Source organism: Tinamus guttatus, unplaced genomic scaffold, assembly GCF_059628265.1.
Source record: "Tinamus guttatus ecotype Peru unplaced genomic scaffold, ASM5962826v1 Tinamus_guttatus_pri_ptg000240l, whole genome shotgun sequence".
In the NCBI taxonomy this organism is placed as follows: Eukaryota; Metazoa; Chordata; class Aves; order Tinamiformes; family Tinamidae; genus Tinamus; species Tinamus guttatus.
The window spans coordinates 1,659,452-1,731,540 of NW_028288774.1; positions in this window are offsets into that span (position 1 = coordinate 1,659,452).

The following is a 72,089-nucleotide window of genomic DNA, read 5'->3' on the forward strand; positions in this document are numbered from 1 at the left end:
GCAAGGCTAAGTTTCCTTCTGCATAGCAAAAGCAGCTTCCTCTCCTCTCAGCTCAGCCCAGCCCAGCCTCACTAGCTCCAGTCTCCATAAATTCCATCATCCTTCACTATCTGCCTGGATACTCTGGGAGAAGCTTATTCAATGGACTGTAATTAAGGCTTTTTAAAAACAAAAACAAAATAAGACTTCCTTAGTTCAAGCACGAAAGGAGAATAGCTGCTGGGCAGCAAAAAAGAAAAACACAAAAAGCCACTTTGTACTTCATTTTCATTGAAAACCACTGTATATTGTTGCCACTGGCTTCCTCCTGAGGCTCTGCTTCCCTGCTCAGGAAGGTAAACACATGCTTAACTTGTGCCTAGATCCCTGCAGCTAAGTTCAGGCACATGTTTAAATGCTCTCCTGCATCAAAATCGTACAACATATTGGAGTGTGCACTGATGTTTCTATGAACAATCATATTTGGTATGAAAGCTTTCTTTAATATTTTATTAATGTTTAACTCTGATAAATGGGAAATACAGAAGAGATGCACTTTACACTTGCAATAAGCTGACTCTAGGACTCTCTGTAGGTATCTGGGACTCCCTGGGTTGATCCAATTTCAAGAATATGGCAGAACTGCTTTCTAGTGAGTTAGAAGACTTAAGAAAATATTAAGAAAAATGGAAGCTTGTAAATGACATACAATATGTATAGCTAAAGTAATATTTGAGTATATTCCAAAGCCTTGCTGTCAAATCACTCTAAGTCATGCCTAATGAAAATGCTATGCACCTCCATTTAGAAGCCCTAACTCCTATTAAGTTCAATTTTCTTGTCCTACAGATAAGGGACTGCAGGTTTTGTACCTGATTCACCAATGTATTGATCCAGTTTCATGCCAACATAAATGAACTGAAATTCATGATCGCGAGACAGCAAAGAAGCAACAGTTCTGTCTGATATCCTGCCAGTTTAGCAGCAATCATTGCTAATGCTCCTATTTCTGGTGAGCTGGCACTAGAAGTGTGAATTTGAGCCTCTCAAATTTAACCTGAATCTCCTTAAATAGTCACAAAATGCTACCAAACTTTGAATTCATAGAGAAGACAGTAATTATACATTGATAAAATGCATTTTACACAAAAGTATCTAAGTGTACTAAAGCATGCAATATAAAAGGAACTTTTCATGCTATATAAAAGGAACAATTTTACTTGTCACTGAGGTGGGAGGTAACAGCTATCTGCAAGCGTACAAAAACATTATGTGACAGCTTTGGACAGGAAAGGTGAAATTCAGCCTTGTGTTTACAGCTGGCATAAACCTCCACACAACTTACATTCCCAGATCAGGGTCCCAGGCCTTATTCGGGCCTGTGCAAAGGCCCTCACTTCTCTGGAAGTGACTCCGAGTACTGATGAAATTGAGGTAAACTGAATAAATTATGGGAGTGACGTTTGTTTCAATTAAGTCATGTTCAACCAAAAAATACCAGAGGATCTTCAGCAGTATCTGAAATGTGGCTTCATGCCTTTGTGAAAGACAATCCTTGTGGCAAAGCCCCACTTGAAAGACTTCACATACCAATGGAAGACCAATGGAGAGAGGAAAAAGGAGAAAGGAAAAAAATGAGATTTTTCAAAAAAGAGATTTTCAGCTGCGATTTGGAGACATGCATATTAGATATAGCAAAAAGATGGAAGTAAAGCTTCTTTACATAACTTCAGCTGCAGAAAAACTGTTTCGTATGCTTTTAAGAGACAACAAGATATTGATCCTGGGACAGTTTCAGTTATAATGCATTGGTATAAAGAGACTTTCCTCCCTTCCCTCTTTTCCACTACTCAACAGTTCTAAGTGTTGTTTAAAGTGTAGATTACAGACCCATGTTGCAGTTCAAATCAACTGATTTTTTCTGAAAGTTAATTCATGGCCAAAAAGTATTTTGCTGTATGAGTGAAGAAACTTTCTTGCAAGAGCAATATGGCAGTATAGATGCCAAAGTGGAAAAAAAAAAAAAACTTTGCTTTCAGGTTTCTAGTGAAATTTGTAGAGCAGCTTATGTCTCATTTTGATAGCAGAGCAGGTTGGACTTTTATGACCTGTGGTTTCATGACCATGTGCGGAGACCTACAGCAGCAAGCCCGGGCCCAGGGAAGGAATAGCCACTCTGCAGAAGGCAATTACGTCCAAGCCCAGAGCAGGCATTTCTCATAGATGAGGTCACAGAAGCACAGAATGGTTAAGGTTGGAAAGGACCTCTAGGGATCATCTAGTCCAACCTCCCTGCTCCAGCAGGGACACCTAGAGCACTTAGAGCACCTCCCTGCTCCAGCAGGGACACCTAGAGCACGTGGCACAGAGTGGCTTCCAGGTGGGTTTGGAAGATCTCCAGAGAAGGAGACTCCACAACCTCTCTGGGCAGCCTGTTCCAGGGCTCTGTCACCCTCACAAGAAAGAAATTCTTCCTCATAAGGAAGTGGAACTTCCTGTGTTTCAACTTACACCTGTGAAGTGTGAGTTCAGTGAGGCCAGTGAAGTCAGTGAGAAGTTTTATGTATATACAAAGATATATTGTTGAAAAATCAGAAAAATATTTTTCTGCTAATAAATTCTGTTCTAATTTAGACCTCAGGCACTTTATTCTTCACAACTCCTTCCACTTCCTTACACTGCTATCCTCATATCCTAATAAGGCATAAATTCAAGTTTCTCCAGACAGACTTCTGGTGGCTTATCTCTCCATGTCCCTGGGCACTATCAAGTGACCTTGAATGAACCTCAGGATTAGATAAGCCAAAATTCTCTCCCCCATTCCTATCATTACTAACCTTGCCTTTATAAGATCCACTTTGGTGTAAAAGCAAAACAGAAAAAACTACAAACACAGAAAAACGTGATCCGAAAGGGGAGTGGGCCCGTTATTAAATGCCTTGGAGAGCCATCTACCAGTCACTAGAGGCACGCTCTAAGAAATAAGCAGCAGAGGCCAATGTCTACTGGTTTAGTTGTCCAATGTATTTATTTGGCTCAATTTTGCTAGCATTTGGTATATAGAACTAAGTTATTCTTGTAGGCTTGATTTATGATTAAGCCATTGCAAGAAACTTTCGATTCTAAAGCACATCCTGTATGTATAGCATACAGTTTAGTTTGCTATACCTAAGTGCATTTGTTTGTTTATCAGTTACAGGTAGAAGTCTCCTGGGCCACATCGTCAGATGTTTTAACTTGCCTGTAGTTCACTCAGGTCATTTTTATCAGCTTTATGCGCACAGGTTAAAATTCTAGTACTTTCCCCTCCAAACAAACAAGAAACCCAACAAGTCTGTTGCTCAGCATCAGTTACTACTGCAGACAAACCAGCTCTGGAACTGCCTGTCCAGAGAACCAGCCTAAACAAGACATTCGGCAAACAAACACACTGTGTCAGTTTGGCTTGGTAACCTCAGGATAACAGTTTACAGCTGCTTTAAATCTAGATTATGATTCCATTTAGAAGTCATCATAAAATAAGGGGTTGTGTTTGTGTGTCTGCATAGATTTAGGAAGCTGTAAAAACGTAGATGGCCTTAAATGTTGCTTTCACATGCTGAAGCAGTATTCTCTAGCAACAAACAGATCTAGTTTAAAAAAAAAATCCCATCCTTAACTGGCCCTGGAATATTAATTTGGTGTTTAAAACTGCTTGCTGATGAAGTCTGAAGGCACCTAAATTCTCTGGGACTCTTTCCTCATCTATTAAGGGTGAGAATGAAGAGCCTTGCTGCCCAGCAGCAAATACTTAAATCTTTGTGGATAAATCAGTTATCCCACAGTCAGGACTTATTACCTGGAATCAATGGGCTGCTGAATAAGAGCCAAGGATTAGGTCATGAGGCCAACTGAAATGAAGGTCAAGATTTCTTTCTAAAAATGCACTACTAAGCCCAACAATCTAGCAAGGGACATATGCAACAAACACCTCTTTTTAGGATACCATGCAATTCCCAAGGCACTATTATAAGCAGCTTTATTTTTTTCTGCAGACTAATGGATTTGTTATCAACTTGCAGCATCTCCTGAAATATATTATACTACATAAAAATAATACATGCTGCCTTTTTTACTATGACTTTCAATTGATTGTGGCTTATTTATAACATTTGAAAGTAAAATGCTGTGGACTGTGTCGTATATGTAATTACTTGCAAAGACTTTTATTGGTGTAAAGAACCTAGCTGTGGTTACATTTCCTTCAGCGAAAATAGAATCCCATTTTATTCTATTTTAAGCCTAATTTGCACTATATCCTTACTGTAAATTGAGATGAGCAATGGCCATGAGCTGAGATAGTCATAGCAGTCGCCAGTTTGCTTATGCCAAGCAATAAGTGTTCACCCATGGCCCAGAGACTTAAACTGAAAGATTCACAAGAACAAAAAGGGAGGAAGTCTGCAAGGAATCTGGAGAGGAAATCAAATCCTATAAGACAAATTCAGGAAAAAAATAAAGACTTGCTCGCTAGACAAGATCCTTACCCTTTTATGCAACAGGTCCTGAATTTTTGCTGCATTTAATAACCTACTCATATATTCTCTAAGCGTCTTCTAATTCACTTACATCTCACGCAGCCTGCAAGTGAGCAGTTAAGTATTTGCAAAGACAATTTTGACACGTTACAGGATTATGACTACTCTAGATTTCTTCTTGCTATCGCATTGGATTCTCAGTAAGGTCCAGACTCCTAAACCCTACAGAGATTATGTCCATGAGATGGATCCCTCTTCTTTCAGAAGCTTTCAATCTCGTAATGAGGTACTTCGAAGGACTTAAGGGAAGATGGGTTGCATATGGCTGGAGGATCCATCCCTTATCTGCAGAAATACAGGTCATCTTTTGTGCTTCTGCTAAGCAGATGCATTGCCACTGTCTTACTGTTTTGTTTTTAATCTTAATCTTGAAAAATATACTGGGAAAGCCTGATATAAAGAAAAAAGTCCTGATCAAGTAGCCAGGATTTGATAAAAGGCAGGGTTTTGATATCAGCCTTTGCTTGCTCACAGCATGACCTAATTCTTTTGCTATTGAACTCCTCCACAGTAAAGGAGCTTTTTATTTTTTTTATCTGATATGAGGGCTGCTTCCTTATATCCTTAAAAACATATTAGGGGGTGCTAGTTCCCTTCTTTTTCAAAAGGGCAGTAAAATCAGAGCTATTAGGCAGAATTCCTGAGGCGGCCTGAACATTGATATGAAGAATTACATTAAAATAGACAAACTCTTTTCATATGCTGCATATATGTTTGCATGCTTAGGGAAAAACAGACCCTTTAGTTTTACTTGCATAAGTAAAATGGCTTCATCTTCTGTTTTCCAAAAAGATCCACACTGATAAAGAAGCTTCTTTCAAAAGATTAGGGCTATATGATCAGCATCATCAATTTTCCATTCCAGATTTGATATCTGTTTACTGCATAATTATGAAGCAAATTTATTGAAATCAATACATTTTATGCAGGTCAGGCTGTGGGTGCAAATCAAGTCTATCAATTTCATCTGTTACTTTTAGTTAACTGGATGAGGACGGAATTTGACTCTGCTTTTCCTTAGTCCCGTTAGTACTCAATGTGGAAGAATTGTTTGTGGAAGAATTGTTTGGAAGCAGGAACTGAGGGGAAAACTCGGGCCTAACCAAAGTTTTGGCATTACAGAGGCCTGCTTGGGGTGATTCACAGTTGCCACTTCCGGGATGGCTGGTGCGCACGGACTCGGCTCCTCCACGGTTCCCTGGGCAGCACAACCTGCCCTCCTCACAGCTGCCAAGGGGAGTAACGGAGGATGGAGCGGGGTGAAGGCACCGCGGCCAAACTCTGTTGCACTGCCTGTGCTGGGCTGCTGATAAGCCGCACAGCGACTGCCTAATGGGAGATATACGATAATGTGTCCGGTGCTGAGCCAGCAAAGGTGGGAAATCACTCCTTTCGGATGAACTTTGTTTGAACTTTGCTCATTATAATGTGAAAACCACACCTCCTTCCCAAAAGTTACCTGCCTCCGAGGTACGACCACCCCTCACTGATCATGCGCTCTAGATTTTCGATTGACTGTACCTTTAAATGAAAGTGAGAAACTTTTTCACCAATCAATAACAATATTAAGTATGACTCTAGTCACTCAAGCTCCACTTGAATGTAAAGAAAAGTATAAAAGGTGAACTAAGGATGAAAAGGTGGGGGGAAGAAACCATTGTCAGTCGACAGGCTGAGGCCCCTTCCCTCCCCTTGGGTTGGGACGCTGCCTGAGGAGACCAAGGAGTGAGGAGGGAAGAATCCATCGTAACTCCTGGGTCAGTTGACAGGCTGAGCCCCCTTCCCTCCCCTCGGGCTGGCCCACTGCCTGAGGAGACTCGAGACTGAGAGCCCTCTCCCATCTTCTGGGGTGAGTGATGATTGCACATTTGTACATCAGAGCCAGCTAAAACCCCACGCTCTAGTATAGAATTTCCTGTACTGACACCGAAACCTGCTTTGTAAATGTTGCATTTGAATAAATCATACTGTTTGTGAACTCCACTACTTGTTTGGGGGCAGGCAATTGGACCTAGAGTTGACAGACTGTTCGTGAATCCGATACTGCCAGAGTCGAGCTTATAGTTGATCACACTATTTGGGAACTCGATTCGCTCCTAGGAAGGCGATCAGACCTATGGTCTACAGACTCTTTGTGAATCCTATACTGATTTGATATCTCCTTCCCGCCCCCCTACCACTATTACCACTACGGCTTTCAAACTGCAACATTTTACACTCAACTACCATATCCGAGTACAATCAGATCCTGTGAAACCTGGAATAAGTCATCTTGTGTTTCCCAGAATGTAAATGGTGCTAAAAAGATATCTTACCACAGGCATGCTTTAAACCCGAATTCCATTATGCAGAGAAAAATTTTGAAATTTTCATACTGAAATTAAAGCAATCCTTTATTTGCTCTATATGACTATTTTCATCACAGAAAAGAAGAGATTATCTCAGGACACAGGCTTGTTGAAGAACTCTAAACTAATGGGAACAGATTTGGGACAGAAGTCTGCAACTGATCTTGATAGAAGTCTAAAAGCTGAGTTTGGGGGGATTGACCAAATTCTATTCCTCTTCCTGTAGTCTTATGACCGTGTTTATCAGCAATTCCAAGATGACTTCAAAAGATATGAGAGACAAACATGAAGAGTTTGTATTCTTAATACGAACAATAGTACAACTTTCTTCGAAAAGACACTTACTAGAAAAAAAAAGGTGGAATAGTAATATAAAAATAATTACTAATCAGGAGGGGGTGGATGTAGTAAAGGAGAGAGGTTTGCATGTGAAAACTGCTTTCCTGGGACAGGATAAAAGTTTTTGAGATAAGATCAGAAAGCAGGGCTTGCCCCACAGGGAGTGTATACAAACCAAGATGGCCAGATATATGAGGCAGACCTCTAAAAAGGTGAAGATAAGACCCTTAGCCTATTTTAGGTTTATTGTCAAGTTTTCCAAAACATACTTGCAAGAATAAGCAAAAATAGTACTTGTAATCACTTATATCCCATTAAGGAAACAAGCAACATCTATCAAGTATTTAGTGAGAAAAAGTCAAAGTAAATCTGCTTACCTACATTCTCCAACAAGGCAATAGGCTTTGTGGAGCAGTAGGAGTCACAAGGTAAGACTTTGTAATGCTCCGACTGCAGATACTCTGAAGAAACAAAGTCCAGATCAAACAGCTCTGCAAGTACATACCTGGTTAGACAGTTAAACTTAGGAGGACAGCCAGGTTCAGCCAAGAGCCCAGATCTCCCAATGTGGTTGGAAATATTTATGGGGATGAGGCAGGTCCAAGTCAAGTCTGGAAGTCAATCCATGGTCACAGGTCCAAGAGAGGCAGGCAGTCCAGGAGCAAACCTAGTGAGGATAACCAGGGTCAGACGCAGCCCTGCAATGCTGCAGGCTTGGCCTGTCTGGGCAGCCAGCCTACTGCTCAGGAGCCCTGCTAGCCGGACCCTAGAGCCTGGCCAAAGCTACAGCTGAGCTGCAGACTAGCAGTCCTACTAACTGGAGTCAGAAGATGTCCACGGCCTCAAGCTGAGCTTAAATGCACTCTGGGACCCATGGCAGGTGTGTGGGTAGAGGCCCAGAGGAGGCTGGTCTTTCTAGTTAAGGCCTATTAATGCCTTCAGGGCCTGTTCTTGTCAAAATGTTTCCTGTCAAAATAGAAGTAATATCTGAATATAATTGCGAGGAGTATTTTATACCTGAATGACTGAATAGAGAATTTTGTTAATTAAATTTGTACATAGCAACATATTATGATAATAGGATGAGAATTCAAAACATTCCTGACACACAGATTTGAAGAAAAACACTGGAATTTAACAAGATTAAGTACAGATTTACAGATTACACATTTCCGAGTGTAATCTAAAATAGCACTGGCAGTCTCTTGCTGAAATCAATGGAGAAAGGAAATCATCCCCAAAGCAGAATTCACAGGACAACAATCTAGACAGCAGTTTTGCCAAGAACTATACAGTAGGTCACATAGAGAAAACACTGCAAAAATGCTAGGCAGTTGCTAAGAGCTAAAATTTACACTGACATGTATTTAAAAGATTGACACAAGTTAGAAGAGAAAAACAAGAATGTGAGAAACTTCATAGACTGGCTTCTTGTCCCATAGGTCTCCTCCTTCTCTGTACTGCCTAATAAACTGGTCTTAATGTATAGCAGAGAAGAGCAGAGGAAACAAAGCAGTCAGTGTAATGAAGAGGGCTCTCACTGAGGAGGAATTTTAAGGAATGCTAACTCCTTGGAATTAGCTGATGTAAATGCTAACATGACTATTTAATAGAGCCAGGTTTCCACCAAAGTGTAAAACTCAGATACCACATTTATGATGTACAGAAGGGTGTGTTAAAAATAACTTCTTACCCTGTCACAAAAATGTAAATGGCAAAATATGAAGTTGAAAAATCTACCAGTTGTTAAGTAACAAAAACACAGAAATGGTGCTTAATTCTAGGCTGTCATAATTTCAGCTTCATTTCTGTTAGCTTTGGGCTGCAATATTCTCCTGAACAAAACCAGTGTGTGACCAACAGAGGGAAACCTCCCCTTTTCCCTCTGCCTCCCCATCAGTACTCTGCTTGCAAGGAGTACAGACATTTCAGTTCCATTCACTGGTTTTATGCCTACCACTGCTCTCTATTTTAATAGATAGTGCCAGAATTTTCCAGAGGGTTGCCATGTCCTAGATACAGCAGTGTTTTTCCATGCCGGTGTCCTGGTACTGCGCAGTGGTAGGAGTCTGCAATACACTTCCTTCACACTTTACACTTGGGACAGCCTTGCATATGTTGCATGCAGAAGAGTAGCAGCTACAGACCTAAGTCGTTAGCATTACTTGTAAAGAAAATGTATATTTTCAGTTTTAGCTCTGCTGCTGTCTTTAGAATATGCCAAGACTTTCTGAGGTACAACAAGGAGTTTTGCAGAGCTATTGCTAGAGGCGTTCATGTACCACTATGTATCTATGTATGCTATCTGATCAATTTGTGTATCTATGTTACCCGAAACTGTATCTTTTAGTATCCATGAAATTTCCTCTCCAACTTCCTTCAAAAATAAACAAACCCTGAAGAAATCCTGTAAACAAACCCTGTTTGATTTAAAATCACCTCTGCAGTCGGTACATTTTGGATTCTCTTGCAGAACAAAATCTGGTAACTCTAACAAGTCCTTGTTATACACAGTATATTAACTACAACCATGTCACTCCCTTTGCAATGTTCTCCTCTAATGACCATATAAAACTACATTCAAACAAAGCTCTGCAGAAAAGCTGTATGGACTACTATGATAAAAACAAGACTTCAAGAAGTCTTTAGCCAAATTATAAGAGTGAGAGATCTTGCATTGCAACAGTTTTGTACACTCCCAGACTACTTCTGAGAAAAAGCCTGAAACAAAGAACGAGATAGAAAATGAGCCCAGGAAAGTTTTACTAAAAACCTACCACGCAGTTTGAAAATAAATGACATTTGTTTTTATTTTTGCTACTGCGCTATACAATAAACCATCGCGTGCCTAAGTCCTCCCCTCCGGTTCAGCAAGCACAGTGGTGGAGCACAGGAAGGGTAAATGCTACACCATCTGCAATCCGCAAGGGGCTTTGGCTCCAAAGTCAAAACAAGCAAACAAAAATGCAGAAAAAGTGTTCAGCAAGGAATGCATGGGAATCTTTTTGCCATTCTATTAATTTTGATTTTGTCCACTCATCAAATTTAATCTAACTCTGGCACTAAAATATGCAAGAGACGTAAAAGCTAAGATTTTTGCTATTTATGCTAAGCTAAGATGCTTTGTATTGCACAAATATCATAAACACCATTTGATGTCCTAATACTTTAAAGAAAACAAAGCAATTTTTAAACATAAGAGGAGAAATACTTTTTTTTACTCCTGCAGGTGTAAATGCATCAACTATCACAAATTTAATGCTGATTTATGTCAAGTAATTGACCTGGACATTTTATGTTGACACTGACTGGCTTCAAAGGCAAATCAAAAAGCAGCCAGATGTCATGCATTTCATTAGAAAATCGTTCATCACTTCACACTGCTCTGAGGCCTTGTAATGGATTAAAATCTTGGGGAAAAACACTAATGAAAGATTCTTCCTCAAAATGGAAGACTGCTGTTTTACGCTCAAGGCCTTAGGGTCTTAAGTCTGTAATTTACCCAACAAGAACAGACTTTTCATACTAAAAGCTAAATCTAACTCAGAGGCTCTTTCTTTGTTTATGTCCTTCAGGACAAAATAGCTCCCCCAAAATGCTGTGTTATGAAAGCTGCACAATGTACTGCCCTATGCTGCCTGTAAAAATAATATGAAAAAATGAGATCATTAGCTGCTTTCATTCCTTTGCAAGATGATTCTGCCCCACCTAAAAAGCACTTTATGTTAAGCAAGGGACTGCATTAGTGAGCTTCAAACACATGATTGCAGAGCCAGCACAAGCGATACTTCTACTTCTCCAGTACCCCTCACAAACTTACACATTTGCTAATATTGTAGAAAGAATTCCTACGACATCCTACAGGTCAGTCAAGTAAAGCCCTCTCCGCTTTAAGCAGCTGAGGAAATTGTGGTACCAGGAACTCCGGGTTTCTCATTTTAAAGCTTACTCTTCCTTCTTGATTGCTCGGTTTCCAAACCAACTCAGGACACTCAGAGTGCTGACATGCACAAAGCTTCTGAGCACTTGGAGCTCCCGCTGGAGTCTATAGGACCTTCTTAGGGAACCAGCTGTGTCCCAATTCTGTACCCGAAGTTGAAAGCTGAGACAATGGAATGACTCAGTAACACTTTCCAGTAAAAACATTCTTTCCACTTTCTAAATTTTTCTTTCATATGGAATAGCCTATACTGTCTATCACACGTGGGTGTAAACTTCCTTAGTGTACAGCAGCTGCTGGAAAAAAAAGTGAGACAAACTGTAATATCAGTTAGGCCAAAATTCCATAGAAAATTGTCTTTTTTACCAGAAATGTATTTTTTTTACACCAAGATATGATATTTGTTAAATAAAACTGTTAGATACTATGGGAAGTTAATATCTTCCTCAAAGAAAAATTGGTGTTTTGAATGCCTATCCTGTTATTTCCTCCAGTGTCTTGTCAACAACTATTCCTATGAGGACAGAAATACTAAAAGGCCAGAAACATACAGTCATTCCCTCTGCCTTTGCCATCTGTTTTTTCTCTAGACTTCTTTTCCATTAATGTTTCTTATTTAGAAGAGGTGGCAGGTAAAGGACAATGAGGTGCCCTACCATAGGATGCAGAAAGATTGGGGGAAGGGCTTTCTGCATTGCTGCACGCTGAATGAAAAGCAAAAATAACATTTTCCAAGTCCTAGATTGAACTGAATTTAAACCAAGCTGCACCAGTCAATCAATTTGAGAGCAAATGAGGTGTTCCGCATTATGGCTGGTGTTGACGATGGTGCCTTGTTTAAGATTCTGTCTCCCTCAGTACTTTTGATTGCTATTAATGCAATCATGGGAACTTTTTCAAGAATTACTTTATCTGGCCAGAGAAAAACCAGAAAAGAAAAAAGGAGGAAAAAAAAGAAGAAAAAAGAAAGAAAACAAAAAGTAAGAGAAAGGGAAAAGTGAAGTTTTCTTTTAAAAAAAAAAAAAACGGCAAGGGAATAGATCCTGTTGGAATGAGGTTAACTCTGAAAAAATGCAGCTACTAAACTGTGCAAAGTACTTATTTTTTACTTGATGTGGATTTTCCTTACCATTTATGTTAGCTAATAAAATAGCTCAGAGAAAAAGCTGAGCCTGCAGCACAGGCTGTAATGGTGCTGGTAAGCTCCGTGAAGGAGATGGGCACTTTCTTCCTTTTTTTGTGTGTGAATAAGAGCTAATATAGGTGCTAATGCCCTCGCTGCCTGCAGCTGAATCACTGGGGCATGAGGGCCATGCACAGGCAAATGCAGCAGAGAGGCTGCAAGCTGCTACATTCACTTGGCATTGCTGAGCACGAGCCAGTGCTCACGAGATGCAAAAGCAGTCTGGCAGCATTTGACATTGCTTTGCCAAACTGTGTAAACTCAGCCTTTCATCACAGCTTATTTGTTCAGGCTGTGGTGTGCTGGGACAACTGTTCTGTTTGTACCTCCGAAGCAGCAGTGATCACTGCGAGCTCAGGGAGGAGCGTTTCCCGTTCCACCGCACGGTGTGGACATGCCATGATCCGCCTGAGCTTTCAAGTCCTACCTGTAAAAGGGACAGTGATTTGCCCTGTAAAACATAAACATACGGCAAATAATACATTTTTACAATATTGCTTAGTATGGTGTTGGGGGCAAATGAATAATGCAAGTATTTCAGCACTTATGAAAACAGCACAGAGGCCTTAATTTTGGATTCTCCGTCAGTGGACACTTTTGAAAACATCCCTGCAAATGTCCCAAGACCTAAAGAGAGGAAATGGCACGAGGAGCCTGAGGGCACCCACAGGCCTTAATTCTGCTGAAAAGCATCACCTGGGACCTCAGCCACAGACCCTGCCCATAGGCCCAGGAGCCCTGTTTAAGCTCAGCCTTCAGCCCTTAGTTCTTCTTAGACTGGTCTGTAGGGGTGTCTCTCCTAAGCTCTGTCTCCTGGCTGTGTCTCTCACGCCTGCACTACAGCCTGGTCTGCTATGACTACTGTTAGTACCTGTATGTGTGCATATGCATGCAAGAGTGCTCAAGTAAAGTCCTGTCCCTTTGCTGTGCACAGGGTAACTCCAGGCCCCTGGTTGGGTCCCTGTGACATGCTGCCTGTTAGCAAAAGCAGGGCCCAGGCAAGGCCTGCATTGGCTCCCTTCTTGCAGGGCACCTGGCCCTGCTGCTCCCTGACAACTGATGCCAGAGTCCAGAAAATCTGGCCTTGTGCTCTCCTCTGACCAGGACAAGTCACTCTCCTACCTGAGGCCCAGCACAGCTGCTGCAGGGCAGCTCAAAGTCCCAGCTGGCAACTCTGTACCACACCCCCGACCACTGCAAGGCTAAGAAAAGAGTTAACATAAGTGACATTGAGAGATGTAAGATACTGCTGGCTTCTAACTTGGTATCCCTGAACTAGAAATTAATGCGATTACTCATATTCTTGATTTTATGAAAAAACATGAGTATTTTACTTTGTATAGTTAGAGAAGGGGTGGGTATAGGGGTAACTGAGACTGCCCGTGTGGTGAGAAGGACAAAAAAAATCCTCCTAACTTTACAGATGAGTGGGGATTTCACTGAAAATAGATGTTGAATTATAAGGACTCTGGAAAATAGGAACTTGGCACCATCCTGACTGGAGCACATGGTGACAAGGCACTTCAGACCTGCAGTTCAGTAGCACGCTTGCAACGGTTCTGAGGAATGCCGCATTAGACTGACTCGGCTATGCTTGACTAATATTTAGCTAATTAATTAATAATAAATAAATAAATAAAATAATTAATAAATTAATACTAATATATTGGGTTTTACATCTTCAAAATGCTTTTTAGACATAAACTAATCAGTTGCATTTTGATAGCAAGAAAAAAAAAGAAAAGAGAAAGATTAAAAGGATCAGAATTATTTCAGCAGGAGTGAATAAGTGTGCCATCTGTTTTACCAATTCTGCCTCAAAGATAGCAAGGAACCAGGTAAAACAACACTGATTAAAGAAAGTCTGTCAATCCTGCAGGTTATTTCTGGGTGACAGGATCTGAAGGAAAGAGAGTAAGAAGAAAATTTAACATAATTTCTGGAGTTCCTTTTGAAAAAGAAACAAAGGATCCTTTAGTGTTGCTAATTACCAAGTCCTAGGAATTTCAGTTGTGCAGACTGAAGACCTCTATCCTAGGGAAGATATGGCACAGATTTGCACTGTAAATTTGTAACAATTAACTCCCTCTTGTGTGTTCTCTTAGAAGTAGAGGATGTAAGTTGCTTGTTTGGTTTTGTTTTTCTGATGAAATGATCAACAGCTGTGGCTTGAGATTGCTTTGAGACTGCTTACACATCCTAAGAGTTCACCAGAATTAAGATCATGTCTGCTCTCTTCCCTCTAATCTGGTCTCAATTCTGAATCACTAAGCAGAATGCAAAATTCTATGGCCGAAGAGTTTTTGATATTTTATGCTGGTTCACAAGAAAATGCTAATAGTGAGGAGGTTTCATCTGATAATTGTTTATGCACACCATGGATATGATTTTTCATAGCTATTATTTCTCCTGTCTTAGATTTTTTTTTTATGTTTGAGTGTAAGCTACAATTCTAAATGCAGAGATTTGCACCTGTGTGTTGCTGTACAAAGGAATTGCTGATAGCTTCCGCTATCAATCTTGTGGATCAAGGTAGCCACATTGATCACTGATCTTAGGTGGGGCATGAACACTGATGGCGTTTTTAGTTTAAGTCTCATAGATGCCTGATGCTCATGAACTCCCATTATTTCATTCTTGCATCTTTGCCTGGCCTCATCTACTTTTTCACTGAATTGAATATCTAAATATTGACTAGAGCTCTTGCAAGCTAGCTCTTCCCATCAGGCTGCTCAGTTTCTCCATCTGGTATTTCATGTCAATTAACAAATGGGAACCTTAGTGATAGACAAAGTCACAACAAATAGGTCCTGTTTTCCCTGCATACAGTCAGCAGCACTTCAATCATGTTAGCTAGGTGATCCTTCCAGAATCTCCACGAGGCAGAGATTTCTTTGCTTTCTTGCTTTGTACATCAAGATATTGATAAAGAAATTAAGTGGCTTTCTCATGGCCTTACACAAGGTCAGATATCCAATCTATGGTGGCATGCTGCCCATGCTCAATTTGAGCCAAACTTTTAGGCTTGGGCCATTGGCATTATAATACAAGGCTGACTCAGATTTAATTTGGGCCCTTTCAAGGAGGCCTGGCTGTGTTTCTCCACATAGTTGTTCACACTGGTGTGCAGTCTCTCCTTTGCTAGTCTTCGAGCTCTGCATTTCTTCCCTTATAGCTCCTGGGTTACTTTAGAAGGGAAAGCTCCTAAGGATGGTGACTTAGGAATCGTCTGTATCTTGTCTTCTCTGCCGTTGCAGCCCAAATTAACTCTGCTTGAAAAGCAGGTCTCTTACCTGCTAATGAAGAAGGAAATGTATTTAAAGATGGGCAGAGTATATGTGCCTTCTGAATGAAGTTAAAAGTCAGGACTGTGTTGAGAATATACTTGAGGAGGACGAGGTATGAACTAACTTGCTTTTTTGTTGAGAACTTCACACTTAGTTTCTAGCCTTCTCTCAAATATTCTGCTCCAGGATCTGAACCCTAGCTAAAAAAACTTTTCTCTAGCTCCTTTAAAAAAAACAAGTAGATGCATCTGAAGTATGCCCAGGAAAGTGACTGACCATCAGAAAGGGTGATTGGTGCTCTGTAATGGCCCCAGTCCTTGCCACTATCTTGGTTTCTGTAAGACATTAGTGCAATGAACTTAGGAGTTTCAGTGGGGAGACTGGGCATAAACCTTCCAGTTTGTTGCACGATGGAATTACTTTGTTGTAAATGAGCAATGAATAAAGGTAGTAAAAAAAAATCACTTTTTGTGGTTTCATATAGTATACAATAAAAATATACAGTTCCCCAGCTATAAAATCTATCAAAGTTTTTCAACAGTCCCATATTTTTTACATGCCTTCACAACTGCGAGCAGCTGCCTCTGCATATGTTCCTTGATTTTATGCCCACATTACAATGGCATCAAAGCACTCCTAGCTGTGCAGGCACATTTTTTATCCACCCCCAGCCTTCTGTTGCTGGGACAGTAAATGCATTTGATGGAAGAGGAATGGGGGCATGGGGGTAATATAGACAGTATGTGGCACTAAGCCTCTAACAGAGGTTGGAAGGACTAAATCAGAGAAGCTTCCCACTCCAAGCAGCGCACAATATCCTCTAGGAAGCATTCCATCAAATATTCAGTCTGGCAGGCCTGCTTTATAAGGAGGCTCACTTATCTTTCATGGTAGGGGAGAATTTTATACCGTGACTTTCAACTGAAGATCTCAGAATGCCATTTTCTATACTACTCACTACTTCCCTCAGAGCAGAAGTATAGCCACCCCTGAAAACAAACTCTCAGGAAACGCTTTGCAGTGCAGGATGGGTGGAGGGGGAAACCATGTTCTGGAGGAGCTACCTCATACTGGTCAAAACTGAACAAGGTGGCTGAATAGAGCACTCTGAGTCGAAATACGACTGTATGGAGGGAAGCTCCAAGAGTTAATTGAAAGTAGATCAAAAAGACCACTAGACGTCCCAAAAGGCCACCAAGCACTACAGAAGGGACAGAGGATGTAGATGTGGGAGGATGGGACATATAGTAATTAGCTTCAGATTATGTATGATCAGTTTGGGAAATTTAACGCATATGTATGTAAAACGGTATGTAAAGCATATGTATATAAAGCTTTGACTAACACAACATACAATAGGCACAATAGGTGGAGCGATCCCTTGTGCATCCGATGCTGTACTAATGAGAATTCCTGCTTCTTAATGCTACATTGGTGCTAGGAGCTTTATTCACGATACTGGTCACAATATTGGCACAAGTTTTTAACGTGATTGATACTCACTATAATGTTTTTTCAGACTGTAAAGAATAAAAGATGCAGCAAAGCACATAACAGCTTAGGACTAAACGCATATGCACTTTCACCTGCAGGAATCAGCAGAATACAATTATCTAATGCAAATTAATCAGTACAATCTAGTAAACCCCTTTTTAAAGATAAGAAAGCACCAAGCAGTCTGTGTAGATTCATAGCCAGTAATAACAGAATAGAATATTATAATAGAAACATTCTATTATAAATTATTCTGCTTCAATCTTCCTCATGTTTTTCAAGTCTTCTATTAACTGATTTGTAAACTGATCTTTAAGGGAACAGAGTTAACATGCCCCACTAAGACTTTCTTTAAATGTGATCTTCCTTCAGGAAAAAAACAAGATAATTATTTAATATCCTCTACAAAAGCTGGCTGCAATTCCAGTCCAGTTTCAATTAACTCTTCACATGTTCCTAAGCCAGGCTCATTTCTGGGCTCTAGAGGAAATTGCTTGATTAACACTTCTGAACCACTGATAACATTAAACTCTGTTAGCCCCTCTTGACTCTACAAGGCAAACTACATTAAGAGGTGAAGGACATTTCCTTCTTGTGTTCACCAGGATGGCAAATCAGAAGGGCTTTGTCCAGCTCAGATTTAAGCATCTGAAGTAACGAGGCTCCACACCCCTCCTGGGAGATAATCGCAACCTAATAGATGCCTCTGAGAGGAAGCATTTCCTGAAGTGCAGCCAAAACTTTATAGCTCCCATCTGTTGACAAGGCCAGAAAAAGAGAGAGTTTTTCTCTTCGAGCATCAGATAAGTAGGTATGATCTCTTGCCCTTCTTTTAAGCCCTTGCTCAGAGGGAGAGGAGCAAACAGTGCACCAGCAGAATAGGCTCAGCCCTGGCAGCTGCCACAGTGGAGTATGACCATTTTCTGCTAGTCAGACAGTTGATAAGATTAATCAGCCACGACAGATGTTTTGGGACAGATCATGTCTGTCACCAGATCCCATGTGATACAGGAAGTTCAGAAGGTTGGTAAGTTTATATTCCCCAGTGTCCCAAGAGCAGATGTCCTGACATCTTGCATTACTTGACCAAAATGAGCTCCCGTGAAAATTCTGCACCAGCAAAGACAGAGTTAGGCATGGGGAACATCTGCACGTTCATCCCTTCAGCTCTGTCTTCTCATGCTTACCCTTGCTATGGATGAAACACAGTAAATGTTCATCAATTTCCTGTTTGTGGTATCTACTAGGCTGAAATTGCATCTTTTCATTGAGTTTGGATGGCAAGAGGTATAGGAGGTAGTACAGAGCGTATACAGTAATAGTAGTTCCTGCAAGTCAGGGAAGTTCTCTGCTTGCACGCTGTCTGATGGTTGTCTCTCTATGCCTTTGGAATAATGAACAGCTGTATCCCAGCACAGATGCATTATGGCAGCCCCTTGAAGCAGTGTTTTTCATCTCCTCATAGGGAAGCCCTGTTTAAGGTTTTAGTCATGAAAAAAAATCCAGAGGTCTTTGCCAGTTGTCATTGTCATGTACTTATCCTAACAGGAGTTAAGAATAAAAAGAATTAGAGAAAAAAAAAACAGAGGATGAGAATCCCATTTAAGTTATTGTGATTGAATTTCATCTCCTGAGCTAAATAGTTCAGTAATTAAAGCAGTATTTACAATGCAATAAAGGCAAAGCTAATTGCTGGCAAATGTGAGCTAGATGATGCTCTTTCTCAGGGAAACTAGTCCGGGATCAGGCTAGAGCAGTAAATCCTTCAATAACCTCATTTGTAAATTATTATCTTCATAGTCTTCTTGCTGGTAATGATTATCTAATTTATTATTGCCAAGCAGGAAAGCACTGTGAGGGGAAATGACTGAGGAAATCAAGTGAACCTAGAGTTTGCAGCCATAACTCCATAAGATGCATCTAAGTTGTGAGTCTGCAGGGAAAGTGTTTCTACAGGTTGAGAACAGGGGCACGCCAGGACACAGAGGATGCTTCCTGTAGGGAAGTATGCTGGACCATGCTGTGAGTTGCTGCTACTCAGCAGATCCTTTCTTTGGGAGACCTCCCTACCACAGCTAGGGAATAACATGGATTTCTCAGCCACACGTCTATCTTAAAGGCTTCCAGGGAAGATTAATACACCTGGTTAGCAAACAAAGTGATAGAGGCTATTCTAAATATATAATTATTTGACCCATAATTAAATAAGATATACTGCTTTTCAGAAACTATACCAACTAAATCATAGGTTACAGATCTGAGTTCTTGGTAGGAGTTAACAGCCACGAGCGTTATTGCACTGGACAGCAGAGTTTCCTGAGCTAGCTCTGTGTGTGCTAGACTGTATATAGCAAAGATTGCAGTCCCATAGAGACATTATCAACAAACCTAAAGGCAATTTGGCTGTGTTAATGTGGCATTGCTTGTAGAACACAAGTTCTGCCTCTCTTGTGGATGTTATTTGGTAAGGTGCCATGTCACGGTGATGAGGTTGTGCAGCTTGAGGCAGCGGTCTGCACTAGCCACAGCTCCCTATACTAACTTCCCCTATGCGCAAATCAGGATCCAGCAGAAGGCAGGGGGGTCCCTATCTCTGAAAGCCTGTGTGATTGAGGCACTTAGGTCCCGTCTGTATATTTTAAAGTGTCTCTGTAAAAATCTAAAATGAAAAAGGTATGCTTTGCGCAAATTCAGAAGAGAATATGAAGCAACCTAGACATATCACTTCAGGACATAGCAGTGTACCCCCTGAGCAGACCGTACAGCGGCCTCTTGTCAATGCCTGCTCCTCACTGCCAGGCTCATGCTGTAGCTGCTGGCCAGGCTCTGGAAGAAGTTTGCTACCTTTGTGAGATGTTGGCAGAATGGAGGCTGAGCAGGACTTGCTGCTCACAGACTGTGTCTGGTCAAGTGCTGGGAGAAGTAAGAGAGAGAGAAGAAGAGAGATGGTAATTGAGGTAACATGATTTTTATGGGTCTGAGAAATAAATGACTGATTCTTTCCCTTAGCTGTACAGGTAGGCTGGGGTAATAAACTACGTATTTTTAGGGATGATACCCCAGCAGCGAATGAACAACAATGATGCCTATTTTTTTCTTTTCTACTTTTTCAGCTCCACAACATTATTGCCCTTTTGCGCTGTCAGATATTAAAATCATATTAATGATCAAGAACTACATTAAACTGTCTGAAAATGAAATAATAGGGTGGAATATTTGAAGGTTAGAGTTAGCCCTTGGGTGTAATTCACTAAACCGTAATCTACCTTCCTGGGACCATACAGACGAAGCAAGGAGCATTGTTTCTGGGAAAGTAATTTCCATCAAGATATACCTCCCCCCAAATACGCATAGAAAAAACACACTGCACATCTCAAGTTGACACTGAAGCTAGACAGCTGGAATGAGGTAGTCATCCAGACATAAACCAAGTTAACAGACAGCTTTCTTTGTTACATCATCAGAATCTTCCTTAGCAGAGCTGTAAAACACTGTGTTGCTCCTATTACATGCAAAGGCGTAAGGTAGGGTAAAAAGAGTTGCTATAAAGATCAGAGGAAGAATTAGAGATACCTTTTGCCACAGCAAAACAGACAGTTACTAGGCATAGCTTAAGAAGCTTTTGAATGGCAACTGAAACCCACTAGAAGGAAATATTTTACTTGTGGTAACAATTCCGAAGTATTTGTGTTTAATAAAAGATCTAATATTTCTCTGCCTCTGCTGTCTATTAATGGAGCAAGGATAAATCCTGCTTCTACTTAGCCCTTTCTAAAACCTAAGTAGATCTCTAAAATGAAGAATGTCCTATCTGGCGGACCAAAAAATGAAGCTGAGTCCATCAATGGTGTTTATAATGCCACTGATTAAAATATTTCTCCAGAATTTAAGTTTAAGTATTTCTCCAGAATTTAAGTTTATGCTGAAAAGGGTAATTCATTTGGTACATGGCTGGGAGGGTACAGTAGAAGGAGGTGCAGGGAAGGAGGAGAAGTACTGTAATATTTGCCTTCCTAGCCAGCGCTTTTCTAGCCTCTTGCATCTTCATGGATCTATAAAGCTGAATAAAACTTTTAAGAATAGAATGTTTTATAAAATGTTTCATACTATCTACATGCTACATAGATGAACTTGTGGCAACATTAATGACCTAAAAATAATTACATAATATTTTCTAAGTGATAGTAAAAATACAGGAATGTTTATTATCATCTTATTTTTATTACGTGGACATATGCATGTTTGAAATACTTTTCCCTGCAAAGAAGTCAACTGCAGAGAAAGGACAGGATACATGTCACTTTATTACAGAGACAAAAGAAACAGAAATGCGTAAGATAAAAGGTAGTCAGGACCCCCACTGTCCTGGTGGTATATAAACTTAAAAAAGTCAGGAATGATTTCTCTGCACGAAATGCTACATCTAGCACTAGTTATTTCATGTGAATAATCTGGACAAAAAAGAATCAACAAATGTAAGGACTGCATCCAGATGCTAAGTCAGTGAGAGTAATGTATAAGCATTTGAGATCAAAACCGAGAGCAGGGTACTTCACTAAAATGAATTGCTAGTTAACTGTGACAATTCTTTGCATGGCAAAACAGCATTTTAATTCCACAGTTCTCTGTTCATTGAAGTGCCAGTCAGAGATAACATTTTTTTTTTTTTTTAGCTGAGGTGCTCATGGATAAATACTAATATGACTAGCATATGGGGGTGTCTGCAGTCACATTAATCCTTTTGGCAGTATGCATACTACTTCCTATTGTAGTGATATATATTTTTGAATTAAGGCTTTCAAGAAATAGCTTTTTCAGGCTGACTTGCTGCCATTCTGAGTTATTTCCAATGTCTGTCAAATCCACCAACTTGAGCAGCACTCATTTCCACCATGGGTCCATGGGTCTCCATTACAGTTGGCTCCTGTTGGTTAGCAAAGTTGTTCTTTCTGTTAATCAGTCAAGTCCTCAGTTATCTTGTGGCTGCTATGGTGGCTACTACCCACTCAGCTAGGCATTTTTTGCTTTCCTAGAAAAGTGCAATACTGTCTACTGTTGTACCAGGGGAAGCTTCTAAAAATCTAGAATTTTAAAAAGACAGTTATACATTCCTTCATAACAGAAGATTTTGGCATTGTTCTGATTCTAAACAGAATTATGGAATAGCACACAGTTAAACACCTTCTTAAAAACCTGACGTGTACTGCTGCTTAATGCGGATGCATAGTTTTCATTTCCTACTGCAGGTAGGAGGCAACCGGAGGCAATGAGGTGGGAGTTTTATGCACATTAAGGCAATAAGCTTCATTGTTCTGTCCTTTCCAGTAAACTTTTATATTATAAAATCTCTATGAGGCGGCAGCTGATACAGAGTGCTTAAGAGATATGAAATACATTTACTTGCAATAGTCTTAAAATACACTAAAATCCTTCTAAAAGAGGTTAATGTATCTATGGATAAACTTTTAGCTTTGTATATTCTAGTTGAAAAATGATCATTTTAAGGCCATCTTCCTTAAAACATTTGGAATGAGAGAAATGCTATGGTGCTCTTCTGTGAAGATAATGGAACTATATTCTGAAGTAGTACTACAGATTTTATTAAGCCAAACTTCCATTGAGTTCAGTAAGAGATTAAAGCCTCAATTCTGAAAATACCATCTAATTGGATATGCATAGCAAATGGATAATTTTATAAGTATGTGTAATATAGTTGCCTAAAATAGTATATCAGCCTGGGTGTTTGATTTCTGCTTCACTTCCTGCTGTTGAACATCATGCTTCAGTTAAATATGCAAACACCATTAACATATGAAGCAGCTGATAGTTAAATGGATATTAGTAAGTCATTCTATTTCACAAAGACTCATTTGTGATACAGTAACATTTAGAAATTACATTCAGGGACAATTACCTGTGAGTGAGGAATGAACCACCCCTCCTCTCCCCATCTTTAGGACCGAGGGAGGCACCTGGCAAATCAGACAGGTCTCACTTTCACTGAAAACCTCATTGCTTATATAGCATTTTCTACTGTGCATAATTCCTGGTCAGAATTAGAGTCTTTGTACTGAAACTACAGAAAAGAGCATCTCTGTTCAGTGAGGTCTCAATCAGCCATGCACACATCTCAGGTGTTTATTCTCCCACTCTGCCACTAGCAAATTCAAGAGTCAGGAGCCTGGTTAAACAGCAAGGTCATACACAGGGAAAGAAAATCTCACATATTGAATCAAACACTGCCTAATTAACAAGGCCTTGACCCTTCCTGAGTGAGAGATGCCTCTTCTGCCTTTGACATCAGGTTGTGATACCTTTTTTTCCCCCTCCGGAACTCAGTTTGTTCCGCCTTCATAGAAGTTTATCTGGAGACACTTCAATAGCCACATTGCTGAATTCTAACTAAAACCGGTATTGGATCTATCAGTCTGCATTACTGGGGCAGAGCGGGGATGTAATTAGTTACCAATACAAAAAGATTTGGTTAAAATAGTTTGGTTTACGTCAGTCACCACAGGCTTTAAGTGGATATATATGGAGAGGACTTGGAAAAACCCACCTCAGTATCTTTCTCTTAGGCTAAAGACATATATGGGAGCAGATTCTTGTCACCTAAGCCATTTATTCCATGTTCCTCCCAATTTTAATAAGAAACTTGCGCATTTACTTGTAATCTTTCCTTTGACCAGCAATGCATTGCCTCTGCTATTCAAATCATCTACTAAACATATTTTGCACTTGTCCCTTCACAGTATTAGCAGACTTTACCTAATCTAACAAGCAGAAAATAAGTCATTATAATTCAACATTTACTTATCATTGCTACCTTTGTTACCTATTTTAAAGCCAGACAAAAATCTGCATGCAAAACACATTAAGAAGTATGCAGAGGAAACATAATGACATTATATAACATGTAGAAAGAATTGAGCATATTTATTTAAAACATTTTAAAATTTTAAAACATTTTAGAATAATTTTGATTTTGGAGGACTTCGATTACTGCCATGTGGATTTTATACAACCTTCAACGTGCCAGGTTGACCATAAGGAGTCTAATAAAAATTTGGACATTTAGAAACACAAACATAAAATTCTTTTGGAATGGATGAAGTGGTTTGTAAAATGCAGGCAGACGGGATTATTTTGTTCCAATATACAGTACACCTCTGCTGAGATTGACTCTTGTTTTACTCTTCAGTCACGTCCTTCATGAAAAGCAAAAACAGCTCCTGCCCATAGTTTTGTGGAGTTTTTCTTCTAGTACCACAGAACAATTCACTTTGCTTTGTACAGCCTGGAAGCCAATTAAAAGCCATCAATCTGTATTTATTCAGCTAAGTCAAGACCAAACTGTTTTTCTCTCAGTCGTCCTAAGGGAGAATTACAACTAATGTGAGAAAGCATTTCATTTCCAAATCCAGTTTAGGCACAAAGCCTTCACTATAGTCCACGTATAGGAAGCCAGTGAAAGACAGATGCATCATACTAAATTGGTGGCATGGTCAAATCCCTAACATGCTTGGAATTGGTTCTAATACCCCTCTTTGTTGGTGCTCAGCTGGAAAGCTGTGTCAGATGGTGACCACTCTGGCCAGAGATAGCACAGACCTGATTAAACCAAGCCACCTACCAAGCAAAGGGCTCTTGTTAGCTTTTGTTAAATCAGTTCCTTGGTTCAGCATCTTGCTTAATCTGCAAGAGTTCCAGCCTGTGGGAATGGTAAAAACTTCTACAACATGGAGTATATCTCTGATGGAATACAGAGAAAGATCTTGCTGTACTGCATTCTCCATTTTATTTTGTCTTCCCCTTCCTTCAGTGAGGTTTGAATCACTTGTGTAGAAAAAAAAAGACATGATAAAAGTCCATATATGGCTTAAACTGAAATGAAGATTAATGGTTTTATCATTGCTTTTTTTATAAATTAATTATCTGAAGTTCATTGTCATTTCGTTTCACTTTCTTCCATGTTAAAATGGAGAATGGAGAAAAAAAAAACAGGTAAAAATACTGCATTTCATGCTGGTAACTTTACTCTGTCACAGCTTAATCGTTATGCTTTGATGAGAAGCAGTAAAGAATAACCAACCAGCTAATGTCTCTCATAGCATTTGTTTTATTCATACAGAATAATTTGTTCAATAAAAGCTGTATATGCTTTTTTCCTGTCTATGAGAGGGCCACTGGTAGAACACAGCCTCTCATTTTAACTGTCAAAAGAGAACTTAAGATGCTTTATTCACTTTCTAGAGATAGTTTACTATATGTTCACTTTCAAATTTATATATCTACTTACAGACAACACAATAGGTTTCATCTCACAAACCAGCATGGGGCAAGGGGGTGCTTGAAAGTCTCTGAAAAATACATAAGTAGGTCAGAAGACTAGAGTTATATTCTGAGGCAAATTCACTTTTTTTTTTTTTTGAAAAAACAGTCTGCATCAAAAAGATTTCAAACTATTTGACTTTTTTTTGAAGTCAGGTCCTCCAAGACCAGCAAATCAGTTAATGCTAGGGATCCAAGGTTCCATATTTTTCAGAAGCTTATGAGATTCTTTTGTACTCATTCTGAATTATCTAACCTAATTCCACTTTCATATACTTCCTACTTGTATATTTAGGAACTTTTGATTTCGTCATTTTAAACTCTTACTGCACCTGCTATCATTATTTTACATTAAGATAAATTGAGTTTCTGTAGTGCCATTTCCCTGGGGAACTGCCAGTTCTTATTTCTCTTTTTCCCTAAATGTGCCTAAAGTGACACTTAACATTTTTCTGGATTTGTTGAAGTTTTCTTCCTAATGACTGTTGTTTTATTTTATCATAGAATCATAGAATCATAGAATGCTTAGGGTTGGAAGGGACCTCTAGAGCTCATCTAGTCCAACCCCCCTGCACACGCAGGGACACCTAGAGCACGTGGCACAGGACTGCGTCCAAGCGGGTTTTGAAGATCTCCAGAGAAGGAAACTCCACAACCTCTCTGGGCAGCCTGTTCCAGGGCTCTGTCACCCTCACTGTTAAGAAATTTTTCCTTAAGTTCCTATGGAATTTTTGATGTTTCAGTTTCCGGCCATTTCCTCTAGTCCTATCAGTGGCCACCACTGAAAAGAGACCATCCCCGTCCTCTGCACTCCCTCCCTTGAGGTATTTATATACACTGATTAGATCCCCTCTCAGCCTTCTCTTCTCCAGGCTGAACAGGCCCAGCTCCCTCAGCCTCTCCTCATAGGGCAGATGTTCCAGGCCCCTGATCATCCTTGTAGCCCTGTGCTGGACTCTCTCCAGCAGCTCCACATCCCTCTTGTACTGTGGAGCCCAATGCTCTCTTCCAATGCTCTCTTCCTTTTTTTTTTTTTTTTTTTTTTTCCAAGACACTTCCAGGATTTGTACATTTTATTTCATGACTGGTCTCATTCATATCACTTTGCATCTTCGTATTCTTATAACATCCCTGTTGACTAGGACGAAGGCAAAGAAACTATGCTTTCAGGACAGTCCATGTCCTACAGCCTTTCTTTCCAAATGGACAGGTGGTTAAAATCTGCTATTGCTAACAAGTCTTGTGGTCTGAACAGTTCTACTAGTTTCTTAGATCTTTATTTACCTCTATCTGTCATTCAGTTTCCTGTAATATTTTTCTCTACACTGTCTATCTTGGATTCAGAGCTTGACATGGTAAGGCCCTGAAATACCTTGGCAATGCCCTGAACAACTTGATCTAAATTAGCCCTGCTCTGAGAGGGAGGTTAAATCAGAAGACCTTCCAATAAAAATTATTCCACAATTCTATGTTTTATCTCTACTCGGATACCTGGAGCAGAGTTAGTTCCATCTGCATTCCAGACCTTGGATGAAATGTTGGCACCCATGATATACACGACAGTTCTTTCCTTTTGTCATGTCTTAACTTAGTACACCCTTACATATTATTTCAGGTTCATGAATTTCTGTATTAAATCTATATTAATTTATACAAAACTTTTAAAATATCTGGAAAAATGGCTCAGTAGTTATCTAGAGAACACAGCTTTTCCAACTAGCCTCAACTTCTTCGTAGTCAGTGGATACTTGTAGGGAGTGGCTTATATGGAACATTTTGGGAAAAGATGAGATACATCCCAGGAGTGTTTATTTTCACCGATTTCTTCTTTTGGTATATAAAGGTAGCCTAAAGTGCTGGGCTCTCACATAAACATCTGTGGTGTGCATACGTAAAGTAGGGCAAAATAAATACCATTCTGGAAGATATAAATTCCAGATCCGAACTAAGTAAAGATCAAATGTGAATCTAGACTGTTGGAACCCAAACATGTGTCACCATCCTCCTGAACAGGAGCTCCTGTGAAATCTTCTTGCTTTGTTCAGAGGTCCGTCTTTGAGCTTCAGCTATGGGAAAATGTTCAGTGAATTACAGATACTTTGTCCTTCACAGTGTCCTAATATGGTCACATTTTACTCTCACTTTCACTACACACATTGCAGAGCAAAATAAAATTAATTTTTGCGTTAACTTTTTCCCTCCTTTGGCCTGTTTTTTGTCCTTTAGCTATTCTACTGTGCTCTATGTGATGGGTTACTGGAAGAAAAAAAAACTTGCTGACATTCATCCTTTTGAACTGATAACCTTACAGGCTCAAGAATCACTGTTGTAATGATGAAGTTGAATTTTTGGTGCTGGAAGTAACAGGAGATGAGTTTTAAAAAAAATCTGCTTCTAGTAGTCCCAGATCTTAGCTATCTTTTTTAATGTAAAAAAAAAAAAAAAGGGCACTAGCAAGATTTCCCAATGAGGTTGAGCAAACAGCCTTGCACAGCAAACATTGTTTCCTGAATAGTTATGTCACCATTAAAGATTTACTCAGGAAAAATGTGGACAACCAAAATCCATCTCACCACAAACCCTGTTTATGCAGCAGATGCCAACACCACCAGAAAGAGCACTATCATAAAAGTCCTGTAAAACAACATTAAAGAAAAAAAAAAAAAGCATTGCAGAAAATGCAAAAGGGAAGCTATACAGATGTTTTACTTTCCCTTATTGTGGTCATTGCTAGATTTGTTTTCAAAGCAATGAGGGCACTATAATTAAGCAGTTGCCTTTCTTAAGGGGTGTATTCTTTTCACCTGTTTGTGCTGGGTTTAAATTAGTCTGTTATGTACTGTTTCCCTGAGAAAAAAACATAAATATTAATAGGTTGGTTATAGAATTAAATTGCCTAAAACTCCTAAAGAAACCACATTATTTCCAGTGAATAACAGTTATCTCAATATTGATGCTGTTTCCTGAGTGAAATGTGCCCGTAATGTGAATGGTATTAAAATTTCAGTTCTGCAGGGTGGACTGGAGGAGTGGCAGACACTCATGGACTTAAATCCCAAGGAATTCGTACCTCATATAAAAATCTTATTCAAGCCAAATCACTGACCAAGAAGCTACAGTTCTAACCAAGAAGCTATAGATGTTAATCCTGGCTCTTCTCGCATATTAATCTGTAGTCATATATTATCCTATAGAAGTTAAAAGGGGCAAGCAAATATGACTGAAATTTTTGAGCATTTCCCTGACCTCCCCCTTCCTTCCCACAAAATTTTATCTTTAAATCTTTTTAATAGAGACTTCTTAGATGACAATTGCCTAATCACATTCCAGAAGTAAATCTCAGCAGAGTGAGGAACTAATGTCTTCTTGCCATTAGAGCCAGAGTCCCACCTCTCCATTAACACAAAGGCAAGAAGGAACACTTCTTCCAGCCTCCATCCCCGTTTACCCATATTGGGTCAAACTGTGGAAAGTTTTCACCACCTCTGGGGCAAAATTTGCACTGTCAAGACAGAAGGATAATCCATTGTTTGATTCAGTGTCTTCATAGTGCCTAGATGCATTATTGCAGCAGAATGAGTAATAATAAAACAGAATCACAAATATTGCCTAAGATAAATGTGGCAAGTTCGCTCAGTTGCTATTCATTGGGTCAGATTATTTGTTATACCTTTCACTATTCAGACAAATTGTGTTTCACTAGCAGAAATATTCATGCATTCTGAAACCATTGTGAATTTAAAACAAATGATTGTCTGAGGTATTTCTCCTGGGATTTTTGGGTTTTTTTTGTGCTATTGCCTGACATTTGTCATGAGTTTTGAAACTCCTGTCAAAGAGGAAGAATGATACAACAAAATGTAACTCACTCAACCAAAGAACTACAAAAGGCAAATATTCAAAAATATTCTATCTTTGAACAGACATGGGAGCTGGAATTCATTGTGGATAATGATTTGGTGATTAAGTGGTATAGTAAAAATATCAACAGAATTACGATTAAACTAAAAGTAGAATCCCCCTCATCAAAAAGATCTGACTTGTCACCTAATTTAATGCATAGAATTATTATATCAGCTGAATGATCAAACCAGGAAAGGCATCTATATAGAAAGTGCTAACTTCATGCCTAGACACCTTTGCAAGAGGACTTTATCTGGTAAATATCCCTTTGTGTCAACCGGAGCTATGGTGGTGTTCAAAATAAAAAAATTATGCACTTAAAAGTCCCAAACTGGGCTTCTACATTTAGAAACATAGTTCATTTACAGGCCTAGAAAACAAACCTGCCAATGTTGAAACAGGGGATAGGCTTTGCAACTGAGTTTTGTCCCATTATTAACTTGTAGAACTGTAGTCTGTATCAAATGGAGCAAAACACCAGCCTGCCTGGGGACTTCGTTAGCATTTACACTGAGCCGTCATCAGCACATTTCCTGCTCATTTTACTGCTGCCTAAACTAAGACACACATTTTAGAAAGTATCAGTTCAGGTAGAGAGCAAAGTGCCACAAAAGAAAGGCAGAAAATCACACACTTGAGACATTAGTATATTACCCTATTGCTGAATGTCCTGTTCCCCCTGCAAGGTGATTACTGAGTGAGAACAGTTTCTCTTGAAGGGTTGAAGAAAGGTTTACACCTATTGCTCAGCTACAGTTTTTTTTTCCAGTGGATTTTTTTCTTTTTTTTTAGTACTAGATGATTGTGAGCTCCAATGTGTCTGACAGATAAATCTAAAGGATGATATATGGCTGGTTCAAACACCCGAATGATACTGGGAATTATGAGATGACCTACATAGATGAAAGCCATAAAAATGGCCCTCCAGGCCTGGTAAAACCTATACGGCAAATGAGGACCTGTAGCAGTACCAGGAGGTGTGCTCTTGCCACTGTTATTTATTGCACAGTAGCAGGGCGGTTAGAACAATACAGAACACAGATAAAGTGATTATACTTCAAGCATCAAAAATACAAGTAATTACATTGTAGACTCACAGCCTGGTGACAAGATAAGACAAATATGCTGCAAATTGGTACCGTTCTTTTTTCCTATGATATTGTCACACCAGAAATTACCTGGCTAGATTAGCTAGGTAGCTAACTTAATTATTTGGCTGATTAGTATTAGTGGACTATACAGAACAGTATTTCAAGTGGGAGGTCAAAGTCTGAATTAGAGGTTCATTTATACATAATTCATTCAGAATTAATACATTATTAATAGTTACTCTAAGCAGGTTATAGATAGGAACAGGAGGCTGTAGATAAAGTTCCTCAGTAAAAACTGACTTATTTTACCTGGATTATGGATTAAAACCATAGTTTTAAGCAGTGGTTTCATCTGTTGAGCTTCATAACAATTGAATAATGATTTATGTACCTTTCTAACTTCTCAGTTTTAAACTCTAAGCAGACCCTTAGCGTATATATCAGGTCCTCTTGTTTGCTGAAATATTCAAGTTTTGTGTTGGTAATTTTCTGTGTGCTTTCTACAGACTTTGTAGCAACTCACAAGGGAAGGATAATACAGTTTTGATTCACAAAAGTCAAGTGCGAATATGGTGAAGTGGTGACTTCGACAGTCCAGAGGCCTTTTGTATTTAAGACCATAAAGAACTGCAAGTTGAGCCTCCATTCTCCCCTGGAAAGAACATCCAAAGATACCCCAGCAAAGCGGGTGCCAAGAACATATGTTGAGTTACCATGATTCCCTTCAAACTACTTCCTCTGCCATGCTTTCCCATAGTGAATGTGGGAATTTACATATAAAATCCACAGTAATTTGGCATCTGATGCTCATTTGTGTTTGGAAATGTTGTCTGAGTAGTAGTTTGCAGTTTCAAGGCAAACCGTAATCTTGGAATAAGTACAGGCTACTCCTACCTATTTTAGACATTATCTAAGCCAGTGAAATGAGTGGATGCATTTCTACTGTATTGAGAACATTTCGGATCAGGTCCTCCTCTTCCTTCAAAGTTCAGAATATGAACCAACTGAAAGGATTCTGATTTCACTTCTCCTGAATTTTTATGGAGCCCTTGCGATAATTCAGATCATTGTCTGCCAGGACAAAGAAATCAGAATATAACAAACTTGTATCTGACAGTTCGCCATGGAAGATGTTCGGAAATGTTCGGAAATGTTGGAAATGTTCGGGGAGAACATCTTTCCAAGTGCCTTGATGCTTCATTATCATTTTGACTTTTAGTCAGGAGGGTTTCAAGAGGATGAAACATGAGCATCATTCTATTACACATTATCATATACCCAGATTTGGGATTAAAATGGAATTATTGTAAAAACTACCAGATGTGCTCCTGAAAAAAAAAAAAAAAAAAAACCTTAGATATTTACTGACTCTTCTCACAATTCTAAACAAAGATGTTCTTACACTGTTGCTATTTATTTCTACTACAAAATTTCCTTTGGATTGGATCTTTATCTCAGGTTTAGGCCACATTATGCTAGGCAGGGTAAAAGGTCTTAGTATTATCTTGTACTTTTGGTCTTAACTTTGTCTAATCCTGTTGCTTACTATTTATTATTGTCCATATGCCACATCTGAAATGGCTGTTTCCTAACAGGTGGTGAAGTAATTTCTGGACATATGGTTTGGAAGTGCTTTAGGAAACCATGTGAAGGCGCTGTATAAATCTGAGATCATTGTTTGTTCTTCTTGGAGATGCTTTTAAGTTCACTTATAAAAAGGAGGTACAAATAGAAACTCTGGGTTTTGGCCCAACCTCTTTGCCCGTTCACAATATAGAAGTAAGTTTATTTTGTGCTAGCATCTAGCTTTAAAACATGCAAAGAGATATCATGGAAGGATGGAACTGAGTTAGCCAATGTTTAGTCTTTACAAGGATGAAGAGCCTAAACATTCCATCCTAATAACATTGGATGGAGTGCACAAGGTTTCTCACAAAAAAAAAAAAAATTTGGCCAAAGCCTTTAAAGCCTTTTGGTCAAGGCTTTATTTATTATCTAATTCAAGGCCTAAAATATTCAATTGTTCTAGATTGACACATGACAAAAAAAATGGAAATGAACTGCGTATTTCTTCAAATTTCTAAAAGGGTTAATTCTGTGCTCACCTAAAATCCTGCTGAGGTGAGAGGAAGCTTTTCATAGTTATAGGTATGTTCCCCACCAAAGGTCCTGTTATCTCATTATTTAAACCTTTTAACATAGAAATCAGAAGAATGAAAAATGTATTAAATATCAAAACTCTAACTCAGTATAAACACTGGCATTATCTGGAAATGAGAGGAAAAACTAATTACTTATTAACACAAAAATATTTTAAGCAGAGCACTCTATCTAATTTCTTCTAAATGATATTAATACCTAACTACCACAGAAAACAAGAAAATAAATCTAAACAATAATGGGTTATATTAGAATCAATATCAATTATTAGGAGTGTTTTATGAGAAACAGTAAAAACCTTTTAGGATCCCTGAGGAAAAATATTGTAATAAAACTAGAATAAAATATGGCTATCTAATTAGATGGTTAAAAAAGTAAAATTCCAATATGGAATTTATGCTATCAGAAGAGCTGTTGCTTTTAAGCATAAAGCCAATTGCTGAATGTTGTTGCAGAGCATGCAGGTGTGCTATTGACAATTTACCTTTCTGATTCACTGATTCACTGCTTGGCTCTCTGAAGCACTTTTTTCCCATCTACTGTTTGTCCTTCACTCTTCTGCTGCCCAACCAAAGTGGGAAGGAAGACCATGGAAGTCATGTCCTGTCACCAACGTGATTCAGCTGCCCTAAAAGCGGGTCTCAAGTAGCAGCTCTGCTGTTCTCATCAGTTGTTGTGATGGATTAAGAGTTCCAGGCTGCCCTTTGCCATGTGTGGCTTGTCCCCTCACCCTCCTCCTGTGGAAGGAAGTCTGGAACATTTTATTTTGAGTGCTGCATTATTTTTATTTTATGTATGTATTAGAGAAGATACATTAGAGGTGACCAGTCAAAGAATAAAGCCGTGTCTTTAGGTTGGCAAGAAAAGCAAGGTGATCCTGGATTCCTGGGAGAGCTCACCAGCAGCTTTCACCTGATTTCCAAGACAGCTCTTTTTCTGTACATATGAGCTTCTGCCTCATTGCAAGTGTTCAAGCTCCAAGCTGTCATTCCTCCTCAAACTTCAGATATTCCAGGCAACCAAATGCTTTCAAGGGAAACTATGACCTTGACCTCAATTCAGTATTTTATAGTAAGCCATTTTAGTGAGCAGAAGACAGATGTGATGTGCTTTCAGTTGCCCATGTTGCTAAGGAGATGTGATACAATGTTCTGCAGTATTGGGAACAGGAGTGCACTAATACATTATGCCTTGGTTATCGTATTACTATCATTCAGCAAAGAAATTAGGAAAATGCAGATGTGAAAATTCCATTTCTCACCTATTCTAACATGTCTGGAGCATGTTTGTTACACACAAGCCCTTTAATCCAGAGATCTGGGATTAGCTGCTAATTAAAAGTTGATCCAAAAAGAACTTCAAAATCCACACCAATTTAAGGATCCTGCATGAAAAATTCCAGTGCACTACACTGACACTCTACCTACATTTCTCTCAGGGTTTTTATTTATACTCTGCATACATCTATCTCATAAAGTGAATCAGAACACGCTGCATCCCAGACCAAAGTCCCAGGCTGTGATTCCCAGCTTTGACAGCCCGGCCTTGAACAAACCAGAATTTGCAGCAGCAGCTTCAATTCAGTGAAGTGAGCGGGACCACAGAGAGTAAGTACCTCTCAGGTACTGATACACATTCAGTGGTGGAGTTTTGAGACACATACTGAGATAGATCAATGATAATGCTACGTGGAGACTCTCAATGTGTCAAGCTGCAGAAAAAACAGCACTGCTGAATGAAATTGCCAAGGCTGGATCCATGCCCAATAGGCACTTTGAGCATATTAGTATAATCTTGAGGCAGTTGAGATGTAATTTCTGCAGTAAATACACATGACTTCATGCTTACTCATTTTCATCATCATTGCCTTTATGAATCAATTATTTAAATGGTAAGCAATAATTCGCCTTAGATCTGAGGAGGCACATCAAGTGTGTGTATTAGCAGACAGAACAGATTAGTCTTTGTGGTGTAATAAATACCTCACTTTCCCTTGGAGACTCTGGGAATCTGGTCTTTCTGGGCATCTAAATTAACAAGCTTGCCTTTGGGGACTTTTCACCACCTTCCCTGAGAGGATGTAGGATGCTATATTTTATGATTCACAATTCTCTAAAATCCTGTTTATGGCGAATTTGCTCTTTGAAAGGTGGGTCTCACTTCAGTTTGCTTTCCTTCCCATCATGCCAAGGATGACCAAATAAAAAAAAAAAAAAAAAGAACTTTAGTGTTACAATGACCTTCACACAAAAAGATAAGTTGGATCAGAATTTAAATTGTTGATGACATTCTTAATTGTCTTTTTGATTTTATATCGTTTTACAATTACTTTATTGTAAAATGTTAATTCTTTCTTCATTTTAGGATGGTTCATTATGCATAATATTGCACAGGAGCAAGACTTCAACGGCTCTCAAATACTGCATTATTTCTGTGTCATTTCAATACTCAGTTGGGTCACTGAACTCTAATGGGAAATGTTCTGTATGCTTCCAACATTAGTCTCAGTTGAGGATAGGAGATCATGTGCTGGAATACTACGGAAACTATTTTTATTAGATTTCTCTAGAACTAATAAGTATTTAACTTATGTCAACAGTCTTAGCAGAGTTGCCTCCGCCATTTTTTAATCTCTAACCCTGCTGAAAGATTATTTCTATCTACAAGTTGTTCCGTCAGGTGTGAGAAGAGCTGGAAATATGAAAGAATATATAGATAGTTCTGTTCTTGTTGAACAGGCAGTTGTATCAAAAACTCCCTACTACTGAAATAAAAGTTGATCGTATTTGGCAATCTTGATAGAAATGTCAAAGTCTGGGCTTGAACATCTAAATCATCTTTTCATCTTCAGCTGAACTCTTCAGTGTGTTCAGTGTGTTCAAGGATATGTCTATGGTAGAATTTCTTCAACAATCTCCATGAGCTCAAGGATAACAGCACCTGTGTCTTTATTACTGCTTTGCTTGCCATTGCCACCAGGAGAAGCACCAGTACCTGCAGGACAGCAGTGAAGGAGAGCAGTGGAAGATTAAAGAAGAAAGGACTGCTTGTTTTCCAAGTTCCTGGAAAAGGAGGGGCTCTGTGGTGGTAGCATTGCTCTCTCAAGGACGACAGTGAGACAGGAAGGATTTCATTGCATTGTCAGAGGACAAATCCCCCTGAAACTGGCATTTCAGAATCACAGAATCATTATGTTTGAAAAAGATTTTTAAGATCAAGTCCAACCATAAACCCACCAACACAATGCCTAATAAACCATGTCCCTAAGTGCCTCATCTACATGTTTCTTGAAGACTGCCAGAGGCAGTGACTCCACTCCTAATATCATGCATGGATCCCTATAAGTAGGTATGGAAATCCACAGGCCTTGAGGCATCTGGAGATGAAGAAGTACTGCTATGGATGGTGAAGGACCAATAGCTCTGTGGGAGCTGGCCTAGTGATCTGTTGGGCTGGTGAAACTCGCCACAGCCCGTTGGTGTAAAGAGTGGTCAATGGCGAGAGTCTGTGGCACTCACCGTGAGCAACCCCAGCCCCTGAGGCAGAGAGGTGTGCGCCTGCGGAGGAGGAGCACCTTTGGGGCCTATTGATGGGTGCAGAACTCGACAGGTGCCGTGCAAAAATAAAATCCTGCTCCATGACAGAGGATAATTATACCATCAAAGCTTATGCCCTGATGTAAAGAATGGCATATGAGTAATTCGCAAAATAGCTGTGGTAATGCTGTCTATTGAAATGCTTAGGTCTCTCTAGTTCTAGCAAAACTTCACAGAGCTACAATAAACCAGAGCATATGAGAAGTGATGATTACAAAATTGGATTTATGTTCCAGAGCTCATGATGTGCTCTAAGTCAGTTCAGTTGAGCAACCTAAAGTACTTTGTGAAGTGTGTGCAACTTTATTAAAATGATGTTTACAACATCAGTTTGTTTCCAACAAAACAACACCATCTACTATTATTTGGAGGAACAAGATCTTTCTTTCTTTTTTTTTTTTTTTTTTTTTTGGTAAAAGAAAATTCCACTGGCCAGTCATCACTATGACTTCTTCATTACAGCCTGCTCCAACAGAGGACAATATGATGAACTGCACCTCTCAGAACAGATGTTTAATTTTACAGCCTGGATGTTCAAATTAAATTGCACCACTTCCTTCTTAGACTTCTGCATCAAGATTTTCTTGAATGGTTTTGGTATGTTCACCCAGGAAGGTTTAAAATTAAAATGAATGACCAAGTGTTAAGCTTTAGTCCCTGTCATATTAGGAATTATACTGAAAGAACTTTAACAGCCTCCCTGGGCATTTGGAAAAGTCTTTCTGATGACACCTTGTCAAAATTCTCATTTTATTTTTGATAGTTTTCTATTAAGTTGCTGCCTGTTGGAAACTAAGCGTGATCACAGCAGGTGCCCAAACCAAGGTTTATTTCAGAAAGGCAAAGCAAACATTTAGAGAAATGTCACATTTGGAGAAATAGAAGCCCACCTGCCTCTGTTCAAGGTCTTTTCTGAGTGGATCAGTGCCTGCATTTGAATGCTGGAGGCAAGTCTCAGGCTCTGCTGGTAAGGCTCACTGGTGAGAAAAACTCGGAACCACACCACAGTCTGCACGGGCTACTGCAGGCAGTCACTGCAGTGTCACAGTTAGGCCTGGAATCAGTATCGTGTGACTGACAGCCCTGTCAACCTGCAGAGATCTCTGCTGGCAAAATGAAGCCAGGATGCTCTTTTGCAGTCCAGGCTCCAGCCACCTGAGCCATAAGCAACGGCACAGCTGAGGAAATGCCATCTTGCTCCTTGGTCTGGGCAGAGCCTAACCACATTCTCCTTTCACAGTCAAGACTTGACATTTAATAGATGTAAGCTCTCTAAGTTCTGTAACAAATATTTGTGTAAAAACTACGAATAAACTGGCTAGTGGCATTCAGTTATCCTTCAACTGTGGCTTAGCTCCCTGAAGGTCCTTTGAAATTTTCGTATTACTGTTGTCAGGGCTCAATGAACAAATTTCTTTATAGTGTTAAACTCTGGGTCTTCACTGCCATTGTTTTTTGTTAGCCTTAGAGGATTCCTCACTAAGGAATTATCAGGCAAAGCAGTCACCTCTGAATCCACTTCCCACCTCCCTTCCAAAGACTGGATAAAGTGTTTCTTCCTCCCCTACATCCAGATTATATCCAGAGAATCTTCAAACACGAACAAACCAGGTTTCAATGATCTGCAGATAGCTACAAGAATCGGATTCTGTCTTTTTATTGGCATTGCACATTACCCCCATGCCACTGGTGGAAACTTCACTGAAATCTTCTTGAATTTTATGTACTTCTAAATGCCTCCCAGTATAAGATATGCAACATCTAACAAGAAACTGTTTTGCACAAATGCCTATATACAGTATTAACTAGTAGTAGTCTCTTGGAGGAAGTAAGAATAAAGATCTAGAAAGATTATGAAGTTTTCCGGTTGACAGAAACAAATCTATGCCTACTTCGCTTCCAGGGGCAATTTTTTTCATGTGAGACCAGTGTAGCTTTTCTGCTTAACTGATAATATTTTTTGGCACTTTTAAAATGCCAAACCTGGGTCTTTAGTGTTATTATTCATAAATGTTTCTGTACCTTCTTTTAGATTTTTCAATCCCTAAGTGATCTTCAGGATCTTTTTTCATTAGTTTGTTCCAATAGGTAATGCATCACAATCAAAACAAAGTATCACTTAGGACTGGAGCTCTCATATGGGAAATGCCCAGCCAATCTGTGCTAATAGACTGAATTATTTTCTGAAAATTTTAAACCTGACCTGCTGTTTAGCAAGTTCAAACTACATCTTCTGATGTGGCTATTTTCAGTTAACTATGAAGTCTTGTTTGTTAGGTCAGTAATGTTGATGTTGGTCTAAAAATAATCATGATTTGTCTGTGCAGCTCCCTGCATTAATTCTAAAATCTATGTCTGTTCACAGATCTTTATTATTTTCTTTTATCTGTAACTCCAATGCTGTCCCTCCTCCCAGATCTGCCAGAAATGTCTGGATATTGTCTTTCTCTGAGACAAAAATATGATCCCATTAAGTCTTTTTAATTTCAACCACCAGAAATTGTATTTTTCTGGGAGACAGTTCATGGGCCAAATGAAGTCAAATAACAGCCTTCAGTAATTCCTACAGTGTGGAATATTTGGACCGTGTACACTGATAGTGTAAGGGCACATGCTGATGCATCTAATTTGGATGATTGGTTGGCATTAGCCATAGGCCCTTGATTTTCTTCTGTGGCTGCTTATTGAAAATTATTTTCTACATCTTTATTCAATGCTTTTTTGTTTCCATGCAAGCAAAGCAGTGTGTTCATTTCTTCCTTTGCATTAATCAGTTGTATCCACTATTCCAGTTCTTCTACTTACAAATCAAGAAACTAATTTAGTTGCCCCCTGACACTCAAATTTAAAGCAAAGAAGACTCAGGGCATGAACTGTGGAGTGGTTGTGCTCTTCAAGCTCTATTCCTTATTCTGTTAAGAGTGTCTTTATCCTCTGGACAAGTTTCAGAAACTAAGTGAACATTTTAGTGTGAGGAATCATACAACACACTAACAGTGTTTTTTTTTTTTTTATCCTGTAGATACAGGTTTGATTTTCTTGCAGAAAGTTTTATCTTTACATTTTAGCAACTGTTTTTGCATTCATTCCATTCCTCACTCACCACTTCCAGCTGCTTTGGTGATACTTGGTTTCCTTTAGCCACTCCTCAAATTTTGTGTTTGGAGATACACTATTTAAAGGTATGATTCCCAATATGATACAAATGAAGCTCTTTTGGCTGTGGGACAGAGGTGCAAACAGGATATTCTAAACAAAAACTAAGAAGAAGGAATTATTATGCAGTACAAAGTCCTCCTGACACTTGAAACTCTTAAAGTTAAATTAGGAAATAGAAAAAAAAATTAGAAGTCATTTCACATTGTTCAAATATTTAATGTTTTTTCCTTTCACCTCTTTGAGCCTTCATCTTCTCCTATCGTTGCTAAATGTCTCGCTGACCTCTAACTTTGGCACTTCTCTGAAGTCTGTGCTCCTAATCCTATGCTACAATAACTGTATGATTAACGGGCTTGTAAAATCAATCATTTTGATGCTGTGGGCACTCAGCTCCCATTATTAATCAATTAATCACTTCAGCAAAAAAAAAGACCTTAATGCTATTCCATCAGCCCTGGATAATTCTTGAACTGAAAGACAGTGCAGACTTTAGTTTGAGCTGACCTGACCCTACACATACTTGCCAACAAATTTAAGCCCCTGACTGTAGATAATTTGGGAGTTTTGTAGAGAGATGGATAGAAATCAGGCCACCAGTAGTACTTCCACACATTAAGATCCCCTAGAAAAAGGACTTTTGCATGCTGCTCTGCTTGGAGTTGATCAGTCACAGCTTCATAAGAATTGCTGATGAAAGAGGAGTGTGAGGACATGTGGACATGATCAAGGCCCATGAGCAACAGCCATTGCTGCTCCCACAGTGCCATTGAGCAGAATGCCCACGTTTGTGTATTCACCAATAAGGGGATTTCCCCACAGTCTGGCTGAAGAGCAGGACAAAGGGAGGGGAGAGACTGAGCGGAGCCATGAGTGAGTGAAACAAAAGAGCAGATACCAAGAGTTGGGGGCCTTTGCAAATAGGGGAATTCCCCCACATTCTTCAGCAAGGGGGGCAAAGGAGTCAGGTGACCTTAGGTGAGAACAGATGGCAGGAGGCCGGAGTTCGGTGTAGGCGGGCCGGGAAGGCTGTAACTTCTGAGTACCTTGGCCAATGGGGAAAAGGAGAGGGCGTCCCTCGGTTGGGAAATTAGAATAAAAGGGGGCTGCGTCCTCCAGCAACTTGAGAGACCCCACAGGGATATGCCCGGTGGACTCTCCCTTTATTCAAATAAAGTTTTAGGACTCCTCTGTCTCATTTTTGGACATTTAGTTCTTGACAGCGAGATTTTCCGTACACCACCATCTCAGAGGGGCTCGAAATGAGGTTGTGCAACCCTGTGTTGTTGTCCTCCAGCTGCAATAGGATGCCGCTTGAAGCTTCTTTCTCTTTTTGCTTTGCCCAGACTTTCTGCCTTGTTAGTCTCCACTTCAGCCCTGCGTTGGTGCCCCACTTCAGCTCTCCCTCAGCTCTTGGCTCTTCCACTCTAGTTCCCCACCCAATCTGCTCCTCCTCGTAACTCCCCACCAGTCACACATCTGCTTCCTGCCCGAGGCGATACATGGGGCACTCACTTGGAGAACTTGGGTTCCTCCTACAGAATAACACAGACCAAACCTTTCCACTGTGGAAGACAAGTACAGCTTGTCTTTAAATAAACTGGAGGCAAGGCAAACTTTGGTTCTAGAGGAAGTCTCAGCCATATGACCTGATTGTTGATCAACAATTAAGAGATTATAAAGATTTATTGTCAGTCAACTAACTCTGTGTTACAATAAAACTAAATAAAATAAGTAATAAATAGATCTCCCCTGCCAAAGTTGTTAGGAAGGATTTTTAAGCTACATATATCTGGGGATAGAAAATAGGTATTCTGTGTAATGCTATGCTCACAGTAAACCTACTGACTTCAGGAGCCCCATTCAAGATTTACATTGTAGAGAGAGGAAGAGTTTTACACCACAAATTTAGTTTTCATTCAAAATCAGAGGAAGGCACAGGAATGGTTTTATTTATCTTGAGAGCCAAATACTTCCTCTTCATTATGCTGGAATAGATATGAAGTAGATGGCCGGGGATGACAGAAGGGTTACTTCAGTTTTAGATAGTCTTAACTGGCAGTAGGTTTTAGCTCTTTATCTTCCTTTCTGTATCCAACAAATTACATTTTCACTAGAAAGCTGCCTACTGCATTTTTGGCTTATTTGCTGAAGAAAGAAGAGGTATATTGCTTTGATTCATTTTTATAACCTTTGCTAAGAAAGTTACATATTTCTGTATTTATAGTTGGGCTGACTTTTTACAGTTCTCAAGAGGCAGCCTGTGAGGTTTCAGCACGGAAGAGAGACATTGAGACAGGCATTTCTGCAAGGCTCAGTCTTCTCCACTGAACAGCATTCATTTTGCTATTGCAAACAAAAAGTAGTTCTATTGATTTAAGTAACTTTTTCACCCTCTAGTAATAAAAAGCCCACAAGAGTTTCTGAGATAGCCAGGTACCTTTATTAACAGTGAACGTTAAACTATAGGGTGAGTGCAAAATGTGCATTAATTTCTTCTTTTCCATGCAGTGTAACTGAGGGAACAGATACATGTGCACACTAGGATGGGCATGGCTAAAGGAGTCTGGCTTGGGTGCAGGAAATAGTAAAACATTCTTCATTAACAGAGTGACCATACTTTACTCCATTCCTTGGCGAATGGAATACCAGGGACACTATACTTCACCTGAGCTGAAAAACAGAGACAGAATTAATAGTATGATGATCCCCTCATCAAAAGATGGGATTGTTCAAGGCCTGGTTCCTGACTGGTAAGGTAGGAAGTGGACAAGAGCAAAAGTTCATTACAACTTCACTTCCTTTTTTAAGATTGACATATAACCTCATTTTTTTTTGAGGCTGATACAAACAATGTTGCGTTTGAAATTTAAACAATGCCTTTTCTTTAGTTTCTTTTTTTTTTCGTTTTTTTCCCTTTTCTTTTTTTCTTTTTCTTTTTTCTTTTTTTAGTATTGAAAACTTGTGTGGAACCGAAAATACAATCAGCACAGCTTGTATTAGGAATTCAGTGAATCTGCTGGGGCAGATTAGCAGGCATTGAAATAAAAGAAGCGAACAGGAGCACTTGGAGCAAGCACCAGGCTGATGCAGCCCTTCTCTAGGGGTTCTTGCTTCCCCACTTCTTGGGTCATGGTTAATGGTTTCTTCTGCCTTCAGAGAACGCAACGTAAATTTTGAAAACCTTTCTACTTTTGAGAGGTAGAAAGAAAAGCAGGTTTTACTCAGGCAAATTAGTGATTGCAAATAGCTTTCTGCCAACTAGTAAATAAAAACAATAAATTCATAAATATCTAGACACCACAAACAAAAAAAAATGAAGCTAATGTGAGCTTTATAGCTCTGAGAACAAAAGTCTATTTTGACATTTCTGACATTTTCCTGCTTATAAAATCTTGATTTATCAGCCCGAACAAAATGTTGTTCATGTAACTTTTCTGCATGTCGTATTAGACAGACAAGAAATACAGAGTGGGGCATCTACTAGAGTATCTGCTGCACTCCAGGGTTTTCAGTTGTGTGCTCTGCTTTAAGGCTGTGAGGCAGGAAACAATATCCTGATTCCTCCAGCCCTTTCTGTTCTCTTGCACAATGCCAGTTATTTCTGAGGATTTCTTATATCAAGGTCACTTATTATACATGCTGAGCACTGCATTTGTTCTTTGCTAACAGCTGAAAGAGAGTCAACACATAGAAAATTATCTCTAAAGTCATTGCCAAAGTATTTATTGACTCGAATTTTCCAGTTACTAACAAGGTAACCTTGTCTTATTTTCATATAAGAAAGCCACCACCTGAAATGCCAGCTGAGCCACTATTCAAAAGAATTTGCAAAGCCATGATAAAGTAACATTTAAAATATATGAGCATGCCAGAAATAAAATCATAATACAAAAAGAACAAAATAAGGCATTTACAAGGGAATAAAAAAAAATGAACCAAAAATCTGTCCATAGGGATTACTTTAGGATGATAAGATATAGCTTCATCAGTCTTTAAAGACATACCTTAAATGCAAGTCTACTGGAACCAAAGAGAGGAGGGGGCGAAATATTTTTTTAAAAGACCCATTTATTTTTAATTCTGTTGACGTCTAAAGATTTTTTTGAACTATACTGCTAAAAATATATTACAAGCAGTGATTTCCTGTGGTTTGGAGGAATCAATTTTGCATTTACTGTTGTTCAAAATATTGAATGATTTTGATTAGCAGGAATCCTTATTACTGAAAATGGGGCAAGACATAACTTCACCAAATGTCATTACTACTCCACCTCTTCAGCAGAATCAACAAGAGCTTAATCATTCACATCTAGAAACTTGTCTATTTTTTCCTTAAAAACCTCCACCGGAGGAGAATCCGTTAGGTTCCCAGACAAAGTGTTCTACTGCTTAACTATCCTTATAGCGGCAGGGTTTCTTAATGTTTAACCTTTTTTTCCCCCGTGCTGCAATTTAATCCTATAAATCTGGCTTAAAAATCAGGAGATTTTAAAACTAATATCCCTTGGGATCTTTTTATTATTTGCCTTTTAGTGCTTGATCCTTTCAGGTTAGCCTTTCCAAATGTCTCTTAGAAGTCACGAGAACTTGAAGGTACTTTCTAAAAACTGAAAGTTGAATTTCTTGTGAAATAATATGACTCTATAAACTGGAACTTTAAGAAAAAAAACACCTGAAATTGTGGGTCTTATAATAAAAATGCAAGAACTGTCTGTGAGAAATGAGGATGACTGGCATACCAAATTCTGTCACTCTACCTCAGAGTTAGCTGAGCATTCATATAAATGAATACAAATTTAAGGCCTGGTTCAGGGTTCCCTCAGAGCAACAAAAATGAGAAGCACTGTTACAGTCAGTGAAGTATAAACTGATGCAAAATAAGATTAGAGTACCCATTACCGAGAACGCGACACTATTTCTCTTGTAAAAGAATTATTTTTCAAAAAATTTTCTATGAATGCTTTCTTCCACTAAAAAATGCATGGCAATACCAAGTATACTATGTGGGCTTAAGTATTGCTAAATCAAATTATCTGGAACAAGCAAATTTGGGGCCAGATAAAGTTTTGAAAGTGATTTATATTGCTAACTAACGTGTGTACCTGAAACCTATTTATCAGATAGCATTAATGGAAAGAGGTAATGTAGCTCTGCTGTTACATCTCTGGGAATTTACACGTCTCTTAAGTTTTTTCTCAGTATGGTTAATTTCTACTTTAATCGTTTAATTGTGAGGAAGAAATATTTTAAAAAAATGAGTTCCAGGGGCACTTGAAATTTGCAGATATTAATCTGATAAGAGGGCTTTCACCCAGTCACACATTTACTGTATTGTTGCAAAAGTAAATTATTAGCGTAATGATTGTCTATTTTTTTTAATCCTTCAGATCACGAGTGTTTTGCACAGTATCTTTTTTATCTAACACAACCCTGAAGAGAGTAGGCTGTAGAATATTCAGATGTGGTTATATTTTCTCATGCCAAATTACTACTTTGTGCATTTGCACCTGCTTTGTAGACTTCAACCATTTTGTTCAAATGCTAGGACACTGCTGCTATCATCCAATGCTTTAGTTACCTGGGAATTGGATTGCAATACACTGTACATGGAAATATACCATAAATCAGAAGAGAGGCACAGGGCAATACAAATTACCATTTTTGATCTATAGAATTTCCTGTGGCTTTACCTTAATATTGAGAGGACTTTGCAATACAGTCATTGCTGTGAGCAGCACACACGCTCAAGCACTCTTGTTTCAAAGGAACTTCCAACAATAAGTTGTCAGAGGCATCCTGAGCCTGCCAATCCTCTGACCTTCAGGACAAACTATGACATCCATCTCTTTTGCCACACACAAAACTCTGCTGAGGCATGTGAAATGGAGAAGGAAGGTAGCAGATTAGAAACTGAAATAAATCTGTTTCTAGTTCTGACACTGCAGCACAGAGTGACCCTGAAGAATCATTTTCCTTCCTTGTGCCTCTCTTTTCCTTCCTGCCATTTGGCTATGCAATTATGGCCAATCACTCAGCCACTGACAATTGTTCCTTATGCTTCTACAGTGGATACCTCAAAAATTGTGATACTGGAAGTATCTGTATGCATGTTCTTCTCAGGCAACTTCATCAGGCATTGGGTGAACCTTGATGCTTTTTTCCCCCACATAACATTTCCTTGAAATGTATGGACCTCCAAAAAGAAATCTGATACATTAATGGAAGCTGCGATAGAGGCTGAGATTTCAGTATCCGTGTTAACTACTCCAATAAGCAGCTGGGTTGATGCACTTTCCCTGATACACCCTCCCAGCTTCTCACTGTCAATTATCCAAAGACTTTCTGTGACAGAGGCTGTTTAACTAGACCACTGTGGTGTTTTGTCACTCATGGACTTACCCTCAATGACCTAAGAAAAGAAAAACATATCTGAGAATATTTTGTAAGAAAAAATGCTACCTTTTGTTTGATTTAAACTTTCTGCATGATAATTTCTTGGGTTCCCTGTACTTTTTTTCATAAGAAAGAGCAATTAGTTGTTGTCTTTCAACTTTTTCCCACCTTTCACAATTTCATAGACTGTGATTATATTTCTCCTTCACTGAAATCTTTTTCTACCTGAATAGTCTTGCCTCACTTACCTTTTCCTTGTATGGAAACAGGACATTTCTCTGTATCTTCTCGCATTCTAATACAATTCAAGTACTTACAACAAATTTATACAATAGCATAATCTCTTCTCCGTGGGAACATTATAGAAAAACAATGAAGCCCTCATTTTGGATCAGGTCTATGAACAACACAATAATAAGAATAATTATGATAACAGCTAATGTTTGTTCACCAAAGGATAACACTTTCAGTCCAGGACCAAACAATCATTCAGAGTTTTTGCACATTTTTGACCTTCCTGGAGCATGCCCAATGCCACTGCAGATATAGCAGACTTTCAGAAACTGGAGCTTGAGAGAAAAGCGGTTGTCTTTGCCTCTCCTGCTCACAAAAGTAAAGTCCAATCTAAATGAAAGACATAACTGACTAAGATAAAACCTACCAAGTAATCTACTGTACGATTCTAAACATAGTATAAGAAGGGGGCAATTGTTTATCTAAATAAATTCAGCACATACATGTGCATAAATATACACACACAGCAACGTGCATGTGCCTGATCACATGCACCAGGATACTGTGGAAAAGGGGGATGGGGTCGCAAAGTGTGACGGTTTCATTTTGCGTTAAAATAAACTGAAACAGTTATCTTGCCACCTAAATGCCAACATGGGCAATACAGGAAATGAACATGTGTCTTCCTTACCAGATGCCTAGCAGAGGAATGGGCTGGAAAGCAAGCTTGTTTGCTACCACCTTGCTGTGTCTCTCTTCCCTGTAGCCCTGTTGAGAATAACGACATAAACAAAGAAGTGCCTGATGCGCTCCCTGCATGCCTGGTTCTCCCTTAGCTGTGATTCAAATAGTTGCCAGCAAAACATAAAGCAAACAAAAGCAGACTCTCAAAGAGGAAGAGTCTGATTGATTTTCATGAAATGTTCTAAATGTTTCTTTTCTGCTGGAGCATGCCAGTGACCTGTACAACATCATAAGCAAAGAAAAGCTCAGGCAGTGCAAGTCAGGTTATGGCTTCAGTAATAACACATAATCAGTAGTGTGACTGTACTAAAGTTATTCATAGACCATGATGAATTAGTTTTTTCTTTGCCTAAGTGTCCACTTTAGATCAGGCACTAATAGACCTCAGAATTGCCAATAAAGGACCGCCATGAGGGGATATTTCTCAAGCATTACATTCTGATTTGGTGTTAAAATAAAATAAACCTAGCTATTCTGACTAGCAACTCACCGGTTTGGGTTGCTAAACTCTCTTCAATATAGAAAATGCAAATGCCTGCAGTGCTATTTCTTTCTGGACATTGTTCACTTTATTTCCAAAGAGCAATGTAAAAATCCCCGGGACTTGTACTTCCTCACTCATAATGATATGACAGAGACCAGCTTTGGTGACATTAAGCAAACAGTGAAACATTAGACTGGAAACACCCCAATAGAGATGTGAAACCCCTTCTCTGCTGGAGCCATTAAAAGTTGTGAGGCAAAACCTGCTATAAGCCAACCTCTTTCTGTACAGGCACACTCCATTTGCTATGAAAAATAGTCTAATTATACTTCTTTTCAGCAAGCAGAAAAATGATCAAGCCAAATAACCATAGATAATAAGTCCAACATGTATAAATGGTCCCAGTGCAATTAGTTGCTAGATTGAAGCAATTTAGCCCAAAAGAAAACTAACAGTTAGTTCTAGCACTCGTTGAGGAGAGATCTAAGACATTGGTGTAGCATGATGATATCCCACTTCATATCCATTGCCAAGAGGCAAAGAAGGAAAAGAATTGGATTTCTTGCTATATGTGTGACAAGCAGAAAGGCTCCTATGTCACACAGGTAGATAGGAGAATAACCCCTTGCCTATTCACTTGGAATGTCCTTTAAATTGCAGCTGAGCAAAGCTGAGAATATGCAGCTTCCTGAAAGGTCCATGCTATTAAAACTTAAGCTTCCAGTCTGACTCCACATTTTTCCCAGATGCCACCACCCTCTAACTAGCAGAAAGCTTGTCTGGTAATCTGAGGCTCTAAAGCAATTCATTTCCCATAGCACATAACACAGCTGCATTCCTATAACTAGAAGCCACTGTTCAGTTTTTAGTAAAATTCGCTGAATCTCAACAACCATCCTGCTCTCTGCCATTGCAAGGGGGCTGAAGAGTCGGCTTGTTTGTCTTTAAGAATAAAAAATTCATAAAATAAATAACAACAGATGTGCCACAGTTTCTGGGATGTGGAACAGAAAAGGCTATTATGGTTTCTTTCCAACTTTCTTGCAGAGTTCATCAGTCACTGGCGTGAGGTATTCTCTTGCCACTTTAAACATGCTTTCTTCCCTAAAAATTCCTTTTGAAAAAGGAAAATAATATGGAGTCTAAACTGAAAATGCTCTGCAGTCTCCTACATAGCCACAGTCATTTGTGGTTTAAGATTACCTCTCCTTGAAGGACAGAAGAGGGGAAGTCTAGAGGAGCAATGGACAGGAGAACTGGATCAGATCCTCCTATATGATTTTCAGTTCTGCTCTAAAACTTGCTCAACAGATGCATGTGCATTGTAGTCAGCATTACAAATACTGTGCAGACTGGAGAAAGGCTTCTTAAATGAGAAGGAACGTAATTCTCTACAAAACCTGACAGCTGGATTATAAAGGAAACGTGACCAGCTGATAGATTCTGGAGCGCATAGAAAAAGAACTCTTAAGGCCTCTCTTGCCTGACACTGCTGTTGCTGCAGATGACAGCAGATGACCTAAGGCATGAAAGGCTGTGGACCTTTTGCCATATATCTGAGAGTGCCAGAAATAGAATGAGGCAGAAGCAAGCCCATGGACTGCATGCTAATCAGATAGACAGGGGAGGTCAGATGCTTCTGTTTAAGTGTAGTGCTTCTGAAAGCACACATTTAATGGTTCAGATCTGCTATGACCCTCTGGAGAAACATTGCCATTTCTGGGCAAGTGCTCAGAGCTACACTTTTTATGTTCTGTCCCAGTATAGCAGTCTCATAGCACATCAGGGCTACTAAGAACTTGGATTATCGGAGTGTTTTGAAAACCTATCAGCTTGATTTTAAGCTGACTGTCAGCACCAGTAGCATAACTGGTGGACATGTACCTGTGCAGAGAAGTGGACCACCTCAGAACCACCTGTATGGGAATCATTGTTTCAGTACTAATTTTGCCTCCAAATATTTAAAAAGAGGTTCTGATTTTCTTTTACTGTAAAATAAACCCAGCTACAACACAGTCTATTACATTTACTACTGAAACGTGCTATATATAACAGATAAACTGTATTGTTGCTGACCTCTAACATTTCCACTGAAGCCAGGAGAAATTGCAGAAGTCTTTTCCTTTCACCTTTATTTTAAACCAAGAGTAGGGATATCTTCTGCAATCTGCACTGAAAATCTCATATGATTACCCCATCCTGATTCAATTTCCATGGACACAGTGGAAAAGAAGAAAATCTTCTATGTTACTAACATAGTGTCTTAGCTGATGATATTTCTATATATGGTCATATTCCCTGTGCTTCCTGTTGTGAACTATGCAGGCTATCCTGATAAACTACATGGGTGTACTTCAGAACTATCTTAATGTATTATAACACTTCCACACAAGATGGCCACTGTGCTTCACTTCCTGTTTGAATTTTCAGTATCCTAAAAGCAACAGGATCTTGGTTTCTTCTCCTTCAGAGGAGGAAAAGCTCCAGAAAAAGGAAAACCTCTACAGCTCACCCAGTGCAAGTCATATGACGTATGTAATCCTCTCCAGGAAAGCTACTGTCCTATAAAAAGAAATTTTGTCCTTACAGATCAGTGACCAAGCAGTAACCCAGATGAGGGCCTTTCTTTCACCTTTGACATTTCATATTCAAAGATCCACTGCAAGAGTACACGTTAAGTGAGGTTAAAATAACTCCTGGCAGCTTGAAGTAAAAAGCTGTCTTGATAGGTTTGTCTGTCCCATATATGACAGCCATTGTTTGGGTTCATTCATAGAGACTGGACCAGCAGCCTTCAGAGACACCTGAGCCTCTGCACATTGGACTATAGATACAAGTTTAGTAGCAGGAACTGAAAAGGATCTGATTTTTTATTCTACTCATTGGGCTCAGGATGCTGATAGGCCAATGCTCATCCTGATGTTTCTCATAGCACAAATGCTGCAGCTGTTAGCACCTAAGAGCGGCTCAGCCGTGTTTGTTGATGCTGGATGATAGTTTCTATGTGCTGATACTTATATGAAACAGTCCCATACAAATTCCATAGCAAAGGTCTATTTTTTGCCCCATTTTGTCATGTACTTTTGCTATGCTACTGCCTGAGCCCATATTGTGTTAGTTACATCACACATTTCACACACTAACCCACCATATTAATGAGGTGCTATTCGATGAAGAAAGAAAACCAAACACATCACAAAATGTGTTTAATTCTCTAATGTTACTTGGACTTTAGTTATGTAGCCCAGTTATTCTTCCAACACCTCCATTTGCGTAATGATCTCCTGAGTTCCGGACCTCACAATTTAATACTAGGAATCAACTGATAATGTTTTGTTATTTTACTGTGTTATCCACTGAGAAATTCTGGTAGTAAGATATATTCTTAAGATTTTCAGAAGGATTATTATATCAAACAGAATTAGAAAGATATATAATTAATTATAGGAGGCATTTTGTTCTACTGATATTTATCTGTAGAAAAAATATCTACTGGTATTTGAGGGCAGACCTTCTCTCTTTCTGATTAACTTTGCAGTTCTTATCTTTGCAAAATGAGCTTTCCTATTTCTTAGAACATCTATTTTAGAACCTTGTTTCAGATGTATTAAAAACTCCTCTTTTCTGTCTGAATTTACAACAGGAAGTCTAAGCCTTTTGACTTACAGTTTGAATATTGACTGACAATTTGAATATTTAAGGAGAATGAGAAGCAAAAATAGATACCTTACCAGGCTGAACATCTTTAAAAAATAAATTTGTTTTTTTTTCAGTCATCTGTTGTAATTTTAGGATACCTTCAAATACCACACTCTGATGCCACTGTATCTCACTCTTGGTGGCACAGTTTGACTCCATTATTCTTATTTTATTTTTGAGGGGTGAACTTTGACAATTAAAGCTGTTAGTTTGTGCTAAGAGGCTAAAGATCGAAACTGCTGGGGTGTGAGGATGGAGCTGTGTTGGAAGAGAAGAATGCTGCATGACCAGCTGCCAGAAGTACCATACAGGGAAAGGATCGGAGGCTTCTGAAAAAGATGCTGTCAAGCAGTTAGTCATGTTGATTTATGTCTAACCACTTTAGTAATTTAGTAATTTGTTTACAGACTGACTCACATGCTCAAGGTAGTAACTAGGGCTATAGCCTCCTATAGGCATTGGATTGCAGTTGGACAGAACTTGCTTGTTCATCATGTAAAAACTCTCCAACATTCTCCATGGAACCCAGGTAACACTTTGGGTCCAGGGATCCTATTGGCGGTGAAGTTCCATTTTCTCTAAGTAGCTGCTATCTGCTATCACAATGTTACCAGGAAGGATATTCCCCTTTCAAACCCGTGCTGACTGCATCTAATGGTAAGATTGCCCTGAGATGCAGACAGCTTTAGGACAAGTTGTGAACTTGTAAACATGACTGCTGCAGCTAGGCAGATCCCCAGGTTCCTAAAGGAGCAGCTAAATCTGTTCAGGTAAACTGTTCTTCTGACAATTTTAAAAATCAGGAATCAGTATCTCTGGTCAAAATGCTAAAAACATTTTCCTGAATTTCATGACAAACTAACTGAAATGTTGAAATAAATTTGTTTTTAAGCTTTCCAAATGTTAGGAATTTAGACAGAAAAGCACTGAGATCAGCTTTTCTTTCACCCCAGACACTCATCCAGTTTTATAAACTAAAGAGAATACTGTGATTTGGACCCATCTAAGCTTGTAATATATCAGTTGAGGAGGTTATAGCAATGCCTACTCAAGGCACAGGTGCATCCGTAATATTCTCTACAGTACCATGTGGAAACCAGAGTCGGGAATATGTTGGACTGTGCCTTAATTCTATCCAAGTAATGCACCTGGTTTTCCTGGCACATGGATGTTTTGTGCTTGCATCTCAGCCAGACATGGAGAGAGGCCATGGCTCTGGCATGTACCAGAGATCTGGGATGAATTGGCTTCACCTGTGTAGCCAGACCAAGGTTCATTCTGTTGCTGCTTTGACTTCCTTGCCTACCTAGAAGAGATTAAATAATTGATATATAAAGAAATCCTGCAGATCAAACTATGGAAAAATATCTAGAGCTCATCATGATTCAAGGCACTAGAGCCAGGTTAGAGAAATGATTATGATAAGTTATTAATCAATAGTCACAAGCCAAGTTATATATGTAACCCTGGTGCTTAGCCATCTTGTTACACCATGAGTATAGCTGTAACTAGAACACATATGTTTTGAAATTAAAATCTAGCTGATGGTATCTTGTATAGCTGGTGGTCAATATGAGATGATTCTTCCTGCAACTGTCCAAACCATCTGTGAAACTTCTTTTCACAGGATGCTGGAAATGTTTAAATACATTTTAAAAGCAGTTTGACAAATTTATGAAAGAGAAATATGCCAGGGATTACTGAACATGAATTCACAAGCTCCGGCTCAAAGAGTACTGAAGTCAAACGGCCCTTACCAGCCCTGCCAAGGGGCTCCAACTACACTCACTGTCCATGGGAGCTCATTTAACTGCAGGCACGGACCTTCAGTTTCTGCCTCAGCTCTGCCGCAACAGTGCTGGTCTCCAGCTCAGCCACAGCTGTGCGCTGGGTCAGCCATGGACCACCGCTGACCTGAGGACTAACTTACTGGCTTGACCTTGGACTTGTCATGCCACAGTGAACCTGCCCAGGAATCACTGGGTTGTGTCTGACCCTGGCTACCCTCAACAGGCCTGATCCTGATTTTAACCTGACCTGTGGATAAACTTCTGTGCTTGACCTCAGGCCTGTGTTATTGCCACAAACTTGCCTGATGATGTGGACCCTTGGCTGAACTGAGCCAAGACCCTGATTTTGGGTCTGCCCTGCTAGCCTTGCTCAGACAGTGCAGAACAGGGCTCTGCCTAGGGAGGTCCCTGCCCTGCTGGCCATGGTATCATGCTCAGTTCCTGGCTCCGCTCCCTTTACAGAGCAGCTGGCCCTTGCTTATGCCAAGAAATACTGGGTGATGAAAATATATTAATGGCATAAATCAAGCTTCTTCCTTGTACTTATACTCTTCCCCAGGTGCCTTCTATTGGCTTGAAATCCATGTACTCTTCACAAAATAAGCAACTGCTGGAAGAAGCCATGGTCTATTGAGCCTTCCCCCCGGCCCCCATTTTGTTTAATACATAATGGAGAGATCCCCATTAATTATTAGGTGTTCTAATCATTTAAATTATCACAGAAGTTTTCTCTTTAGGATTTTAAATTACATAAATTCTTCAGTCCCCTTTCTTTTCTTCCCTTCTCCACTCTACACTTAGGATGACACTTGTTGGATCAATACGAGACAATAAGACACATGTAGAAACAGTAAGACATTTCCAGGCAAAACTGAAAATGTTTTTTCACATTGAACTGAAAAGTGTTCTTACAAGACAAGTCAATGAGTAATTTTATGGTTGAAATGTTTGTATTTAAACCTCCATGTCTGGGGAAATATCCCAGAACTGCCTTATTAAATAGATTGTAAAATCTTATTCAAGTTTCTTTCAATTCACTATTTTTCACAACTGCTCTCTTAGAAATTATATAACCCATGTAAGCTGGTTACTAAAAGCTCTAATGGAACTTTTCTTTTCTGGAAGGACATAAAAGGGAGGAAAGACATTGCCTAGCAAAACACAGCTCATCTGCAGCATCAGCCTAGTCCTGCACACTAAATATTAGCTGGGATTGAAACAGTTCTAGAGGAATAAACAGCAAATCTAAATAAATCCTAATAATGGTATAATGGCATCATTAATATAGAAAATAAATGTAATATGTAATGAAATGCAGAAATTTACTATCACAATTATTTATTAATAAATAAATCTTAACTGCACTGGTTAGGACAGAGCCTGTATAGGATCAATTGGGAAAGCACTTGGACCATTTTGCAAGAAGTCAAAATTTACCTTAAGTTTTGTTTACTTATAGGAATAGGTATAGAAAAAAATATATATATCATTCATCATGATTACAGCTCTTTTAAACATTTTATCAGACTATTTTGTATTTTGTTTTAAATTATTGAGAGTGTCAGTAGAAAATGTTTGTTTTCATCAACTCTTATCGCTTTCACTTTGGTATCTTTTCCTTTTTTGGTTCTTTATTCTCCCCCTCCTTTAATATTAAAATGAAAAGGAAAAAATGAGGGAAATGAGATATGAGAGAAATAAGGCCCTTAGAACAGAATTACAACCAAGTAAACAAAATATTTTTCAGGGAAGGGTTAATGATAAATCACAAAATACTATTGCCATATATCAAGTATGGAGGAAAAAATATTTTCCTTTTAATTAAATTAAAACATTTTCCTTAAAAAAAATCATATTAAGTTGTTAACTTTCCAGTAAAGCTTATCAGACCTCAATGCAAGATACATGGCAGCTGTGTAATGTGACCAAGAGCCAAGAGACAGGTGAGTTGTACATAGGCAGCACGCTAAAGATGCGGGGCCAGCTGTCTGGGATGAGAGTAACTTCCGCAGGAGAAACACTGCATTGCCATTTTTTGTAAATTATTCTACTGACAATTTTCTACCAAATTTTCCAGATTTCCCAGAGAGATTAAATATTAAATAAAAATACTTCATTTGGCCTACAATATCCTATTCACTTGGCTGTGACCCTAGAACCTTTTCCACAAGCCTGAGCATTTTTTTCACAGGACTGAGCTTATGTGGACAGCTATTACTGTCCCCATAGGAGATTTAAATAAATTCATTTCAAAGACAAAACATCACTTAGGAGTGAAGCCCTAATGCTTTATCCACCTTGGCAGGACCGAACTGCCTGCAGTTTGAAGAAAGAAGGAAATTGTGATATTTCAGATGGATTTTTGATACTTTTTGAAACTGGCCTTTCTGTGAAGCTGTCACAATGTTGATGCTACAGATTTCCGCTTCCTGCTCTTCTCCTCACCAATACAAAAAGTTTAATAATCTGTATTCTTTCTCTGGTACAAACTTAATTCAATTTGTATCCCTAGGATAACTTAATTCCTTTGTCTGAACTGAAGCATAAAGGATTCACCGAACTGCATCTGGGTTTGTCTGTTCTGTCTTCCTTGACTAGCCTCAGAATGTTTCTCACTGACTGGCTGTGAGCAACTCAGTGAAAACTTTTGCTCCAAGGTACATGGTTTTTTTAACTCAGCCTTTTATTTCCATCTATCTGTGCTTATCCATCTGCATGGTGTGCAATAATGAATTAAGAAATGTGCTTTCCAGGGTGGATAACAAACACTGGGTGAACTTTACAAAGTGCCTGTTTTAGAAGGGGAAAAACAATTGGCCTGCAATTAGACTTTTAGAGCACCTCTCCTCTTTCTTCTTTATCTTATTTGCAAATGTTCAAATCACTTGACCTGTCTTTCTTTACTCAGTCTTGAGCCAGCAACTTCTCACGATAATGTGTTTGGGCTGGAAGAGCAAAGGGCAGCTCTGGAAGTGAACTCTACCAACACGGGCCTAGTGGGTGACACATACGGTTTCAGACGTGGGACTATCTTGCAGGACAGACCACCTTGTAATAAATGACCTTCTTCAGAACTTGTACTTTAGGCGATAGATGGCGGTGTTGTACTAAAAACTTTGGCAGACGAGGGACTAGGACTGACTGCAGAGTCCTGTGGACGGTACCTCCTGTCACTGCTACAAGGAGGGGGCACCTCTTCCCTCTGCCTCCTCCTCCTCTCCGTGCTCACACACCCCGACCTCTCCTCTCTGCCAGGGCTGGGGGATGCCCTGACCCCTGCCAGGCTCACTGCCCTCTGCGATAGTTGCAGAGCATCAAGGACTCCGCTCATCTCTTCTCCTCTCTCCTTTCCGTGTTTTATTTGTTGGCCAATGATTAATAGCTCCGTGCAAGTAATAATGAAAGAGAAAAGTTACTTGTGTGTACTGCTGTAATTGAATAGCAGACAGATTAAATGCTGCATGGTGCTGAACTTCCTAATGAGAGCATTTACTCGAATTTGTTTCCCTCTCTTCTGGTGTATTTTTTATGCTAGTAGAGAGACTCCATTAATCAATAGGTTTTACAGGGACTATGTATTTTAGCAGCAAATTGTCAGTTACAATTCTTTGCTGTTCAGTTTGTCCTCCAGCACTGTTTATTTCATTGTTCCCTATTAATCAAACCAGCAGAGGTGAGGACAGCTAAGAAAACTTATTCTGGATGCTTCTGTTCATCTGCTTGTTCTGTGATTTGTTAGTCTTCCCATCCCTCAGAGCCCTTCTGCACGTATTCAAGTGGATCTACATCATCCTTAGGGCTACTAGAATAAAATGCTGATTTCTAATTTCTTCTGCACTGAAATCTCAATTTTTAGTTGCAATAATGAAAGCCAGTATTTTGCAGTATTTGAGCAGTTCTTTGCTCAGATGTTAACAAATTGAAGCTAACAGCCCCCTCAGAGGCAGGTCAGCCTTGTTTAACTTGGCAGTGAAAGTAATGAGGCATATATGTTAAGTGGCTTGCCCAAGGTCACACACACAGCAGCCCTAGCAGAATAGGGACTTGGATACAGACTCCTCATCCCTCCATTTTCTGTTTCTTCTTGTCTTCTTTCCCTAGCTGTGGTCACTAGACTCCTGGCAAATCTGATTTTTGAGTAAAATTATATCTTAAAAGATGCTGGCAGCATGCTGTTTCAAATCCCAATGATAAGTACAGTAACTGAGCAATAATGCTGATCAACTGCATTTCCCAGATGAAAAGGCTACCCTTCCCTGAACAAAATTTCCCCTATGGATTGTGTTCAATGGTTTCTCTGGCTCTCCAGATGCTCTATTCCTTTTACTGGCAACTAAATGTTCTAAATCAATCTCTATGTTTCATTAGTGAAACATAAGAGAAAGTTCAGATTCTGGAAATAGAATATATTTGGAGCAAAACTTCTAAAGAATTTGGGCTTTCTTGAGTAATTTTTCAAAGGTCATGAAATTCCAGGTTTATTTATCTAACAACAGAGTGGCCAAATAGAATTTTGAGTTCATCATGGATTCATTAATTGCACAGTGGTACTTTTCTACACTTGTCATTCCTCTCATAACCTAGGGCACTGGTCTTACTCCCCAACAGCAAATATCTCACTGTAACAGTCCATTTGAAAACTGCTTTCAAGTAGCTTGTGAAGAATGTTGTTTGCTTTGCTGCAATGTTATTGGTCTCCAAATCAATCAGAAACAGATTGAACAAGGATAACAGGTGGAAGGATTCAAATGCATGGCTAGGGAGGGAGGCTTGGAGCATCATGAGAAAGCACCATGCTGAAAGCAATCATCAGCCGAAGATTCAATGGACAAGATTGTGTGAATAATAGAATGATGGAGAGAAAATATGCACCTACCCATACCTATATGCATCTGTAAGTATGCTGAGGCTTATATATCAGTATTACTATCACTCATACTTTAGCCCCTTTGTTCCCTAACTTTTTTTCACATATTTGACCTCTGTTTTTTTTGTACAAAAGCAAGCCACGTGTGAAGCAATCAGTGCTACATGACTTTTCAATCTGTCACAAACTAGGCACCATAAATATTTGTGATGAGCCAGAGATAAACAAAACTGTAAACATATTAATCAAAAGTGTTCAAGTATCTAATACAATTCAGATCAAGATCTTCTTGCAGATAATCGTGAAGCAGAAAGAAGCTATGTTTCATGAGTATATTAATCATTGCAAATTACTTGCTCATCTCTAAATGCCAGACTGCAAAGCTACCAGTTTGGCTTGGTAAAGAAAAGACTAGAAATGTGTGGGAAAAAAAAGGGGAAAAAAAGAACTTTGTGGAATCAGTTACTGCTCGTTGGAAAAATTACTGTGAAACAGTATGACCAAAATGGTGTGCGTATGTGTGGGAGTTAAAATGGATTTTGACAAGCATGTTGGAAAGGAAAAGGAGAACAGAAGGGAAACAAAAACATTAATAAACAACTGAATGGTGAAATTAGGAAGGCTCTTCTAGTGTCTGACCTACTGAACTGCCTTTAAAAATGATCATTAATGGGGCACCAAGGAAAATGGAAGGAGAAACCAGAAGCTTATAGCTCTTGGTGAAAAATAAAAATTAGTCTTTTGCCCTAAGCATTCCCTCCAGCTAAGTGCTTCAGGGCAGTTGACTACACTGAAACTACCACTTTCATAATGGCCTGAGTGGCCATTCAGATTTGGACTATAAAAAAACCCTTGAACTACTCTTTACCAGTACAGAGAGAAGCAAAGGAGTTGCCATTGGTTGGGCACAATGGGTTCCAGTTTCTCTGCCTCTTCTTTTCTGCGATGCTCAATAGCAGAAGCTCTAGCAAAAGAGACAGAATATTTGTTCAAGCACTCTATGCTATAGTATATACATGGTGCAATGCTCTTTTCCAACGAGGGTTAGCTAAAGATAGGTTTATGTCCTGAGGAGCGCAGCTCGAAATTCATACTATCTAGTAGCAGTAGGGATATTAATCCACTTTTATCCCACTAAGTTCTATGAATGTAATGTTAAACATGTCCTGATTCTCCATATTTGCAGTGGGGCTATTCATTAAAAATTAAACAAATGTATAAAAATTAAACAAATGTAGGCTGGGCTTGAGGACTTTGAGAGATCAGAGCTTTGGAAAGGAGTTAGAGGCTAAGAGTAATAAAATGGATATAAAGTTGCAAAGTGGCATTATCTGCCAAGGAGAAAAATGGGATTTTGCACAGCATATGTTTTGACAGGACCTGATAGCCTGAACACAGTCGTAGTAGTGTATGCAACTTCTTAGCCATATTCCTAAAGTGGCTTTCTCTGTTACTTGTACCAGGAATTACCTCAGTTTCTCCCTCTCTAAAATAAATATCAACCTGTCCAATTAGCAAATTTCTCTTCGTGAAGAGTTTTGATAAACAGGAAGTACTTAGTGTTGGCAGTAAAGGCTACAGAATAATCACCCAGGAGATTTTCTGAATGTCACATTGATTTAGTCATTTACAGCCAAATTGGACAAAGTAGAGATGATGATTGTTTTGTTAGCAATAGTCCTGCACTGGGATGAAATTCAGCGATACATGGAGGATCAGAATAAGACCTAAGCAATCAAATTTTGTTTGGAGGGACAAGTGGAACCTAAGTGAGGCAAAGGGATTGTCTGGCATTTTTATGGTATTCACAAAGATTGAACTTTTTCTTCATTCATCTCCATTAACTGGTGATGGCAGCATTAGAATGGCTACAGATGGGAGAATGGCTATTTTGGGAAGAAGCAGAAACCAGATTTCACTATTTAGCAGGAAATAAATCTTTATCTTCATCTTACAGTGCAATCAGTTGGTGTCCACACTGAAGAAATGCCTCTCCCCTCTGTGTCTAGAGATTTAGCTCCATGTCTTCTCTTTTCATTTAACATTTGATTCAGCCATTGTAAAGGAAAACTAGGTGTGGTTAGATGATAAATGATACTAACCACTGACAGCCAAATCACTGAAAGTCAAATCCTGCAATTTGGTGAAGTATGAAATAGTATTTATCGAAGTGTCTTCATTGTAACATTGGCTTCCTTACCATAGGGCATACTTAGCTATATACACCACTGATGAAAGACATCCTGTGTACCCTACAGGTTCACTGCTACTCTGCAAAGCAGGAGGGGCATGAACATTGCCACCTCTTTTTCTCCCCAGGGAAATTCTTTAGACATGCATTCTGCACCCTGCCCATCTCTTACATCGCTTCACAGAATATAAGGAGCTGCTGCGCTAACGTAAACACCTTTCTTCAGGACAAAGGGTACTGCGGTATTCTGGACAGGTCATGGTGGTTGGGTCTTTACCTCTTAAAACACACACAAGGAGTGACTGTTTCTGCAAAAGGCAGATTCCAAATAATTCCATATAGGCATTAGGATGTGACACTAAAAACAAACAAACAAAATAACAGCATAGAGACATCAGTTATATAGCTAAATCCAAGAGATAATATCACAGTTCACGGAAGATCATGACCTTTCTCCTTGATTAATGCTCTTGAGGTCTGCCAGTTCCTGTCACTTACTGGCTTTTAGAGGAGAAAGCTGGTTTTATTTTCTCCCAACAAGAATACACACATGCAGAAATAAAGGAAGCATGGTGGATGACAGCACCACACAGCTGCTTTCTCCCATTTCAGAAATATGAATCTTTACGTTAACCTAAGATAAAACAGTAGGCACTCTGGGATCAGAGTATCTTGCTATGTAGCCTGGACAATGACAATCGTGATTGCCGTGCTTTTATGGCCTAAACCATAGGACAGGCAGTCCTGCAATTCAGTTTTAGCTATCACTGTTCAGCTATATTCCATATAATATTCATTTACAAACATGCCAGAGGATGAGAACTGTATTCAAGGCAGAACAAACGTGTGTGTAGCAGTTGGCCAGTCTGCAAATAGCTGTTTTCATCACAGATCAAATGTGCTTTATATGTTCAAGTGCCTGACTAGAAACAAGGTAAAGAACAACTGACCTCTGAAAGCTCTGGAGGTCTTTCACAGTTTATAAACACTCCAGATACTTTTTTGAATTTCTCCAATTGAGGAAACTGCTCTGCAAGTCCACAAGTGAAAGATGACCACAGATGTGCTCGTGGTTTGCAAGTATGATTTCTGGCTTGACCCTAAACGTCACAAATTATTTGATCTGTGCTTCTGCTTTACATACTCAGAATGGGATATGCCTTTTTCAAAGTTTGTTTCTAATGAGAACTCATGTATTTCAGAGCGGGCAGTATTTATCAGTGTTGCAATCATGTCCTAATTCCTTGGAGCCCCAAGTTGAGTAGAGAGTGATTGAAATAATATGATAGTGCAAATTACATTGTTTTATATAATAATAGGGACATAATCAGGCCTTAACTAAGTGAACATAGTAACACTATCAGAAAACATCGTACATTGCCAATGATAATACATTTTACTACTAATAACTAAGGAGATGAGAGAACTCTCTTCAAAACAATACTAATTTCGTAGCAGAATCAGCATTTTAGTCAAGAATAGTGGCAGAAGTTGAAATTATAATAATAAATAACACTAAAGCAGAAATCACTAAACAATTGTAGAAAATGATACTTTTCCTTATTTTGCAAAATACCACTTTTAAAATGTTAGTGCTCAATAAGCTCTCCTTTGACTAATAAGTATGATTATCTCTCTTTTGCAAATGGAGAAACAAACCTGAGAGATTAAACCAAATCACAGGGCAAAGCTACTTCCTCTTGTGCTGAGAAGGGCCAATTGTGCTGCTACTTGACTGCGGAAAAGACTCAGCAGCACAGAGATCCCTACGCAAGAAAATAAATATGTGGAATTTATAATTCATTATGGAATTAACCTAAGTCATTTCTGATTTCTAGATTAACTTCTGGCAACAGCTCATAGTTCCTCTACTAGAATCATTTGATTGTTGGACTCACCTTTGAAAGCATTTTTGCCAACTAAAATACCCAGAGAGATAAAAATTTGGCCTGAAACATCCCTGAACAGGTAAATCTACTTCCCCAGTGAGTATTCTGTTTCACGAGCCAAGACAATGTGGTTTTGATGATTGAGTTTTCCTCCCTAGCCTTGTATTCTGCATGGAAAGGGACTTGTGAGCCTTTCACAGCTCACAGAAACCAAATGACTCTCTCAATGACAGGCAAAGCTGTTCCCTCAAATACTTTTCTGAAGTTTTACCACTGCTGTGAGTACTTTACTGTTACAAGTAGTATATGAAGAAGTGGTATAGGAGTGTCTGAATCACACTCCCTCAGGTTTGTCCTCTTTAAGTTGTATAGCAACTCTTCAAGAAGAAAAAATCTTAATAAAAGATGTAATGATTAGAATGCCCGATAATCCAAGAAAATAAACCCAATACAAGGTAAATACGAGTGGAGCGGAATGACTTGAAGTCTTAGCTAGCATTATCATTTTTTTGCAGCTCCAATTCAAAATTTACTGTTCCCAGAGAACGTGAACAGTATCTGGCTGCGACATGTCCCTAAGAGGTATTTCATTGGTAAGCAGCCACACTCTTCTTTTCCTCTTCTCCTCTTCACATTTTTTTGTCATATTTGTGTGTACTATTTTCCCTTTTTGGCTTGGTTAGGACAGGATAAGTTCTGTTTCAAGAATTCCCAGTATACATTGGCATTTAATTCAGGTTCTGGCATCGTCCTGAGAACATGTAAGAACTAGTTATGAAGTTTCAGACATGAGATATGAATTTGGCTTCTTTCCATTTCTAGGAGAGTTCTTCAGGAATCTTGTCATTTGCTGTCAGTCCTCCACTAAAATAATGGCATGTAATGAAGTAATTCTGCCTTCAAAGACTATTTACAGCCTTTGACCATGTGAAAGAATATATAAACTCTGTGAACTGAGAGAGTTTCATGCTTTTTTCTCAGAAATGCAGTGTATCAACACAGAATAAGTTCAACTTGGTTGAAAATGTGCTGGTAAAACTTTTTGTATCAGCTCTCCTTCTAAAACTATGAAAGCTTATTATTTTTACATGTGATACTTCTGTTTTTTTGTTTTGTAAAAATAACAATTTTGCTAACAAGGTTAATTATTGATGGAAATTAGTGATTGAAATTAGTATTGATGGAAATCAGGCTTTTATTCAGTCTAAAATAAGAAAATAAAAAAAAATCTGGAGCTGCTGAAAACAACAAAAACACACTGATTTTTAGTGCCTATGATTGTTGCCATTCGCTGTCTCCGGCCACGTGGTCTCCGGTCTCAGCTCTCGGCAACGGAACGTGTTCACCCGGACGTCGGGCTCTCCGGGGCCATCCTACCCCGCTAGGGGACAAACCACGTAACACCAATATGGTTGAAGTGGAGTGCCCTTTATTGCTTGCTGCTCACTACAGTTACACTCCTTGCGAATGCGGAAGCTTGCTCTGCCACCAATTAGCAACAATGTTACCTTATATGGCTATGTGCTGATTCTTCAGAGTAAGACAGCTGACTCGCCTTAATTTCTGCTGACCCTTTGCTTTCTGTAACATCGCGAGATCTTCTGAGCGCCTGGCCCTAAGCCTAAGTTTGGCCAAGTCAGCTTATCTCAAGCACGAAGCCATATTGCTATATCTATATATTCGTACACATATGATAAACAGAGGGTCAAAGTAACTAAGTAGAGAAATCTGAAAGCATGTCTGTATACCAGGAAGGCAAGAGAAAACAACATAAAGAGAGCAAAAAAAGCCCAAGATTCTGGACAGGTAGTGAGAGTGTGGCTGTATTCAGATATGCAGGACTTCATGTAAATTCTTAAAATGAGAACAAGATCGTATCAAAGAAATGAATGACCCTCTCCTCTACTAAAATACAGTGCAGCACTCTGACTATTTTTTGTGACTCTGAAGAGACTTTTGAGAACAGAATCCAAAGGCAGCTAAAATGGTAATGTGTATATTTGTCTCACATATGTCAAAAAGAATCGCTCTAGGTAAAACAGCACCGTGTCTCTCCTTGGAGTGTCAACATCATCTGCGTTCTTATAGGGCTGTTCAAGCACAGGAGGAGAATACTGTGGTGGCCAGCCACTAATGGCACTTGGTAGAAGAGAAAATCATCTGGGAAAAATATACACAGTGTATTGAATCCGAAGAGAAACACAGTGAGTAGGGAGTGAAGAGGCTTGGGAAAAATAACCTCACAAAATAAAGCAGAGAAGTTCTTCTGGTTCACCTTCCTGACATTTTTCTTGTCTAGAACAAAACAGATTGTCTGCTTGTATTTAAATCACTGTTAAAATTCTTTCATAACAAATGAATTGAAAAGTTTCATTGTTAAATGGCCATCAAAGCAAATGTTTCAAAAATCTAAAAAACACAAGATTTCTACATTTTAAACATCTTTTCCCCATTTGTTTCTTCTGAAACTATTTACAGGCATTAATCGGATTTTTTTTAAGTGGAGTTTCTATGGTATCAAGACTCCATTTATTGCTTATTAAAAAATGTCACCTAACTCTAGTCTTTAGCCTTGTATTCTAAAATCAGTTTGCAGCATGTCATCTGCCAGCATGTCTCACTCATTAAATATCATAGCAAAGGAAAGCCAAAGATGGCTTGTATTTATTACACCTTTCTAAGATTAAATGAATTTATATTTATTAAAAAGCGAAGTGAAGCCAAAAGCAAAGACACAAATGGCTATATTTAATAATTACAGCTTTATAAAATTAAACAATTTTCTATTTATTAAAAAGCAAAGCAAACCACATTCACAAATAACAAAAGCAGGCAGTGGTTTCTTGCATTGATAACATGCAGCCAAATTGTGTCTAAAATATTCCAGTGCTTGCTTCTGAGGAGAATGCCATTGATTTCACTGAAGTTTGCTTAGGACTCTCTTCCCATTTTGATGTGTTTAACTGTAATCTGCATGCCTAATTACCTGTAAAGGTGACAGTCACTGACAATCTAGCAGTGCAGTACAGTTGGTTGAATTTTCCTACATTGAAAATGCATCAGTGTCTCAATGATCATTGGGAAAATGATCATGTGCTTTTTTGCAAATATATTCTCATTTTTTTCATGCATCCAGATCTTGTAAATAATTGATATGAAACTTTGACCTCTGAACAGCAGCCCTGCTCCTTTTAACCACAATGTCACTTTTTTTTCTCCAACATGCAAATGGATTTCGTTTAAACAAGAAGTCTGTTCTTGCTAGTGTAAAATCAATCTTAGATCAGAAATTGAATTAGAAAATGTTGACAAAAACATTCCTCCCTGCATATGAAAATTGGCAATTCTGCTAGCTGCTAAGTTTCATCGGCAAGAATTAACTAAAATAAAGCTTGCACACATGGCATATATCAACAACAATGCAATATAATTGGAAATCGATGCTGAGGAAGGAATGTCTAGATTAAGCTGTTAAAAAACACTATTCCAGCACAACCTTTGTAATTGCAGATTTCGTGTTATTCTGGGTGTATCTGACTGACTGATTAATTTCCATTAAATGATGCATTAAAATAATTTTCTCATTTAATAGCAGAAACACATCTTGGAATTTAAATATAAACTTCCTGACGCTCATTAGCAAGTAAGCTTTTTGGATAACTTGTTAGCAGCTAAGTAGAAACTTGGTAGACGAGAATGACTTAACTTCATTTCTTTGGGCATTTGGCAAGGTTCTAGATATTCATACATTCAAAAACTTGCTAATTAGTAAGTACTTAGACCTAGCATTTTAAAATGTAAAAGCTGACAATGCCCCATACAGTCAGTAAGTGTTATTATCCTCATTTCACAGAATGAGCAAATGAAGGAGATAATATGAGAGCTAAACATAACGTGATGAACTCAACTGTCACATCTCTATCTTTGGCTTCCCTGCTTAAGCCAACTTACTATGTTTTGATTGGCAAGCTGAGAATGAAACAACCTGTCACTCAAATAAAAGCAGCTGAATTTCGGATCAAGTGATGATTCAATCTATCACAAAAAAAAAGGGGGGCACTGTTGTCTCTCCCAGTAGGTTTGGATTCTCCACATGTTTCTACAGTAAAGAACAAGCACTCTTAGCTAAGCAAGAGAAAGTAATTTATGAACATCTGATGAAGAAGACACAGTCTGACTCTCATTAGTATCCCTGCAACCACACCTGTCTGCCCAAGGGAACTGCAGAAAATGTGAACCTTGATTAATACAATTCCTGATTAACTGCTGTGAATAAAATGAAATATTCATTCAATTTCTGTTTTTTTAAGCTGCTTCTAGAAATTCCCAAGATATCCTTCCAATGGCCAGAGGAAGCTTACACTCTGTACACCTTGAATAAAGCAGCTCTGGTTTTAAAGATACAGCATTCTTTATATCCTCATTTTGAAACACAGCATATTTGCAAAGAAGACAGAATCACAACCCAAAGGTGGCTAATTAACGTTGTTTTTATATTGCCTTTCAGAAGTAGCATCACCCCTTTTTGCAGTGCCTGCAGAAAGCACCATTCTTCTTTCATTTTAAAATGACAGTGAAAGTATCTGGTGACTCAAATGCTAGAGAAATCTGTTCTAAATATACCTTATGAGACATTACATTACATTAGTCTGAGATGTGGGTGTATATGTCCCTTTCTTTCAACATTTTTTATAGCCTATACTTCTTTTTTTACAGGAATAATAGAGAAGCTTCCACTAAATATCATTTGCAGCACTTTGTTTTATGGCAATATTTTTTAACAGGGAAATTCTATTACTCCATCTAATTAATGACTAAGCAAAGAAATACATTTCATGGACTAATAAATACAAAGACTTGAATTTTCTTTTTCTTTTTTTTTTTTCTTTTTTTTTCCTGATGGTGATCCTGACTTATTTTCAACACATAATACTCTCAAGTTTGGTCTGTTCCAAAGAACTACTAAGAATTCTAATCTGTTTGGCACAGATAACTCCTAAAGCTGTATCTGGATTCCAAGTTCCTTTTAACTTTACCTACAGCAGGTGTTTTCCCTCCAAAGCTATATATAGAAATAGACTTCAGAAATCTCTACTTTTTCTTCCAAACAGCTATATCAGCTTCAGCATATGGAACAAAATATGCAACATCTCATTACAGTTTGGTGGAGGGCTGAAATCTCCCTATAATTATAACGCTGGTAATTTAAAATGGCTGGATTTTGAACATGTTTGCATTCTTGATTTTCCACAGATGCTTTAACTTCTCAGCTATGTATTAAGTGGAAACTAGTACTGTAAAATTTGCCCAAAGAATGAAATTCAGTTGTACTGATGGTAGCCACTGCCTTGTTTGTATCATTTATTCACACTTAATCCAACAGACTAGGAGCAGCTACTCCTGATGTACATTTGGAACACAGTGGTCACTGAAACCCAGCTGTTCCATGCACTGTACAAAGCCAGTACGAAATTTTAAAATGTTACCTTCTGTGAAGAGCTTAAATTTCAAGTAATTGAGAGGTTTCTATCTCAATGCATTCTACAGAAAAGCTAAATGATTGTCCAAATTCATCTAAGAACTTGTTTTTCAATTTCAAGTTTGACTTCTTAAAGAGCAAGATGATACTCCCTCTGCAACTAGCACAAGGGCAAATTTTGCCTGTAAATTAACAGCCTAGAAGGACTCTTCTCCCTAATGGACACTTTCCCAGGCAAAAAGATCAAACTGTTAATTACATTAACTAATTCTTACAGATAGCTGGAACCTCCAAGCAAACAACAGCCTTAAGTGTGACTCCTTTGGAGTCATTTACTTGTCTTTAATGCATTTGTTAAAGGTTACAGAAATCTCCAGGGCATAGCTCTTTCTCTTTCTTCTTTTTTTTTTTTTTTAATGACAAGCTCGGTTTAGAGAATGAGTTGAAAGTGAAATGGAGGGCTTGTCCTGCCCCCACTTCTCAAATACTGAGTAGTACTTGGTGAGCGGTGTCAGTGATGCATGATTCTTGAATTAGTGCCACCTGGACATCTGCAAATGTAACTATTCCATTCACTTGTACAGTACAAGAAGAAGATGTCAGAATGCAAGTGTTGGCTATCCTGGACTCTACTGTCAAATTCCTAGCATTAGTCTGTTGGGGCCTTAGTAAGAATATATAAGAAAGTGGAGTTTGTGGAGAACTGGACCGATGCCTAGCAACCGAACACCTGGAGGAGAACCAATCAGCTGGGAGCCTGTAGCCAATGAGTGCTGCTCCTCAGCGCATGCCCACCTGCATGGGTATAAAGCCCTGCTACAGAAAACAGCAGAGTGGAGTTGACCTCACTTTGTGTGGAGGTGTTGTTTGCTCTGGTTTGTGGGGAGGGCCCTGCCACTTGGCGCGAGAGTGACCCTCGACATCTGGTGACCCCGACGTGATCGTGCGAGAACGCAAGAGATCTTGCTGGAGAAAAGCGGATTGTGACCACGACCTGGTGAGTCAGAATGGGAATTGGCGCATCTAGAGTGAAAGTTGCTGCAACAGCAATGGAACATGATACTGTTGAACGCTTCGTAAGGCTTGCTCAAAAAACTAAGATTGAGGTCTCGAAAACCGAGTTAACCGATTTATTACTATTTTGTAAGAAGAGAAAAATCATAGAAGAAGCTTCCCAAGCATATAAATTTGAATTATGGGAGCGAGTAGGAAGAGAACTATGGGACGGTGTACAATTAGGCTCGGAGGAAGCGTGGCGCCTCACAAAGACATTTCGTCTAATATGGCCTATGTTTGAGCGGTTAGTTGCTATTGCGTTTTGGGAAGCGCTCCATGGAGAAGAAAAGGAAAACGAGTCTGAAAGTTCTGAATGTACCAACAATACTGAGCCAATTCAGTGTAAGAAAATAGATAATAAGAGAAAGGTAACCTCACCTAAACAGGCATGTCCGGTAACTTTGGCGGAACAAGAAGTATGGGGGGGAGTGGATGAGTATCTCCCCCCGTGGGAGGGGGAGGAGCGACCACCCCCCACAGCACCTGAATGGGAAAAGCGACCACCTCCCACAGCGCCCGAATGGGAGGGGGAAAAGCGACCAACCCCCACAGCGCCCGAAATGGAAGTGGACCCAGTTAAAGTACCGATCCCAGATGGATTGGACGATGATAATGCCGTGGTTCAAAACATGCGACAAGAACTTCGGGGACAGGCAGAGAAAATGACAGAATTATTAGAACAAATGCGGCGACTAGACGGTGGGTCCAAGGCCAGAGATGTGAAGGCAGCCTATAAGGCTGCCCATAGGGCTATAGTCGAAGGGTTGGAAAATGTAGACAAACAATTAGAGCAGTGGGAGGCACGAAAAGATGCCCCTAAGATTCAAAAGAAAGCAGCTGGAGCAAGTGACCCAGCTGAAGAAGGATTGTTGCCGGAGCTCCCAGCCACTTCCACTGCAGGTGGAAGTAATGATGAGGAAATGCCACCTGTTAATCCAACATTTAATGCGGGAGCACGGTATAAAGGGCTCATAGAGAATGCTCAGTTACAAGGAGAATTTGTATTTACACCACTAGCAGCTCCTGTAGTAACGGGAGCCCAGGGCCCCAGGTGGGAACCTCTCGATTGGAAATTTGTTCAAGGCATACAAAAAACAGTAATGCAGTATGGGCACGACAATAAGTTGGTGAGAAATCAGGTCTCCGCCCTGTTTAAATATTCCCATATGGTACCTGCAGATAGCAGAGCGATAATGGAGCTCCTGCTTTCCTCTACCGCTTACATGCTTTGGTTAGCAAAATGGCAGGAAAGATTAGAGGAAAAACAGTTGGAGAATCTAAATCGCAGTATGGACGATCCATTAAGGGTTGCCACCCTTGATCAACTAATGGGCAATGGGCGTTACCGGGCAACCGAGGCCCAGGCAGCGCTCCACCCCAGGATATTACAGCAATCGAAAAATGCAGCGCTAGCCACTTTTCTTGCACTACCACAAATAGGAACGCCACAGTTGCCATACACCAAAATAACGCAAAAGCCGAATGAGTCCTTTTTCAACTTTGTTGATCGACTGAAGGAAGCCCTGGATATGGCACCTAATGTGCCTGCGGAAATGAAAGCAATATTGGCAAAGGATCTAGCAGTTCAGAACGCAAACCAAACTTGCAAGCAACTGTTAGCTACTTTGCCACCAGGAGCTTCAATTGTCCAAATGATAGAGACCTGTGCCCGAGCGCCATTGATGGAGGAAGAACAAAAAGCAAAAATACATGGTGCGGCTTTGGCCGCAGCAATTAAAGGAGAAAGAATGTCTAGAAAGGGAGACAAGAGATTTCATGGGACATGTTTCCTATGTGGTCGATTAGGACACATGAGGAGGAAGTGTCCTAACAGATTCAGGATGGAAGGTATGGCCCCGAGAGGATTTAATGGGACCTGTACGAGATGCCAGAGGTTCGGGCATAAGGCAGCGGAGTGCCGATCACGGTTCTGCAAAAACGGCACGCCAATACAGGGAAACGGGAGCCGCCGCGTTGTGAGGGACGCGGCGAACAAGTATCCCCAGACAATGGCTGCCTCCACGAACTCTCCGCCGCAACCCGAGGAAGTGCAGGAGTCAACCTCCCTGTGGCAAAATCCACAGTGATTAGAGACTCTGATGTGCATATTTTAGAATCAACATGCACTGGTCCCCTGGGGAGGAGCTGAGAGCCAGCGACCCGCCCCCCCCCCCCCCCCAACCGCCACCTCCTTCTCCTGCCCCCCCAAGCTGCAGTGTCGCCTGGAGCAGGCCGGGGCGGGCGGACAAACTGGGCAGGATAATGAGCAGCGGACAGAAGGGCAGATTTGTGGTCCTCTCGGAGGTGGCAGTGTAGTGCAACTTTAGCACGGGAAAATGAGTGAGCTTGACCAGTTATGCCAGGAGGCCGAGCAACTGAAAAACCAAATCAGGGATGCTAGGAAAGCATGTGCCAATGCCACCTTGACTCAGATCACAGCCAACATTGACCCCGTGGGGAGAATTCAAATGTGTACTAGAAGAACACTCCGGGGACACTTGGCTAAAATTTACGCAATGCACTGGGGGACTGATTCCAGGCTTCTAGTCAGTGCCTCCCAGGATGGCAAGCTTGTAATCTGGGACAGCTACATCTCCTCCTAGCTGGTTATGACGACTTCAACTGCAATGTCTGGGATACACTGAAAGCTGATAGAGCAGGTGTCCTTGCTGGTCATGATAACCATGTCAGTTGCTTAGGTGTGACTGATGATGGAATGGCAGTGGCAACAGGATCGTGGGACAGCTTCCTCAAGATCTGGAACTGAAAAGAGCGGCAGACTCCGTGACTGGAAGAACTTTCCAGCGGTTGAAAACTAAAAATGATAGCATATCCAGTCTGACCATACTAACTTGGACCCCCATCCTCCCCAGCTCCAAAGGGCAAGATTTTTTCCTTCTCCTGTTGCTGAAATGAAGAGCACAATTACCTTTCCAAGAAGAATTTCTGTGGTTGTAAGCAAAATGAAATTGTGTATTCCTTTGGGACCATTTTCTTTTGTCTTGGGAATTTAAAAATGAAACATTCACATAAAAGTGTGACCAGAATGATCATACTTGTGATTGCAACTATGTTGCTTTGTTTTTGTTTATAATATTTTGATGCATGATATTTCCAATTTTTGTTTTTTGTAAAAAGAGGGGAAAATGCTGAGGTTTACAGCTATGTTAATTTGTTTTTTGTAAATGTTGCAATGTTTATTGCTAATTTTTCTTTTTTGGAAAAAAGAGGGGGAGATGTTGGGGCCTTAGTAAGAATATATAAGAAAGTGGAGTTTGTGGAGAACTGGACCGATGCCTAGCAACCGAACACCTGGAGGAGAACCAATCAGCTGGGAGCCTGTAGCCAATGAGTGCTGCTCCTCAGCGCATGCCCACCTGCATGGGTATAAAGCCCTGCTACAGACAACAGCAGAGGGGAGTTGACCTCACTTTGTGTGGAGGTGTTGTTTGCTCTGGTTTGTGGGGAGGGCCCTGCCACTTGGCGCGAGAGTGACCCTCGACATTAGTCACCTTGTGAACTTACTTATGAGGGAGATACTGGGCTCAAGTCTGATCTCTTTTACACCAGTAATACCTGTTTGTGGAATTTCAACTGTTTGAAGCTAGCAACAGAATTGTCTCTTGGTGTGTTTCAGTTACTCAGTATTCATTTCTGCCAAGACTATATTCTCAAACATGTCACTGTTATCAGTTATCTTTTAATGGCCAGGCTTTCTTCAGTATGATAAACCACACACTGACCTGTCACCAGCTTAGGGCTTCCTATTCACCAGTGTTTGAAGGAGTTTCTATCATTTATTACTTCTTGACCAAGGATGATTGTATGATTTAAGACTCAGTTCCCTAAAAAATCTTGTCCCTTAAATCCAGAGGT